The sequence below is a fragment of the Malania oleifera genome, chromosome 4 (genome assembly GCF_029873635.1).
Source record: "Malania oleifera isolate guangnan ecotype guangnan chromosome 4, ASM2987363v1, whole genome shotgun sequence".
Classification (NCBI taxonomy): domain Eukaryota; kingdom Viridiplantae; phylum Streptophyta; class Magnoliopsida; order Santalales; family Ximeniaceae; genus Malania; species Malania oleifera.
This window is the reverse complement of record NC_080420.1, coordinates 82,723,908-82,793,541: the sequence shown is the minus strand read 5'-3', so window position 1 is coordinate 82,793,541 and position 69,634 is coordinate 82,723,908. Positions and strand designations below refer to the sequence as shown.

The 69,634-nt window shown below is 37.7% G+C and overlaps 1 protein-coding gene across 1 annotated transcript; it reads right to left on the bottom strand.

Annotated features, from left to right (window-relative positions):
• Positions 1 to 28,023: 28,023 nt before the first annotated feature.
• LOC131153372 (uncharacterized) lies at positions 28,024 to 57,582 on the bottom strand. The gene is made up of 3 exons (XM_058105642.1): positions 55,915 to 57,582; positions 30,077 to 30,516; positions 28,024 to 29,748 (listed from the first exon to the last, which is right to left on the bottom strand). The coding sequence occupies exons 1-3, from the start codon at positions 57,358 to 57,360 to the stop codon at positions 28,230 to 28,232; spliced, it is 3,405 nt and encodes a 1,134-aa protein (XP_057961625.1). The 5' UTR covers positions 57,361 to 57,582; the 3' UTR covers positions 28,024 to 28,229.
• Positions 57,583 to 69,634: the final 12,052 nt, after the last annotated feature.

The window sequence follows — 69,634 nt, the reverse complement described above, 5'->3', positions numbered from 1 at the left end:
TTGATTGGAACCATATCATAGTGCAATTTGTAGTCCATAAGTTGTTGTTTCATATATAGGTGTTTGAGCACAATAACTTCCAGCGGCTATATACTCAGCCTCAGCTGTGGACAGTGCAACTGAGTTGTGTTTCTTAGAAAACCAAGAAACTAGACATTGTACTAAGAAATGACATGTACCACTCTTGCTCTTTCGATTAACTTTGCTACCGGCAAAGTCTGCATCAAAATAACTGACAATTTCAAATGAGGTATACTTAGGGTACCATAAGCCTAAATCAATGGTCTCGATGATGTATCTAAGTATCCTCTTAACTGCTAGTAGGTGTGACTCTTTTGGTGCAACTTGGAATCTTGTACACATACATACACTAAACATGATATCTGGTCTACTAGATGTCAGGTATAGCAAACTACCAATCATACCTTGGTAGAGCTTAACATCTACATGTGTACCTTACTCATCTTTATCTAATTTAGTCAAAGTGCTCATAGGTGTTTCTAAGATTTTACCATCTTCTATATTGAATTTCTTAAGTAAGTCTTTTACATATTTTGATTGGCTAACAAATGTTCCATGTTTAGCTTGTTTTATCTGAAGTCATAGAAAGAATGTGAGTTCTCGCATCATGTTCATCTCAAATTCATCTTGCATACATTTGGCGAACTCATTACACATCTCTTCATTAGTTGCTCCAAAGATGATATCATCTACATATATTTGAACTAGGAGCATGTTTTCATTTTCAGATTTTATGAAGAGGGTTGTGTCAATTTTACCTCTGGTAACCCCTGATCAAGGAGAAATTCACTTAACCTTTCATACCAAACTCTAGGAGCTTGCTTTAGACCATATAAGGCTTTTGACAGTTTAAACACATGGTTTGGACATTTGTGGTCTTCAAAGCCTGGAGGTTACTCTACATACACTTCCTTATTTATATAGCCATTTAAGAATGCACTTTTAACATCCATTTGATTTAACTTAAAGTCCTTAAAATATGCATAGGCTAATAGCATGTGAATGGCTTCCATTCTAGTCATGGGAGGGTATGTTTCCTCAAAGTCTATTCCTTCTTCCTGGTTGTAACCCTGAGCTACTAGTATGGATTTATTCCTAATTACAACCCCATTTTCTTCCTTCTTGTTTCGATAGGGCCATTTGGTTCCAATGATAGAATAATCATGTGGTCTGACAATCAAGGTCCAGACTTTATTTCTTTCAAACTGATTTACCTCTTCTTGCATAGACATTACCCAAGATTCATCATCAATTGCCTCATGAACATTCTTAGGCTCCTCTTGAGACAAGAATGCCATATGACTACGCATATTTCTCAGTGATGAACGAGTGGCTACCCTATGTGAAGGTTCACCAATGATTTGGTCCTTAGGATGATTTTTCGCAAATTTCCACTCCCTAGGCAATTCTTGAACCTCATTTTCTATTTGATTATCCTCAATAGATGTTTCATTAATTTCAGTGCTCTTTTCAGCATTATTTTCAATGGTCAATTTTTCTAACCCCTTTCTTATCTCTAGATCATCTTTATCAACTTTTTTGGAAAAGGGATTGGACTCATCGAATACTACATGGATATATTCTACAATAGTTAAGGTTCTTCTATTAAACACTCTATAGGTTATACTATCTAGAGCATATCCTAGAAATATTCCTTCATCAGATTTTGCATCAAATTTTCCTAGGTTATCTTTATCTCTTAGAACAAAACCTTTACATCCAAAGACGTGAAAGTATGAAATATTTGGCCTATAACCATTCCATAATTCATATGGGGTTTTGTTGATAGTGGACCTAATTAATACTCTATTCATGACATAGTAAGCAGTACTTACCGCTTCGGCCTAGAAGTATTTGGGAAGGTTGTGTTCATATAACATTGTCCTACCCATAACAATGCTTGCTTAGCTTAAACACATTATCAAGACAAGCATGGCTTTCAAAAGCAAGTCTTTAGGAAACATAGACTTCCTCTTCAATAAATCCATTCAAAAGTGCACTTTTAAGATCCATTTGAAATAATTTAAAATTTATATAACAAGAGAATGCAAGGAGGGTCCTTATATCTTCTAACCTAGCAAAAAGAGCATATGTTTCATCAAAATCAATTCCTCTTCCTATGAGTACCTCTAAGCCACTAATCTGACCTTATTTCTAATCATATTCCTACATTTATCAAGTTTATTTTTATATATACATTTTGTGCCTATTATTGAGTGACTTTTAGGTTTGGGTACTATTGTCCACACATAATTCCTTTTAAATTTATTTAAATGTTTTTGCATAACAAACATCCATCATTCATCATTTTTAACTTCCTTTAAGATCTTTAGTACAATTTGTCAGACAAAGGCATATTTTCCATTGAAATTTCTCAAAATAGATCAAGTTCTAACTCTTGCATTTAAATCACCGATAATTTGATTTAAGTAATGATTAGGATTAATTCTTACAAACATTTGAGGTGTAGATCTTTGTGTTGATGTCTAACTTGATTATTGTTCCTATATATGTTGGTATGTTTGCTCCTGCGTCTACTATTGCATATACTAATGCGTTTGCTCTCCCATCTACTGCTATGTCTACTGATGCATCTGTTCTTGCATCTTTTCCTTCATAGGTTGATTTTTTTATTCACTTTTCCATGGTTTCATTCGATCCATCTTCTAGATTAACTCCCACATTTCTTTATTTGCATTTTCTTTAAAATTCTTTACACAAATCTCATCAAATTTCACATTAATTCTCTCTTCAACTATCAGAGTTCTTTTATTTAAAACTCTATAATCTTACTATTAGTAAAGTAACCCAATAAAATCCTTTCATCATATTTTGAGTCAAATTTATGTTATCAGCTCTTTTCATTGAGTATGAAATATTTGCAATCAAATACACAAAGTAGTCAATGTTAGGCTTTCTATCAAAAATGAGTTCATAAGGTATTTTATTAAAAATAGGTCGAACAAGAACTATATTAATTGTGTAACAAGTTGTGACAGAATCAACTAAAAAATACTTAGGCAAATTTGAATAATTTTGCATAGTTCTTATTGTTTCAATCAAGGCCTTATTCTTTCATTCCACAATTCCATTTTTTTTGAGTCATCTTTGGAGTTGAGAAGTTGTGAGTTAAGCCATACTGGTTAGAAAAAAATTCAAAAACTGTTTCATCCTTCGATCTTAAGAAAATAATCCATGTATACCTTGAGTAATTATCAACAATAACCAAAGTGAACCCTTTTTCACCCAAGTTCATTATTTGCATAGGCCCAAACAAATCTAGATGTAATAGTTCAAGGTCTCTTAATGGAAACCCGATTTTTAGATTTAAAAGTATGCTTATTCTACTTTCCTGTTGAGCATACATTACAAATAGTAGAAACATTAGAATCAAATAGAAGCAAACCCTTAATAATTGTATGTTTAGATGCATTCGTGATTGATCTAAAATTCAATGTCTTAGTCTTTTATGCCAAAGATATAAGTCATTTTGAACTAAAAATAGGCATTTATCCTTACATGATGTGCTAAGGTTCACAATATACACATTCCCATCTCTAAAAGCATTAAAATATGGGTTTCCATCATTATTCTTCACATTGCAACTAGATTTGGTAAAGGATATAACCTTACCTTTATCATATAATTGACTTATGCTCACCAAGTTATGTTTTAAGTCATCCACAAGCAAGACATTATCAATTGATGTGTCTGATCTTTACTTATAGTATCTTCACTAAGAATTCTACCTTTATTATTCCCTACCTGCAAAGATTTCGTAGTCCCTGGGTTGGATGAACAAGAATTTTGATCTATGACTAGTTATATGTTATGAGTAAGCACTATCTACGTATCAATTCTCATCCTTCCTTTTATTTACCTATACACAAAAAAAAAATGGTACCCAATGAAAATGAGTCCATATAGTCATTAGAGTTAAATTATAAAAGCCTTTCCATGTTTTCTTTTTGACCCAAATCTCTTCTTCTTTTTTTTTTTCAATGTAGTCTCTTTTAATATGTCCAAATCCTCATAAAAAATAGCATTGAATGGGTGGAGGATTGATATTCAATCTTGTCACAAGAGGATACTAAGAAATCGGGTTTTGAAAAGGTGTAGCAGCAAGGATTTTACTTGATGAGACACCCATAGTGATGATTTCTTTCTTCCTTGATTGTGAATCTTGATTCTTCAAAAAAATATTTTTTAAACAACTTTATTCAATATATATTTTCACAACTTTCTTCAAGGTTGAAGACTTGATTATGAAGTTCATTGTTCCCATCATCCAAAAAATCTACTTTCTTCCTTAGTGTTTCTTTTTCATTATCAAACTCGACGAATTACATTCAAGTTCCTTCTTTAAAACTTCAACCTTTTTCAAAAGCATTGTATTTTTAAATTCAACCTCATTTTTCCAACTTTCACAAACTTTCCATTTATTTTTCAAATAGTGAAAAAATGTTCCAGTTCTTCTTGATTTTCCATTTTAAATTCCATATTTTCAACAGGCAATTCCTTTAACTATTTTTTTTCAAATCCAAAACTATAACCCACAAATATCGAATATTTTCTAAATTATTATCTATTAAGAAAGGTGTACCAAACAATATCTTATCATTGTTAGTATTAGCCATTAGGCATAGGTTGGTAGTTTCTTGTGCTATTTCTTCACTTTTAGATTCACTCCACACAACCACCATAAATTTCCTTTTGTTTTTCTTGTTAGATAAATGAGACAATCAGCTCAATAATGGTCTGCCTTCTTATATTCATAGCAAGTTATGTTTTATTCTTTTTGTCTTTTTCTCTCTTTACTATTTTGAATCTTCCTTTATATCCTTTTCCTTCATAGGAACATAGCTACACTTGCAACTAACTCCTCATCATTTTCCTCTTCATAATTGCTTTATCCTAATTATTCTACTTTTAATGCAATATTCTTCTTTTTTTTTATCAGAAAATTATAATTATAGACCAAAAAGGATATGTACAAGGACTCTGGGCAAACCCAAGAAGGGAGCCTAAAGCTCACACACAACCAAAGAACAGCAAATACAACTCAGCTTGAAGACCTCAGGAGCACACAGACCTCAAGACAAAAGCACCAACTAACTACTACTCAAAAAACATCAAAACCTAGGCATACCCAAGGGTGCAAGCACCAAAAACTACAACTCAAATACAAAGAGAGGGAAATTTATCATATACTATTCTAAAAATGTGTCTTAACCACTTTTATAATAGCCTCCGACTGAGTTCGAATCTTCTCTTGTTTTGAAAGAGCCACAAACAGTAAACTGTGATGGCCAAACAAACTCTTTTGGCCACTGCTTGAACCCCAGTGCCTTTGCCTTCCTTGTGGAGCCATTTAAGGCTAGCCTTAATAGTAGTCATAACCCTAGTCACACCCAGCCAACTCCTAATGGAATTCCAGACTGTAGATGTAACACCCCGGTCCCAACTTACGCCCTAGGTGTTACTGTAGTGACATCTATGTACCTGATATACTTCTCAACAAATATATATGTAGCGGAAAACATAAACATCCATCAAACTATTACCGAAGTTCTAACTGTCTGATAGATACTTACAGCTATTCCAACATCCATATACAATACTGTATGATACTCGACGCATCCTCGAGTCTTACAACATTTTACAAGTTCTGAAAACCTATAACATAACCTACAAAATCGAACTCGTGGAGACGCTCACTTAAAAACAGATCGCTTCCCTGCCACATTCCTTACTATTCTCAACCTCGATAAGGACCAGAAAAGACAATTTGTATGATAGGGTGAGACATCTCTCAGTAAGGGACGATTAAGCTAATAACAGTGTGTGTCTAGCAAGCTTTAAGTGTTTAACAAAAACATAAACATATATAATCATCATTTCCGTAATTGTAAAATACGTAGCCCATTTTCATCATATGAACAGCCCCATAGTATATAATAACAGTTACATAAATGTACAAATAAGCAGGATAGGACACGCCCTCAAACTCAATACCATGTATAAATCCCCACAATCGAGGTTGGCCGCCCCTACTGTCTTAATACAGCCTGAGTTCATATAGATCAAAAGTATGGTGCCCTCATTGGAAACAGAACCGTGCCTACACTATCAGTCCTTAGGGTTCCTAAAGCATATCGTGCAATTTAAGCAATTTAAACACTCTTTTGAAATCATTTCACAAAACACATCATTACGCGAAATCTGACTCGTAGCCATCAAATAAACTTCCTGCATTTTCACAACAGTTCTAGTATTTCACAACATCAACACCTGCCACACAGTTTTCCACATTCGAAAACAACCTGAAAGTAAATATAAATACTTAATATCATAATACGGGTTTTAAAATGACAAGTACAATATTCTAAAATATAACATTTGAATTTGACCGGTTGGTTTTGAAAATAAAGCCGGTTTACCAAAGCAAGGCCCGGAAACCCTAAAATCACTGTAACTCGATATCTAAAAGTTATGTCAACATTTCAATTGAATCATATTGTATAAATCACTGTATTAACATAACACCCTTACTTGCATGTGAATTGGAGTCTAAAACGACCCGGCACTCAAGCCCTAGCTTTCCGAACCCCGAACCTAAATGGTTCAAAACAACGACACAAAAACCTTAAAACCTAATACTCGAAGAACAACACTTTAGCATAATCTCGTAAACTACAAATCTACCGAACCAAAAACAAAAATCAACCCTTACCTTGATTTTTGGGAAAAATTTGGAAATCTCCGAAATGAAATTCTGATCCGTAGAACCTGTAGAGATTCCTTCCCTGATCCACATAACAATGTTGGATCGTCAATTTTGGCAACACATGACCCGAAAATCTGAGAGAGAGAGAGAGAGAGAGAGAGAGAGAGAGAGAGAGAGAGAGAGAGGGGTTCGTATCTAGAGAGAGAGAGAGAGAGAGAGAGAGAGAATATGAGTTTATAAAGAGAAACTTAACTTAGCCTTTAAGGAATCAAAATAAATATCTCCTCCAATATATTTATATATAAATATCTCAAAATATCTTCTCCAAAATATCTCCTCCAAAATAACTCTTTATTTATTTATTTATTATTATTATTATTATATTTGATTGGGTTACTACAATCTCCCCTTCTTACAAAATTTCATTCTCGAAATTTGCTAACTATTCATATCACATCGTCTGAACTCTAACTGCTCTATCTCTAGGAAGAGTCGGTGGCCACCCACATAGCAGCCCCGTCCCAAATTTATTACCTACCCTCACTTATGGTGGAGGAATATAGTGATTACATACAATAGTCTCGGAAGCTCACATTACATATACAAACTCTCCCAGATACAATCCACATACCTTTACCATAAGAAAAAAGGGATAACATATCTACATTACCTGTCTAACTCTGAACATCTCTGAATAGTTGAGGATACTTCTGACATATCTTGGCCTCTAATTCCCAAGAAGCCTTCTCAACCGCGTGGTTACGCCATAGCACCTTTACCAATGGTATCTCCTTGGTACGCAGCTTCCATACCTTTTGATCCAAAATCTGAACCGGTGCCTCACCATAAGCTAGCGCTTCACTTATCTCTAAGGACTCATAATTGATTATGTGCAATGGATTCGGCATGTACTTCCTCAACACCAACACGTGAAACACATCATGTACCCTATATAAGGTTAGGGGTAAGGCTACCCAATAAGCAACTGGACCTATCCTCTCTAGGATCTCGAATGGCCCAATGTACCAAGGAATCAACTTGCCCTTCCTCTCAAACCTCATCACTCCTTTCATAGGAGCAACCCTCAGAAATACCATATCTCCAATACCAAATTTTAGTTCCCTTCGGCGAGTATCGGCATAACTCTTTTTTCGACTCTGAGTTGATCTAATCCTTTCTCTAATAAGCTCGACCTTCACCTACTGACATGTCAAGCATTGCCCAACAAATCCGACCACTTCCCTCTTCATATTACTCCACCAGAACGATTCTCGCAGATCTCTATACATTTTTATGCTCCCTAGATGAACAGTATAGAGAGAGCGATGAGCCTCCTCCAGAATCATCCTCTTTATCTCTGCGTCATCTGGTACACACAGCCTAGTGTGGAATCTAAGAACTCCATCCTTAGAGACATTAAAATCTGAATACGGTTTGCTCTGCAGTTTCTCCACAATCTTTACCAACTCCGCATCGTTCAGCTAAGCAGTTTTGATTCGTTCTCGTAAGGTCGGCTGAACCACCAACCCGGCAACGAAGGCCTGGGGATCCTCGTTCACCAACTCTACCCTCAATCTCTCTAGATCCATCCTGATCTGATGCTACCCCACAACTGCTGAAACCGACGCCTCCACTCCCATCGTTTAACAAATTCTCGAGATATAAAGGAGTGGGTTGCACCCAAATAAAAAAGAACTACAACATTATATAATAAGTTGTAAATGGTACCTATCACCACATTGTCGGCGTTCTTTGCATCGCCCGACATCATCGAGTACACCCTAGCTTGAGTGGTGCCTTCCTCGTGATCACCTCAAGGTGCGTGGTTGCCACACCGATTCTGAGCCTGTGCTGAAGGGAGAGTCACTGTCGCCCGACAGTCTTGTATCAGATGTGTTTTGAAATGACCTACCTATTTTACCATATATTTTTTTTCCATAATAATAATAATAATAACTCTATCATCCTACTCAACTGTCAATATCATGATCAACCTGGACCCATGGGTACCAGGGATATACCTGCCATACAATTCTGATAACTAAGCAGCGGGACACATAAAATTATATTTATGCCATAAAGCACCAGAAACCTTACCAGAGTACTACTAAATATGTCCTATACGTATATATATATATATATATATATATATATATATATATATATATATATATATATATACAGTCATCCATAAAAAGTCCCAAAAATATCTCTAGGGTCTCACTCCAAAAACCCATCTGATGCTAGCTCAGTAACTCATCCTTCTGACAAGGTAGCCGAATCAATCTCTACTACCGCGAAGCTCTATCGGCCCCTCTATCTGGATTTCTTGAAATGTTTACAATGTTGGGATGAGACACCTCTCAGTAAGGGAAATAAACTAACATCAGTGTGTGGCAACATGAGTATTCATGTGTGATAAATATAAATAATACATAAATCATAACTAGTAAAACTATCTATAATTTTTCTAAATAAAACGTAACCTGTCTTAACATAACGTATCATACTATATTTATGTAACATGTAAATCATCTTATATATATTGCACAATACATGAATTAATACCTAGGATGGATAGCTAGTTGATGTCATGTATTACCCCCACATGACTGGGTTGTGCGGCCTGAAGACGAGACCTAGCAATGGCAGGCTGACCATGCTAGATCAAACATAAGTCTCTAAGTACGATGGGTCTACCCCTCCTGGTCCAGACTGCCAGGGGAGCACCTGCACTACCATGAAGCCACATCGACTACCATCTCCCATACTCTACATAAGATGTGTGGTAGCACTAACATGAACTTGTACTTGAACTTGAACTTGTAGCAATGATATCGTGCTCATGAAATCTAAACTAAACCATCCATATTCTCATAACATATAGTACGTTTCAAATAATGTTACATGGTTGTTTCATATTCATAATGTGATGACCTGCTTAATTTTCACACTTTTTTTTTAATAAAATCAATATCACAAATTCCAGCTCAATATATCATAATCCACCTGGACCCGTGGGTACCAGGGATACATAAGAACATATAGCAGAAGCCTAAGTAGTAAGAAACATATAATCACCATATTATAAATACAAAACATCCATCACATTATTATAAATACCAGAGTCACTATATCCACTGTATTTCAGTATATACATCCCAAAACGAAATCTAGGGACATTTCCCACAAAATCCAACTTTCCCTACTAAAACTTACCCTTCAAAAACGGCAGACAACAGCTCTAAATCAACGGGTCTTTTCCCGCTCTCCTATCTAGGGCTCCTGAAAAGTTTATAAAATTTTGGTATGAGACACCTCTCAGTAAGGGAAATAAACTAATACCAGTGTGTAGCAACATGAGTATTCTGTGTTATACATATACCATACAGAACATATTCGGTAACTGTTATATCAAATCTGGGAAAACATATATATCATTAAAACATGGCAGAACATACTGCATTTCCATAAACATATTTCATCTTATAAAATAATAATACAAAAACATTCCTGATAGGTTAGCTGGTTGTTGTCATGTATTACCCCCACATGACTGGGTTGTGTGGCCTAAAGGTGGGACCTAACAATGGTTGGTCAACCACTGTCAAGTCAAAAGTACAGTCTGTAAGTCTAATGGGTCTGCCAGACCTAGACCGTACACCAGGGGTGCTCACACACTTCTTAAAAACCACATCGACCATCCAATCTCACACCACTCCGTACAGCAGCGTTAACACAAATATCATGATCACGAAGACGATGGACACATAGCAACGGTACCGTGCAAGTGCTAGCCTAGACCAAGCCAACCAGGTTCTGATATCATATAACATCTACTGAAACTATGATACATGGATATTTCATATCATTAATTATCAAATCAATCATATCATTTTGCATATATACGTATGTCATGAAAATCATCGGCCTGTACGTCGGTATTACACATTTTACCATAGCTCAGCCTGTACGCCAGCAAATCATAGCACAACCCGTACGCTAGCAAATCACATCCATAGCTCAGCCCGTATGCCGGCAAATCATATCATAGCACAGCCCGTACACTGGCAAATCACATCCATAGTACGGCCCGTATGCCGGCAAAATATATCCATAGCTCAGCCTGTTCGTTGGCAAATCATACACATAGCACGGCCCATACGCCGGCAAAACATATAAAAATCTAGACCCATACGCCGATTTTCCATTATAAAAATCTATATCATAATCACATTTTCAGAAAACAGCATTTCAAAACAATTTCTACTCATGCCACACTAACAGGTTTTTCACATATTCAACATACCATCATTTTAACAGTATTTTCCCAAATATAAATCATATATATGAACATATTTACTTTCCTGAAATCAAATGTTATATATACATACATTTTCTGAAAAAGAACTAGTTTAGTTTATCCTCTTACCTAATTCCTGAAAAGCCCGTAAGAAAATCTGTCCCACACCCACAGGGTTCCCCGTTCACCACCCTGAAAATGGAATTCTCCAGAACTAAAGTTCAGTATTTCCAAACGTATAACACTTTCTACAACTGCCAAAAATCCAAATATTGAGTAGAAAGTCTTACCCTGGATTTGGGATGGTTTCCAACTCAACCCCACCGATGATCCGCTCCGGCAGACTTGCAGAGAACTTTTCCAGGAGTGTCGTGGTGGCTTCAAATCGTTGAACCGGTAAAAATCAGACCCGAAATCGAAAAGAGAAGGAGGAGGAACCGAAGGGTAAGAGAGAGAGAAATGCTGCGCAAGAAATTTCGACCAAAAATGAGTTTTAGGCCTATTTAAACTGTAGCCTAAGCCACGTCACCTCGTCGACGAGGTCAATACAAAATTCATCAACGAACTCTCCCTTTCGTCAAAGAAATTTAGAAACCCCAAAACCATCCCCTCGGTATTTCCTCGTCGACAAGTCCTATAGAAAGTTCGTCGACAAACTCCAACCCTCGTCGATGAGCTCCTATTGTACCCTCGTCGACGAGTCCCCTGTTTTCGTTGACGAGAAGATGAAAAATTCTCGTGATTATCCTTTCCAAAATGCAATGTCATCGACGAACATAAAGCGTTTGTGGACGAAGTCGACTGCCTCCTTCTGTTTTCGGTTTCCATTTCCCTTTCTTTTATTATTTAAATACCATTATTCTGTGGGTCATTACACATAATAATACCTGACATGATAATATTTTCATGAATTCTTGCATATCATACATTTTTTTCCTAATTACTATTGAACCCCATTGAATAAATGCGGGTATTTCTGTCGTATCTGCTCCTTGAACTCCCGAGAAACTTCCTTTACTGTATGATTTCTCTACAAGACATTTACTAAAGGAATCTTATTATTGTGCAATTCCTGATCTTTCCTGTCTAGAGTCTGCACTAGTACCTCCTCATACGCCAAAGTATCCTTGAACTCTAACTCGCCATAACTGATCACATGGAAGGGATCTGAGACGTATTTCCTCAGTATGAAAACATGGAATACGTCGTGTATTCTGGACAAAATGGGTGGTAAGGCTAGCTTGTAAGCTACTGACCCCACTCTTTTAAGGATCTCAAATGGGCCAATAAACATAAGGCTAAGCTTACCCTTCCTTCCAAATCTCATAACTCCCTTTAATTGAGCTATTTTCAGAAACATGGAATCTCCTATATCAAATTCCAGTTTCCTATGGCAAGTATCAGCATAACTCTTATGCTGACTCTGAGCTACACTGTTCCTATCCCTAATAAGCCAAACTTTATCATATGCCTGCTGCACTAGCTCTAGCCCCACAACTCTACGCACACCCATCTCATCCCAATATAATGGGGAATGGCACCTTCTTCCATACAACGCTTCATAAGGTGCCATCCTGATGCTGGCTTGGTAGCTATTATTGTACGCAAACTCTACCAATGGCATATACTGGGTCCAACTACCTCCAAACTCCAGCACGCAAGCTCGTAGCATATCTTTAAGAATTTGGATCATCCTCTCAGTCTGCCCATTTGTCTTAGGATGAAAGGTCGTGCTGAAAGGTAACTGAGACCCCAGAGCCTCCTACAAGCTCTTCCAAAATCGTGACGTGAAACATAGGTTTAGGTCTGATACTATAGACACTAGCACACCATGCGAACGGACTATCTCCTAAACATAAATCTCTACTAGCTTGTCCACAGAGTAGTTGTTTTTAATAGGAAGGAAATGGGCGGCCTTCGTTAGACAATCCACGTTCACCCAAATTGCATTCTGACCATGCAATGCCGACGGCAGCCCTGTAATAAAATCCATAGATATGTGATCCTACTTCCACTCCGGAATTAAAAGTGGCTGCAACTAACCCGCTAGTCTCTAGTCCTCAGCCTTAACTTGCTTGGCACGTTAAGCACTGTGCTACAAACTCAACAATCTCCCTCTTCATGCCTCTCCACCAGAAAAATTCTCGAAGGTCCCTACATTTTCGTACTACTAGGATGAACCGTGTATAGAGATCTGTGAGCCTCCTATAAAATCGTTCTCCTGATATCAGCATCTGCAGGCACACACAATCTAGTGCGAAACCTCATAGCTCCATCATCTGAAATACTGAACTCATCTCCCTGACCGCCCTGTACTTTGGCTATTACCCCTGCTAATTCTGGGTCCTCTTTACTGAGAAGCTTTTATCCTTTCCTGTAATGTAGGCTACACCACTAAGTTGGCAATAAATGCCCGAGGATCACTCTCTACCAACTCTACACCGAGTTTCTTTAGATCCATCAGGATCGAATGCTGAACCTACAGAGCTGCCAGTGCTGGTCCCATTGATTTCCTGCTCAAAGCATCAACTACCATGTTTGCTTTCCCTACGTGGTAACTGATAGTGCAGTCATAATCTTTAATAAGTTCCAACCACCTCCTCTGTCTCATGTTCAGCTCCTTTTGAGTGAAAAAGTACTTCAAACTTTTGTGATCGGAGAATATCTCGCATCTCTCAATGTACAAATAACGCCTTTAAATCTTTAATGCATGTATCATTGCAACCACTTGCAGATCATGACTAGGGTAGTTCTTTTCATACTCTTTCAACTATCGGGAGGCATAAGCTACAATCCTACCATGTTGTATCAATACACAGTCGAGCCCTTTCAAAGACGCATCACTGTAAATTACATAGTCATCACCCCCTGATGGAATCATCAGTATTGGTGCAGTGACGAGCCGCTGCTTTAATTCCTAGAAGCTCTGCTCGTATGCATCATCCCATACAAATCTGGCATTTTTCCTAGTTAATCACGTCAAAGGCCCTGATAGTCCTGAGAATCCCTCTACAAACCAATGGTAATATCCCACCAGTCCCAAGAAACTCCTGATCTCCTGAACATTCCTTGGCCTTTCCCATTTTACCAGTGCCTTTATCTTACTGGGATCCACTAAAATTCCATCACCAGATATAAGATGCCCTAGAAACGCAACTTTCTCTAGTCAGAATTCACATTTTCTAAACTTAGCATACAATTTCTTTTCCTTGAGCATCTGAAGTACCAGCCGTAGATGTGTTTCATGCTCCTCAAAGCTCCTCGAGTAAACTAGTATGTCATCAATGAAAACTACAACAAACTAGTCTAAATATTGATGAAAAACTCCGTTCATCAAGTCCATGAACACAACAGGAGCATTCATCAGACCAAAAGGCATAACTAGAAATTCATAATGCCCATACTTAGTCCTGAAAGCGGTCTTTGAAATATCTTCAGTTTTAACTTTCACTTGGTGATAACTTGACCTGAGGTCGATCTTGGAATAGACCCGTGTACCCTAAAGCTGATCAAATAAATCATCTATACGGGGTAGAGGATACATGTTCTTAATTGTTACTTTATTTATTTCCCTATAATCTATGCACATCCTCATAGACCCGTCTTTCTTCTTCACAAATAACACTGGAGCTCCCCAGGGCGATACACTAGGTCTAATAAACCCTTTATTCAATAAATCCTGCAGTTGATCATTTAGTTCTCCCAATTCTATTGGAGCCATTTAGTAAGGAGCCTTAGAGATTGGCGCCGTCCCTGGAAGTAAGTTAATAGTAAAATCTATCTCGCGGTCGGGAGGCAACCCAGATAATTCTTTTAGGAATACGTCTGAAAATTCCTTAACCACTTATGTACTAGCAAGCTTTAATTCACTTTCTGTCACCTCCTTTACATAAATCATAAACGCCTGACATTCATCCAGAAGTAGTCTTCTCGCCTGCATGGTTGACACTAACTAAGGTGGAGATTGCACCTGCGATCTCATATATTTGAATTTTGGCTTCCTTGGTGGTTTGAAAATCACCTCTTTCAAATGACAATCGATACTAGCATGGTTAGTAGCCAGCCAATCCATACCCAGAATTACATCGAATCCATGCATGTCAAGCACAATCAAGTCAGCGGGTAATATTCTCCCCTGAATTTCTATTAGATAACCCTTGAGCACCCTATGACACTTCACCACTAACCCTGTTGGTGTAGCTGCTGGCAATTCAATTTCCAATAACTGGGTCTTATCTCCAGAAAATTTAACATGCGTCGCAGACATAAAGGAATGGGTGGCACCTGAATCAAATAAAAAAATACATTGATATGATAAAGCAGTAAGGGTACCTGTCATAACGTCACCTACGATTTCAGCGTATTCGGACGTCAAGGCATATACCCTCACTGGAGCTACATTCCTTTGTTAACCTCCACATGGCGCCTGATAACCTCCCTGATAAGGTCTAGGAGCAAGAGCGACCCCAGGTGGTGTAGGGCAATCTTGCACCAAATGTCCCAGTCTACCGCAACGATAGTAGACGCCTCTCCCCACTCAACACTCTCCCTAGTGTCTCTTCCCACATATCTGACAAACAGGGTAGGTCTACACTCCCTGAACCTCATGACCCACAGTCTCCTACCTCTGTCCTCTGCCATAAATGCCTCTCCTCCACTGGCCTCGGCTAGATCCCTGTTGGAAACCTGAAGGTGTGGGTCTCTTCTTCTGTCCCTACTCCTCTACATCCACCGCTCACTAGCCCCAGCCACAACTGCTCTGTCAACTAACTCAACAAAGTCCTGCACTTTCAACGCTGCTACCTGCTTGTAAATTTATCACCTCAGACCTATTTCAAATTGTCTCACCTTCTTTACCTCTTCGAGAACAATATACAGGGCGAAGCGAGACAACTCTATGAACCTCACCGCATACTGCTGGACTGACTGTTGTCCCTGTTTTAGATTCAAAAATTCCCTCACTTTGGCCTCTCTGATAGTGGCTGAAAAATATCTATCAAAGAACAATTCCCTAAACCGACACCAAGTCATAGCTATAGGTATCGTCCTCTATTTCTTTAGTAGTTTTACAGTAGTCCACCATCTCTCAGCCTCTCCTGTCGGCTTATAGGTGGCAAATAAGACCCTCTGCTCCTTCGTGCACTGTAGTACTGTCAAAACTTTCTCTATCTCCTGCATCTAGTTTTTGGCAACTACAGGATCTGCTCCTCCTAAAAATGCTGAAGGATTCATCTTGGTGAATTTCTTTATAGTACACCCATGGCCTGCAAACGGACCTCCCTGCTCCCTAGTACTTCGTGCAATCTCTGTCATAACCTTCTAAACTACACTATGTAATACTACATTTGAATCAGCCCCGCCTGCACCCGAGGGCCCTGCACCCTCACTACCACTCGTATGTGCACTACCATCTCCAGGGTCCATCCAAAAAAGACAATAAACATGACTTAGGGACCCTATCCTTATAACTTACATATCTAACTAAAACTCTCATTATCCCTCTTATATTGATATCCTTATCTTATTTCAAGATTCAGTCCTACACTTCAGAAACAAAACCCGACAATAGTTTACTATGGCTTTCCTGAAATCGTCACCTCAGGAAAAACATAGAAACCACCACAGAAGTCCAATATTTAACCTGCAAAACAAAACCTCAAATCCTCTTCCTATACACTAGTATTGTTTCCGCTACATTCTAAAGTCTATAGAACCTAGCAACCTAAGCTTTGATACCAAACTGTAACGACCTGCCTATTTTACCATTAATGTTTTTTCCCATAATAATAATAATGGTAACTCTACCATCCTGCTTGACTATCAAGATCATGATCAACCTGGACCCATGGGTATCAGGGATATACCTGTCATACAATTCTAATACCTAAGTAGCAGAACACATAAAATTATATATATTCCATAAAACACCAGAAACCATACCAAAGTGCTACTAAATATGTCCTATACGTATAGGACAGATTTAGTAGCACTTTGGTATGGTTTCTGGTGTTTTATGGCATATATATACAATCATCCATAAAAATTCCCAAAAGTATCCTTAGGGTCTCACTCCAAAAACCCATCTAACCCTAACTCAGTAACTCACCCTTCTAATAAGGTAGCCAAATCAGTCTCTACTGTCATGGAGCTCTATCCACCCCTCTATCTGGATTTCCTAAAATGTTTATAATGTTGGGGTGAGACACCTCTCAATAAGGGAAATAAACTAACATCAGTGTGTGGCAACATGAGTATTCATGTGTGATAAATATAAACAGTACATAAATCATAACTAGTAAAACTGTCTGTAATTTTTCTAAATAAAATGTAACCGGTCTTAACATAACGTATCATACTATATTTCTGTAACATGTAAATCATCTTATATATACTGTACAATACATGATATAATACCTAGTATGGATAGCTTGTATTACCCCCATACGACTGGGTTGTGCGGCCCGAAGGCAAGACCTAGCAATAGCTGGCCGACCATGCTAGATCAAACATAAGTCTCTAAGTACGATGGGTCTGCCCCTCTTGGTCCAGACTGCCAGTGGAGCGCTTGAACTACCATGAAGCCACATCGACTGCCATCTCCCACACTCTACATAAGATGTGTGGTAGCACTAACATGAACTTGTACTTGAACTTGAACTTGTAGCTACGGTACCATGCTCATGAAATCTGAACTAAACCATCCGGGTTCTGATAACATATAGTACATTTCAAATACTATTACATGGCTATTTCATATTCATAATAATACCTGACATGATAATATTTTCATGAATTCTTGCAAATCATACATAATAACGACATCTAAGCCAACATGAATCACGGCATCTACGCTGGCATATCATAACGTACTGAACATGAGATTTTTGTACTGTTTATCATAATATTCATAAAATCTTAGTTCCTATACTGTTTTCATGGTTTTCCTAAAAAATTGAGAAAAACATGCTTATTCTGGGAAAAATCATAATAATCTGATATAACATAATCTCATGGAAATTATACTCATGCCACACAAATATGAATAATACTTTTGAACGTAAAACTTGATCTAAAATCATATTTCCTGATAATTAACATTAAATCCATTTTCCTGTTCAACAGCAATATTCCCAAACACTGTGCTAATACATACATAATTTCTGAAAATAAATAATGTAATATGGTAAATAATTTCATGAAAAATTCTGATTTAGTTTATCCCCTTATGTGGTTACTAAGAAACCGACAATCTAACTAAATCTGCATATGTAGTGTTCCCAACTCAACACCTTAAAATTCACATTTTTTCCCAACAAAACTTTAGTATTATTTCATCTACTACACCTCCTCAATCCATAAATACCAAATACCTTATAAAACTTAAAATAATTAACTTACCCAAATTTTGGGATGGTGCCCAAGTTGGCTCAACCAACGATCTACTCCAGTAGATATGAAGAGAATTTTCCTAAAAGTAGCGTGGCAGCTTTGGATCGTCGAACCGGCATGAAATGAGTTCGGATTTCTATAAAGAATGAGAGGGAAACAAAGTTAGAGAGAGAGAGAGAGAGAGAGAGAGAGAGAAAGGAGAAATCTGCATGTTTCTCTCACTGAAAGTGATTTTTGGCATTTTATAGAAATGCTTGTCCATGTGGCCTCATCGACGAGTCCAAGAAGGAGTTTCATCAACGAACGCTTACCCCTCGTCAACGAAATTCAAGCCCTTGGAAATAGTCTCTCGGTAAGTTCTCGCCGATGAGACGCATGTCCCCATCAACGAGGCCAAGAAGCCTATTCGTCGACAATCACCCAGCACTCGTCGACGAGACCCTACTGAAACCCCTTTTTGAAAAATCATTTTCTCTACTTTCTTTAATTATTTAACAACTATAATTCTTCAGGTATCTACACCCTGACTCCTCGCACCTAAAGCAGCCCATGAATCGAGACTTGCACTCGCCCCAATGCTGCTTCTGGCACTTGGGACACATTGGCTTCTCTGAACTCCCATAGGAAGCCTGAGATCCCGACTACTGCTGCTATTGGCTTGAAGGACCACTGGACTTCTTCCAATAACTTTTGATAGAGCCTAACTACAAATTTTGCGGAAAAGGCCTCTTCTTCTAATTCGCCTCTCTCCCCCTCCTAGATGCTAGCTTCAGCCACCATGACTCTATCCACAAGCTCATAAAAGCCCTGGACCATCAACGCTGCGTGTAATAACCTGGGAAAAAAAATTTTAAAAAATTAATTAATTAAAATTATTAATCAATTAATTAGTTAAACATTATTAATTTGAATTAATTAAGTTAAGAAAAATGGTGATTATATATAATTAAGTATATGATATAAGTTAAGTTAAAGTAAGTAAAAAAAAAAAAGAAAAAAAGAAAAAAGAAAGAAAAAAAGAAAAAAAAAACATAAGGAAGTCTAAGCTTCCTGCGAATTGCAGAGAGAGAGAGAGAGAGCTCTGCGCTCTCTCTTAGTTGTCCACTCCTCCGTCTCCTCTCTCACTCCTCTCATTTCTCGATAGATATTTGACCGATCGGGAAACGGAAGGTGTCATCGGATTCCTAACTCAGCCACCGACATTTCTATTAGAGCGGATTTGTCGTGGGAGTGGCATAGGCACCATTCCTGGGGTAAGGCAACTTTTCCCTAATTCTCAATTTCTCCTTAGATCTTTAGTCAAATCGACGATCAAGCACCACCACGAGGTCATATTCGTGATTGTTGTCATTTTGACGTGAATAAATTTACAATTAGGGTTTTCTAGACCCCACTCCAAAGCGAGAGTGGGATTTGAAAAATTTTGCAAATTGGTTATATTTGAGGGTATAACCATCTATTTGGAATTTATGGCCCTAGGAAATCTTAAAATAATATTTTATTTAGGATTAATTTAATGGAACTAGGATTTTTGATTCAGGATCCGAGTGAGCGCCGCAGGTATTTTTCGAGCTCCCTGTTGGTGTGGTTCAAGAAAGCAGGTAAGGCGAAATATACATATTAAACTAGAATTTTTATGAATTTAATGAAAAATAAATTGTGTTATATATAGGTGTATATGTTTCGGTATGGATTTAAAATGCCAGTCATTTAAATTATGTTTTTTCAAGTTTAAGACTGTTTATTAGATACGTATATGCGAAAATGAACTGATGAAAGTGGAAAAAATTTTCAAGATAATTATGTAAGAAATGAAATGTATTTTCGGTATATAAATGTTAAATGTTGGTTGGCTTATTTTACAGGAAATGTATGAATTTTATTACTAAATTGTGTGGCATGAGTAAATGTAAGTTCTATGCAAATATATGTTAAATGTATGAGATGCAGGTTAAGTAAGTAATGCATTGAGAATGAAATATTATATGAACTATGCTGCTTGTGTGTGTTAATGCAACCTTGTAAACAACTAAAAAATGCTGGGTAAAACAGTTAAAAAATGTTGGGTAAAATAGTTGAAAGATGTTGGGTAAATGTATGATAGCTGAAAAATGTTGGGTAACACAGCTGAAAGATGTTGGGTATGTAATAAAATGAAATGAAAATGGAAATGAATGAAATGAAAATGAAATGTGAAATGTGAATAATGTAAAATGAGAAAGAGTCACTTAAAGTGAAATGAAATAAAATGTTAAAGTTATGAACATGAACGTAGATGAATGGTTGAGTAATGACAAAAAGAACAATGTATTATGATACTAGAAGTATCTATGCTTGTATAACACGTTACAATTGGGCGGGACGTACTCTTCTCCTGAGGGCTTGCTGAGAAAGGCGAGTACGCAAGTAACTTCGGATGTGGCAGTAGCTGCATAACGTATTAGGGTAAAGGGAACCTATTTGTATAGACGGGTAGATTTCCATATCTTTGGGGCCTTCGCTAGTAAAACTTTGTTTGAACTGCGCGAGTACGAGATCAATTTAATACTTGAGGGCTTATTGAGTAAGGTGAGTGCCTTGGTATGCTTCAGTAGCGACCCTTGGGTTGCCTAAATCGCCCCTATCTTCAAGTGATCTCGTGGGTTAAATCTTTTGCATGTGTTTGGTTAGGCTCAGAGAATGATTTCAGTTTTTATGATAATGTTTTGCAAATGTTATTAAAATGATATATATGAACCTCATATTAGCCACACACTCTTTTAATATATCGTTTCTTCCCCTACTGAGATGTGTCTCACCCGAATATGAATTTATCTTTTTCAGGATTTCCTCGCGATCGAGCTTAGAGAGCTCAAGGTTTTATAGCATTTTTGGGAGATATAAGAAAAATGGTATAAACATTTTAATGATGTTTTTGGGAATGTAGATATTTTATATTTTATATTTTATATTTTAAGTCTTCTATATTTTATGAGTGGTTGTGAAACATACTAGTGTTGTGAATACTGGAAGTGTAGGTTATGTTTTTGGAGATATGTATATATTTGAATACAGGTGGATGATTAATTTATTATGGTGTGTAGATAGATTTAGAAAACTCTGGTATTATATTTGTTGGAAGATTATAGTTATGTTTTCCGCTGCATAAATTATATTAAAATGTGGATTATCAGGTAAATGAATGGATTAGTAGCACACCGAGCCCACGTAGAGGGTCGGGGCATTACACTGCCACTTATGTGCGAATAGCCTACTTCAGACCTCTCTCAAACATACGAGCCTTCTTCGGCTCATTTGAAACCATGTGAGGTGCAAACTGAGATAACTCCACGAACCTAGCCACGTACTGCTACACCAGCATCGATCCCTAAGTCAAGTGGAGGAACTCCTCAGACTTCACCTCACTGGTGGCAATGGGGAAGTATCGTGCGAAGAACACCTCCCTGAAGCAACTCCAAGTAGTTGACACATACCATGGGTGATGCTCCTCAACCAGTTTAGCTTATCGCCACCATCTTTTAGCCTCCCCCACCAGCTTGAGGGCGGCGTATTTAACCTTCTGTTCCTCTGTGTACTCAGACACCTCCATCAAATCCTCCATCTTTTGTAACCAGTCCTCCACCGCAATCGGGTTTGGCCCTCCCAAAAATGCCGGCGGATTCATTCTGGACAACTGCTGGTATGTGCAGCCTCTATTTACAACCATCCGATCCTGCTCCCTGGAACCCCTTTTGGGTTTTTTCCTGGCTAGCCTTGTAATATCGCGGAGGAACACAGAAGCCTCAGTCTCATCCTCACTAGAGGCATCTAGGTGATTATCACCTCCTACCATAACCCCTTTCTCTCTGGGTTCCATCTTGTACACAGGTAAAAGATGACTTAATCATGCCACATTTAACACAATAAATGCAAATATGGAACAAGAAGATAAAAAAACATGTATTTGAGACACCGACAGCCCATACACACTAGACCATCTAACCTCTCATCTCGACATCCGAGTCAAGTCTCTCAACTTAGAAACGAAACCATCAATAGATTTACCATGGTTTTCCTAAAATTGTCATTCCTGGAAAAGCACAGAAGACCGTCGAAGGAACTCCCACCTCCGAGCCTCCATACTAAAACCCGACTAACTCTCTAACTCTACCTCATTACAACCAATACTCTAGTAATTTACTCACTAACCGTCAAAGTTTGTAAAACCTAGCAAACCTAGGCTCTGATACCACTTGTAACACCCCAGTCCCAACTTATGGCCTAGGTGTTACTGTAGTGACGTCTATGTACCTGATATACTTCTCAACAGATATATACGCAGCGGAAAACATAAACATCCATCAAACTATTACCAAAGTTCTAACTACCTGATAGATACTTACAGCTATTCCAACATCCATATACATGTATGATACTCGACACATCCTCGAGTCTTACAACATTTTACAAGTTCTGAAAACCTATAACATAACCTACAAAATCGAGCTCGTGGAGATGCTCACTTAAAAACAGATCGCTACCCTGCCCCAGTCCTTACTAATCTCAACCTCGATAAGGACCTGAAAATACAGTTTATATAATAGGGTGAGACACCTCTCAGTAAGGGACGATTAAGCTAATAACAGTGTGTGGCTAGCATGCTTTTAGTGTTTAACAAAAATATAAACATATATACTCATCATTTCCGTGATTGTAAAATATGTAGTCCATTTTCATCATATGAACAGTCCCATAGTATATAACAAAATTTATATAACACGCTCTCAAACTCTATACCATGTATAAATCCCCACAATCGGGGTTAACCGCCCCTACTATCTCAATATAGCCTGGGTACACAATCAAGAGGCAAACACACACTAAGACTGCCCCTACTGTCTCAATACAACCTAGGTTCATATAGATCAAAAGTAAGGTGCCCTCACTGACAACGAATTCATGCCTACACTATTAGTCCCCAAGGTTCCTAAAGCATATCGTGCAATTTAAGCAATTTAAACACTCTTTTGAAATCATTTCACAAAACACATCATTACGTGAAATCTGGCTCGTAGCCGTCAAATAAACTTCCTGCATTTTCACAACAGTTTTAGTATTTCACAACATCAACACCCGCCACACAGTTTTCCACATTCGAAAACAACTCGAAAGTAAATATAAACAATTAATATCACAGTACGGGTTTTAAACAACGAAAACAACATTTCCAATCAGTGAAAAGGTCTAGAATGACAAGTACAATATTCTAAAAATATAACATTTGAATTTGACCGATTGGTTTTGTAAATAAAGTCGATTTACCGAACCGAGGCCCGAAAACCCTAAAACCACCGTAACTCGATATCTAAAAGTTATTTCAAAATTTCAATTGATTCATATTGTATAAATCATTGTATTAACATAACTCTTTTACTTGCGTGTGAATCAGATTTCGAAACAACCCAAAACTCAAGCCCTAGATTTCTGAACCACAAACCTAAACGGTTCAAAACAACGGCACGAAAACCCCGAAACCTAATACTCGAAGAACAACACTTCAGTATAATCTCGTATACCACAGATCTACCAGACCAAAAGCAAAAACCGACCATTACCTCGATTTTTGAAAAAAACTCGAAAATCTCTTAAATGAAATTCTAATCCATAGAACCTGTAGAGATTCCTTCCCTAATCCACGTAGCGACGTCGGATCATCGATTCCGACAACACACGGCCCAAAAATCTTAGAGAGAGAGAGAGTGGAGTTCGTGTCTAGAGAGAGAGAGAGAGAATGAGAGTTTATAAATAAAAACCTAACTTAACCTTTAAGTAATCAAAATAAATATCTTCTCCAAGATATTTATATACAAATATCTCAAAATATCTCCTTTCAAAATATCTTCTCCAAAATATCTCTTTATTTATTTATTTATTATATCTATATATATACACACACACACTTTTTGATCGGGTTACTACAGTAGAAGAAAATATGCATTTAAAAAACAAATGGTCTAGTGTTTCTATTTTAGAACCACAGAACACACAGGAATTATCAATCCCCTCCCACCAAATTTTGTCACTGGTCAACAACTTCCCTCTTGCAGCCAACCAAAGAACAAAGGAGTGTTTAGGAGCACAAATATTCTTCCATATCACCTTCTGCCATGAGGCATTCCTCCCCTTCCATCGCCAAAAATTATAAGCCTTAGAGCACTAAAATTTTCCATCCACAGCCCACTACATTAGCTTAGCTTCTGCCAAGCTTCTACCACTACACTGCATTGTCAACATATCTTTAATCTGAATGAGTTTCTTAAACAAGGGAGAGTCTTCATGCTTTTCTGAAGCCTCCCACAAATTACCTCCTCTCAAGTACACATGGCTCACCCATCTTCACCATAGGGAAGCCTTTTTGCTTTGAAGATTCCACAGGGTTTTTGGAAGGAGAGCAGTGTTCTAGCTTTTGAGGTCCAAGATCCCCAGCCCACCATCCTTCTTTGGCAAGCACACATATTTCCAAGCAACGAGAGGCCTTCTCCTACCTCCCCACAGGAAAGTCCTACACAACTTAACCACATGATCCAACATTGAACTAGGAATGGGGAAAATGGATAGCCAGAAGCACTTCATCCCTTGCACCGAATTTATAAGTCCCAGCTTTCCAACATAGGATAAAAAGTGACCTGGCCAAGAGCCTATCTGGTTACCAATTCTATTTAGTAGAGGGGAAAAATGCATTGTGTTCAATCTTGTGGAAGCCAGTGGAACACCCAAATATATAAAAGGGAACTCCCCAGTAGAAAACCCAATTAGACTTTCAATATCTTCCAGAGCACTACCAAATATACCTGCACTATAAAGGTTGGATTTCAGGATACTTGCTCTTAAACCTGAGCATTCAGAGAACATCTTCAGGCACTCCATCACCTTACCTTCTTAACTAAAGAGACATCACCCCTTGCAAAAAGAATTAAATCATCTGCAAAGGCCAAGTGGGTAATCTTAAGGACTCCACACTTTGGGTGAAATCTGAACTCAGGACAGCCCTCCAGGGATTTCAACAACCGAGATAGATACTCCATAAAAATCACAAACAAAATAGGGGAAAGGGGATCACCTTGCTTGAGCCCCTTCTTGCCATCAAACAGACCAAATAGGCCTCCATTTACAAACAAGGAAAAGGAAGTAGTGCTTATACATTGCAACACCAACCCCACCATGGCTTTAGGAAAATTAAGATGAACCAACATACTCCTCAGAAACTCGCAGGAAACTAAATCATAGGCCTTTTTAAGGTCTATTTTGAGAATGCATCTTGGGTAGACTCTCTTCCTCACATACTTCCTAACCACCCCTTGCACCAGGTATATATTCTCAATCATGTACCTCCACTTAATGAAAGCAGATTGGGCTTTGTTAACCAACACCTCTAGCCAAGGTTTTATCCTATTAGCTAAAATTTTTCCAAGTAATGGAGGAAGAGTTAGTAACATTCACTTTTGTTTCATTAGTAATTAATGAGTCTATCAATTCATCAATAGACAACACATTTAAGTTTTTGGCTTCATTAATTATAGCAATTTTGGCTTCTCATTTTTAGGTAAAGACCTTAAAATTTTCTTCACTATTTCAGTAGTTGGAAGGATCTTACTAAGCCCCTTCAGAGAATTAATAATATTGATGAATATATTGTGCATATCAATGATTGACTCTTCCTCCTTCGTTCTGGACATTTCATATTCATTCATTAGCAGGTTGACTTTTGATTCTTTGACTTGAATGGTCCCCTTGTGCATAACCTCGAGTATGTCTCATATCTCCTAAGCTAAATCGCGCTCCAAAACTTTATTAAAATCATCAGGAGTTAAAGTACAAAATGACACATTTACTAACTTAGAATTTAATTGTACATTCTTATCATCTTCCTTATTCCATTCTTCTTGAACAATTGGACCTTCCAAAATATTCTTTCATACACCAACATCGAGAGATTGTATATATATATTTTCTTTCTAGCTTTCAAGTAAGTATGGTTGGTTTCATCCAAAAAAGGGTGTCAAGTGGTGAATTGTCCTTCAGTAAAACCTTAGCTTGCCATGGATGCCTTTGATCTACTCTCGTGTATAGAAAACATGAGTATGAGAGCCCTACTTTGATACCATTTGTTGTCCTAGAAGACACCCAAGAGTGGGGATGAATTAGGTGGTTTTTCCTAAGTGAAAATTTGGTTGTTTAGATAATTTTAAAACAAGAAGTTGAGAGCATACAAGTATAATTAGAAATTGGTTTAACACGTTCAATGAGAACAACAAATCAAAATCGTGCAAATTGAAACCACACCAACACTTCTATCTCACACAAGAAAGTTTAGCACAAAGAGAAAAGGAGGAGAATGGTGCAACGTTTATAGTGGTTCAATCACCAGACCTATGTCCACTCCTCAACCCAACTATGTTGAGCTTTTCTCTAGATTCTTATGTTTTTACACAAAAGGATCGCTCTTACAAGGCAACCATCCCTTGAGCAATATCACGTCACCCTCAAAGGATCCTCTTCATTCTCTCTCAAATCACCTTGGCTTATGCTCTAAAACTCCTTGTCTTATACTCTCTCGAGCCTCCTAGGCTTACAACTTAGGACAACCGTCCCACTCAAGCCAACTAGGCTTACCCTCTCGACAACAAAGCCAATGATCAATGCCACTACACTTTCAAGACCTCGGCCTCCTTAAAGAATGTGACCTAGCAACTGAAGAAGAAAAAAGGTTAATTTATAGCTTTCTCTTACAAGGAGAATACTATGAATTAGATAGTTAGAGTAACTTAACAAATCACAACATAATATAAGCGCACGAATCAAAAATGCAATTTTCAAATCACAATCAAATAGATTGGTCAGTTAAGAGCTTTCACAAATATATCTATTTTGATTCACCTCCACACTTGGACAAGCACTTCTATTTATGAGGCTCTCTGTGCAGGTTCGTTCCAAAGCAAGTGGCACACAACTATTACCAAGGAGCATTTAATGAGTAGCATTAATTTTCCTATGGGAGAAATTTTCTTCTGTACAATTAGACAACATGGACTTCTCATTCCAAAAACGGGGCTGGCATATTTCCAAGGAAATTCAAACTTTGATTAAGAAAATTCAAATTTTAAAATTTAAAATTTAAAATTGATCTGAATTTTCAATAATTGTTATTTGAGGAGCAAAGGGCATGGAAATTGGGGAGTCATGATGCCGCATGCACTTGATGCAAAAACAGTTTGTCCCACCATTTTAGATGAAGCGAAAGCATGTATCCCTCGCTTGTCACTTTGGAATTTTGATGTAGGGACCCAAACTCAGTGGATGGGGAGAAAAATAAGCTGGGACATCATATAAAAATAAGTTCTAAGAAAATATGGATACACTCTTGACAATAACATTTATCAAACCAAATGCTGCTTTGAAAGCATGAATTTAAAGTTGTAGATTTAATTTGTGAATTTAAACAAAATACAACGTAAAATTATATTAGAATTTGACCGATTCACATAAATTTAAATGGTCCAAAATCCTGCTCCCAAGCACAACTTTAAATAACTAGCAAGAGATATGCCCCAAAAATGCATTTTTCTTGATTTCTAATACATGAATGAAATACATGACGAGGGACCCGCACTGTGATGGTATTTACACTACAGGGTATTCTCTCAAAAAATTCAAAGAAAAAAGAAAAACACCCTGTGAAAGGTATGGGAAAGGAATCTCTTGAACAAAATTTTACAGCATCATCAAAGAACAGGCAAACAAAACTTCCTACTAAGACGGAAACAAAGCTTCCAAATAATCATCAATATAGGCAAGGCATGGCCAGTGATCGGTTCTAATTCGAACAAGTGTCCAAATTTCATGTACTTCCATTTGAAAAAGAAGGTGGAACCTCGGCGGAAGAAATATCAAAACAAGAAAAAAACCCATGTTTTTCCTACCGAAACTGACATGACATTCTTTTTCATCATCATCTTCTTCTTCAATGTACTTGAGATGAAGTGGTCCTCTACTAGAATCAGCGAATGCTACAGCATCATCAACAGCAGAATCTGAGTCCATGTCCTTCCAAATGACATCTGAGATGATCCCTCTGTCCTTCACAATACTAACAAGGGTTTCACCAATCACGCTTACAACAAATGGTGCCACATGGCGCTCTATGGCCTGAATCAAGGAGGTTGCAGGAACTTCAAGCAACTTGACCGATCGGGTTCCGCTTATTGCTGCAACCCCTTTTCCTCCTCTCAATGGAAATGTCTCCCTGCCAGTGCTGGAGGAATTCCCACATGCCTCCCACAAAGCATTAAACAGGTCAAAGTAATAACCGGCTACTGCATCTTTTGGGATGTCAGAGGGGACAATAGCCTTCAGAAACATGTCTTCAATGCCTATTGTGATACTCTGAAGCAGCCCACGGATAACACTACCATTTCCTGCATTTGTCTCAATGGCAACATTAACAAGACCAGGCATTGGTTCCCGAGGTTTCAATTCAATCACTACAGGCGCCTTGAAGCATTCTTCATCCCCTGAACCATTTTCCACAGGAACAATATCTAATGACTCTCTTGGGGCTGAAGAATCATCATTTCTGGAGTGCTCACCTAGTAAAAATGGTATATGATAAGGAGGAATAGAACCATATGGAGCTGAAGATGAAAATGTGAGCACAGTTGCATATAAAGCTGGAAGTGCATCTGCTTCATCTAAACCAGTATCAGGTAAATCAACTCCCCATATTTGATTGAAAGGCCCTGACAAAAATCGCAAACTACAAGATATTCTAATTTTAAGGCCCTGCGTGTTTCTGAAATCGGGAATACACGAAAAATGCTGCCTTAATTTTACTAATAGTTCTGAAAATTTTGAATCCATCACACGCAATGGCTCTGGCGGCAGATCAATTCTTTTAGTCTCCGCTATAATCTTGGTATCAATTCTTTCGGTCTCTGCAATAATCTCGGTTCCAGTACTATTGGGGTTCTCCCCTTCATCAGATAAGGGCTCATTGTCCCTAATACCATCTAGATATGCAGATGTGTCACTCCCACTGCCCAACGGTAAAGAGAGAGACCAAGATTGTTTCACAAGCAATGGTATCACCCGCTCAATGAAGATGTAGGATGATATATTTCTAGATTTCTTAAAATTGCCAGAAGGTTGAGACTGAGCACTGAAGAATGAACTGGACTGTGCAGATGATGACATACCAGGAAGGTGCTCCTCAAGGTTCAGTATGTATCTGAGCTTCCTTCCTGGTATACAGATCAGCATGCGCAGGTAGATCCTGCAAAATGCCACAGTTGAGATAAATAAGCCACATCTATTAGTTCCTAGTTGCTAATATTTCTTATTGTATTTCTTTGTGGTTTCCCCGGCGATCCTTTTTTTTACCCCTCTTCGTCAGGGAAAACAGCTCATCAAAGAGCAATGCCAACAAAATGAAGAATGAGAATCAAAATGAAAGAGCAGCCTTATGTCCATTCCTACTTTTGCTACATTCACTCCACACCTCCACATAAATGCAAGTCAAGTTTGTGTCAGCACATGGAGCAGATGTAAAAAAAAGGGAAGTTGGACTTAGCCTATGAAATAGTCAGTTCTTTTAATTTTACCTTGCATTATCACGAACCTCCAAATCTGGGAAATAAAGGCAAGTAAATGAAAGGAGACGAGATAGCCTCATGAACAATCTAGAGCTATGGTGATGCATCAGCATTGTTCGACAGATACTAAGAACCTTACTTCCCTGAGACCAAGAATTCAATCCCGTATCTGGCCCATGATTATGAACAAGGAAAGCCATGAAATTTGTTAGCAGCTCTAACAATCCACGAGGAGGTATGGTATTGTTCTGAGCAATCCTATCAAATATAGGGAAGTAAGAAGCCAATCTGTAGTCAATGATTACTTTTGGCAGCAAATGCTCATCAAAAATCTGAAGCAGGCGTTCTCCCAACCAAGAGTGCTTCTGACAGCCCAGCAAACGGTCAATAAAAGCAATGACAACAGGAACTAATCTCTGAAATTCCAATGTCATGTCCACTAGCATCGTCTGCGCAATGGAAGTGGAAGACATGGTTACATGACATAGTTACAAAAACAATAACAATGAATGAATGAATGAATAAAATGACCCCACATTTCAACATGATGAGGTTATCACACCTCCCAAAAAATAATAACCAAGCAAAGAGTAATCATATGATACTTCTAATGGAATCAGTATAGTGCAAAAGCTCAAGAGCAGAAAATTGTTGTTAACACATAACAAAACTTCATGTTTAGGTGATTGAGTACATTGCTTTGACTTGAATATTATTGATTGATGAGTAGGAAAACGAGTTGCCTCATTGTAATTCTCACTTGGACATTAACAGCAGAATGAGAAGTCACATCTGGCAGTCAAGAGTGGCAAAATGAGGGTTCACATTCAGTTGTATGTGAACGACTCACTGTCAAACTGACATTAGGCTGTTTTTTTTCTATGCACAACTCAAAGGCTATTTTAATTGAATTTTTAACTAAAATTTGAAATAATGATTGTACTTTTTTTTTAATACCAATCTATTATACTATTGTTAATTCAATGCTCCTTTGATTTAGAATTGTTTGCATATATCTTTAGACTTGTTTTAGTGATGATGATTCAGGAGCTTAACTTCTTCATTATGTTCAAATAATTTTGGAGAGATAGATACAAATTAGTAGCTGTTTTCAAATTTTGATTACAAATGAAAAGAGATTAATTTAAATTGGTATTTTTTTCAAATTTAGAATTCTCATAAATTCATATGGATTATGATCCTATATCTTTGCTCATCCAACCATGCTTTTCCATATTTGAGGAACACTAAGCCTTTTTTCAAGGAATCTAACCCTTTTTTGGCAAGAGGCAACTTTATTTCACATTCTGCATTTTTTTTTTTTTTTTTTTGTTGCTTTTAAAAAAGGAATATTTGATGAGGATGATGTTGAAATTTTAATGGAGCATGTTTAACCTAATTTTTTATCGAAGTACGTTGCCAATACATATTCGCAGGTTCTTTGAAAACATGAGAGCTTAAAATGGAATACACTCAGTTTCAGGAATTTCTCTCGACATAAGCAACACTGTGAGATGACTGATCAATGAACCTCTCTTTCTGAGCAATATCCACCAGTCATTATGTAGCTAGCAGTGATTTTTCATGAGCAACACCAGAAGACATCTTCTCACTAACATAGAACAATGGCAATTAACCATAAGCAGAGCCTTTAGTCATATAAAGCTCAGTCTTGGATACTGATTGCTTACTGCTGTTGAATATTAGCAAAGCTTAATTGTGATATTAAATTTTCATTTCATTATGTGCATATGAATCTATTTGATTAAAAGTGTGCAAATGATTCTCTCACATGTGTTGGACCAAGAATTGGTTGTGTATGGCATTGAGCATCCATGGTGCGTGTAGTGAGTTAGATCAAGGATCCATGAGCGAGTGCATGTGCATTGTTTATCAAATCAGCCAAATTACCAAATGAGTTTCTTGGGGAGTGCATGAGTCAATAGAGATTGAACAACTATAAATCTTACGTGTTTACTCATTTAATATTTCTTGTTTATCTTTTTTATCTGTGTGATTGATTCTGCCCTCTGTTTTAACAATGTCTTGCACACAAAGTCTTAACTGCACCTCAAAATCACACCTCCCTCGGGTGCCATACTGGGCCAAAAATTGTCCAACTGTCACATGCTAGGAATTGTAGCCACCGTGAAACAGCGAGAAGTAAGAACACAAAAAGCCAAGCTATCTAAGACACTTGCTCCCTTGGGAAATATTAAAACACTAAAGGGGAAGTCTTCATTTGATAGGGACTGTGGAGTGTTGATTTTGAGATATGAAGTTTCTTCACTTCATTTTATGCAACTATGATTTTTCTTCTCGAGTTTCAGTACACAAGGAATTCTGATTCATCCGTTCCATTCAGCCTTCTCTCAAGAAATTTCTCGTTTAATTTCTGCAGGAATTTTCTTTCATTTACGGTTCCACTTCTCTGAATATGGGGAATGCTGCTGCATCCATCTGTTATTATTTCCTCTTATATTTCTGGGATTCTCATCATTGGTTCCCAGTCCTCCAGTGTTTAATTGGATCTTTTTCTGCTTGCTCTCTCTCAGCAAAATGGAAGTTAAAGGCTCACATAGAAGCTCAAAACTCATCCTCGTGCCGGCAAATTGCTCAGGGATAAAGAATCCAATTATATTAATATCAGCTACGAGAGAGTAGGAAAGTTGACTTGGTTTAATAACCTGCCTAGTGTCACGGTCCCACATCGGATGTGTACTAGGGAGATTTTGGGCTTATAAGGATGGTTTGAACTCCAACTATGGGAGGCGCCATTTATAGGACAAATATGTGTAGTCAATGGGCCAAAGCAGACAATACATCACCGGAGTTGGGTCCAGGACTGTTACATTTGGCATCAAAGCTACCCTATGGGTACTATTATGTGGGTGGATCCTACACAGAGGTGTATGCCACTCTGACAAATGTATCAAAGCTTCCCTACTATCATGTGGGTGGATCCTACGCAAACGTGTACGCCACTCTAACGAGGGCGTCAGAGATCAAACGGGAGAGCCTGTCACGGTCCCACATCGGATGTGTACTAGGGAGATCTTGGGCTTATAAGGATGGTTTGGACTCCAACTATGGGAGGCGCCTTTTATAGGACAAATCCGCGCAGCCAATGGGCCAAAGCAGACAACACCTCACCAGAGTTGGGTCCAAGACTATTACACCTAGCTTAAATATGAACAGATCCATGAAGGCACTAAGTTTTTGATATATTATTTGATTGACTACAACCCTAGCATGGATGTTCAACATATCCTGTAATGTTCATGTGATTACAACACAAAGTAAAGTCGATTTCCAAACATACAAAATTGGCAATACACAATCAATTCTTATCCTCTGTTTTGCTTTTCAACATGTCATTATACTTCCATCTCTAGATTTTTCTTCTTTAAAGTGAGAATCGCATCTTGGAATGCTTTCTTTGAAAGGAATATGAATAAGAGAAAGACGGTGATCTTGTTTCAATTGTTAGGTGTGCTCAATTTTTTTCATTCTTCTTCTGAACAATATTGAGTTTGGACTTTGGATATTTGAGGGAAATTTTTTTGTAGTCCATTCTTTGATTATCTAACCAGTGGATCTTGCGGTTCATTCTTTGATTATCTAATCAGTGGATCTAATAGTGATTAGTTAGTCTGCACTCTCTTATTTGGAAAGCTAAGAACCATTCCGAAATCGAGGCCTTTACCTAGTCCTTGAGCTCCTCACATGTATCTGATTCTTCCCTCACTTGCCATGTGGTACTTGAGCTCCTAAAGATTGCCAAACCATCTACTCAACCTCTCTAGTACACCGTCTCACCACTTGTATGTAATACTCCCTCACCTGCTTTATCAAAGAAAATGCCTATATTCCACTTGTCTTAATCGTTGTTCAACTATTCTTTTCCTAAAGTTTCATTCTACAACTCATTGGTCTAATCCCACCCCAACTATTGCAACATTAACCATTTTTTTGTAGAAAAACAATGCTTTACAATGGGAAGAAAGAATACATAATGACAAAAAAAGAACCACACTATGAAAACAACCTAATGAGAAAACCTAGAGCAAAGCAGAGAAAACAAACCCATCCCAACCAAATAAATAGATGAAGTCTGGTCATGAAAAATACAAGCATCTCTCTCCAACCAAAGCAAACCCAAAAAAGAGCAAAAACTTCGCACACAGCAAAAACTTCACAACACCCCAATGGTCTTATGTTCTTACACAAAAACCTCTAAAATTAGTCAACAAAAAACCTCCAAAAAGTTTAGGCATATCCAAGGTTTTAACTTTCAATTTTGACTAAACTTTTGACGAAAATTATGATTTTGATGTCAATTTTGATTTCAATTTTTAAAAATGATGGAAATTTGTAGTAGGGGTGTTCAAAAATTACCAAAAGCCAAGCTGGAACCAGGCCGAAATCAGTTTTGGTTCGGTTTTTCGCTCTTCAGTTTCGGTTTTGGTTCTTAAAAATATATATTTTAGGTTTCGGTTTCGGTTTTGGTTTTTGCTTTGGTTTTTAAGCAAAAACCGAACTGAAAAACCGAAATAATTAATGAAATATAATAATTTTGTATATTTAATATTTATAGATGTTGTTGACTTATCCCTCCCAAAGCCTTAGCACAAAGACCCACCATCGCCACTGGACTGCCAACCTCCAAGAATGCTCTGCCAAGCCACCTCCACCATCAATGGCATTAGCCTCTTCATCCTCTACCCTTGAGTCCTTGACCACCCGCAACCACCCTCCCTTTCGCCCTCCTCCGCCGCCGCCATCTTCCTCAAGGCCCTTCCTCTCCCCAACATTGCCTCTTCAGAAAAGAAACTCTTGCGGCCCGCCCCTCCCCAAACCCCCGAGACCATGCATCTCATCCAAGCCTTCCAAGAGAAATGGTACTCCCTTAAGCGCGGCCAGCTTAAGGCCAAATTTTGGAGCAAAAATGCTGCTGTGACGCTGTGAAGTGAAGAATAAACAGAAATGAAATCATCAGCCACTTTGTAGTGAAAAACGAACATAAAAATGCAGCTGTGCCTCTGTAACTCTTCTTTTATTCTTGCCCCACATTGATTCAATTAAAGTTGGAAACTCCTTTCACTTCCTATAAATCCCCCACAATGCTCTCTAATACAAGCATCCTCCAGTGGTGGGCTTTCAATTTAGTTGGGCCTCGTACACATTTGGGCTGATTCCAGTTACAATGGCCTTGATGGCTTGTTTAGTTAAAATTTTAAAAGCTGAAAATAACCAAATCAAACCTTTTAGCTGACGGATTTGCAGTTTTTTTAAACCGATGGTTTACAGTTCGATTTCAGTCTTATATTTTTAAGAACTGAACGTTTCAGTTCAGTTTTCAGTTTAAGCTCCTAATTTTCTTTTTTTTACCTCCACAAAAGTTGTTGACTATGTATGTACTACCAGAGTCCATGAATGTAGAGGTGACTGATGGACCCATCGAATTTAGATTAGTGTGTTCCAATTTAAAGACTCAAGCAATTTATAAAGAAAACTTCACAGTTTGTGGGAGACTCTCGTGTATGGCTGCCCCATAGCTAAGGACAGCAACAGAAAAACTGTTGTACCCTTAGTCTGGATAGGTGGCATCCCCATCTGAAACTGTTCGTGGCACAAGAGACACCAGTTCTACAACCTAAGTGAGGGTTGATTTTCTTAGTTTGTCTTCCTTTTGTTTTATTTTATTTTATTTTATTATGTTTCATTTTTTTTATTAAAACCGAACCCCTAGTGAGAAGATGTCTTCTGATGTTGCTCATGAAACTTCATAAATTGTTAATAGAAATGATAGTGCAGGTTTCAAAATTAAAATATCACAAATGAACTATATCAATGATAGTTATGTTGTGTATAAGGTCCAGCGGCTATACTATAATAATTACATTAATTTATTAAACATATTCAGGTAATATAAATATTATTATTTATTAATTATACAAATACAAATAATTTAGACATAAATGGTCAAGTAAAATGTTGTTGCTCATATCTAAGTTTAATTTTTCATATAGTTTCAAAAGAGAGAAATTCCACTTTGGGTTCAAATTTCAAAGAAATTTCATTCAATAATAAAATTTCAACAAATTTTGCTAAAATTTCAAATAAATTTTGACATAAATTTTGAAAGATAGATATTGACAGCCATTTCGACAATTTCAGGGAAATTTGAGACCATGGGCACTCCAAAACTCATTAAACAAGACAAAAAATTTGTTCCATGAACTTTAGGCAACAGACCAATGCTTAAAAAGGTGAGCATGATCCTGACCATGGTTTTAAATTTCCACAAATTTGTTGAAATTTTCTTTGAAATTTCCGATTTTCGTCACCCTCGAAATCGAAATGGCAGTCGATTTCCGTCTTGTATAATTTCCGTCAAAAATCTCAACAAATCATCCGAAATTTATCAAAATTTCAAAATTTTAGTGAAACTTGTCGAAATTTGAACTATGCAATGAAATTTCCTCATAATTCAAATGAGAGATTTAGGAGTGAAGTGAAATATCCCTCTTAATTTATTTTATTTATTTTGATTGAAACAAAAGATTATTACGCTTTTGAAATTATATGAAAAGATAAACTTACAACAACATTTTATTTAACCATTTATGTCTAAATTATCATTATTTCTATAATAAAAAATGTTTAAATAATTTACGAATTTCATTTGTATTAACTGATTCACTAAATATGTTTAATGTACATTATCGTATAAATATGTTTGATGCACATATTATATTACAACTTCTCCACCTCATACACAGCATAGATGCATTTACTTGTAATATATTAGTCCTAAAACTTACATTATTATGTCTATTAATCATTTCCAAAGCATCATAAAAGAAGCCCATGCTTTACTACTGATTTCCTTTTTTTTTTTTCAAATTGACATCGAAATCAAAATTTCCGTACTTTGAGTCAAAATCGAAATTTAAGACCTTGATCCTAACTACTAGCATAACATGTAAATTTGTAATACACAGGAGTCTCTGATGTGTGAGAAGCATCATCCAAAGAAGAATCCAAATTGTAAAAACACTTAACTTCAATTCAACCAATAATAAATCACTATCAAATTGACTATCACCCTCAAATTCATCAACCATTTTTACTAACAACTACACCAATTGTATCCCCAGAAACACTCACTAAATTAAGCTGACACTCCACAAGTAAATAGCCCATACCACATAGCTCTAAGAAACATTTCACTGCATCAACCTAGATAATTTTCTTATTTCAAAAAACTTTAATGCATTACAATACCAACCTGAATTAGGGGGTGGCAAAATAGGTCTAAACCTGACAGGTGACCCGTGACCCGCCTGTTTAAACTGGGTCCGGGTAGAGTCACCCGGCGCCTATATATAGTTTATATTCTGTGTACTGTGTGTGGAAGGCTGAAATCAAATGAAATTGAAACCTAACCCTAGCAGCACCAGCAAGTCAGCGGCGCACCCCAACGCCTTCTTGACATCTTCCAAGTTCCATCTCAATCAGGGCATCTGGCCATCTCCGGACCTCCCTCACAAGTCACAGCAACCCTAGCAGCACCGCTGCAACAGCAGGTCCAGCACGGGGCACACGCGTGATGATCTAGAGACGATCAACGGCGAAGCTGTGTTTTGATGCAACAATGGCGTCTACGGTTTGATGGTCTGACGCAGCTGTGTTTCGACACAACAATGGCATCTACGAAGACGATCAACGGAAAAGGAGATCACATGATGGAGATGATTCCCACAAACGCATCAGCGTCGACTGTAGCTGCCGCTGTCGTTGTGGTTACTTCAGATGAGATCACGCCTCTGTTGATTGATAATGTTAAGCCCAAGATCAGCATCTTCTTCGTATCCTATATTCTCCGATGATGGTCTATTTGGTTGTTGAGAATTGTAGGAAACGAAAGGAAATTTTAGAATTGACGCAGCTCTGAGATTCCAAGCTTTGTTTCTCCACTATATCCATATGCTCCAATCTATTCGGCATCCATTGTTCCATTCTGATTTCAATCTAATTTGAGTGATTTCTTAGAAACATAAACGAAGATGATTGACCACTATGTTTTATTCTATTTTATTTCTAAAAAAATTTAGATCATTTTACATGAAATGTTTTTAAAAAAATAAATAAATAAATTATATTTCTACACGGGTTACCCGTTTATTAAACGGATGGATTTGGGATATATATATATTAGTCAAACGTTAATAAACGGGTCAACCCGAACCCGTTTAACCCCTACCCGTCTACGACACCCCTAACCTGGATCACCCTCATTACAGCGTCCATCATATCAAAACGCTTGCAATTTGAACCATCAGCCTAATACAACCACGGGAACTCTTTCGCAAACCCCCAAAACCTGTTTACAAATCTTCCTCGAAAAAATCCCCCTTATTCTTCCCAATAACCCCATAATAGAAAACTCTGCTCAGATCATCTTAAATTTCTTCTTTCCCTATAGAAGCCATCTGTACAAAAAAGGTTTACTGTTGCACTTCAGTCACCATTGATTCTCATCACTTCAATTTTTTACAGGCACCAACTATGCTTAGTGATAAGCTAAATCCTTGACACTCCCGCGCTATCATTCTTTCTTCAATACAGGGTTGATATCCTTGGTTTTAGAAATTTTACTATTCCAAAACATCAACACTCACAATAAAACCCTCCCTTACCAAGAAAGAATGATGCTAATATGAAGTCTAAACAAGACCCTTCCATCTGTAGTGAAGTGTTCCTTTACATAATATATAGGGGGCGTGTCTGCAAGAAACTAATTTTGTCACGTCTGCAAGAAACTAAGTTTGATACTCTTCATAAGAGTCTCATTACCAGTGTTCGAGGACACAACAACAGCTGGATTCACCTAAGTGCTAAGAGTAGTATTGGGGAATCCTGGTCATTTGGAAGGAAACACAAATGAACAGGTTGAGCACACAATTGGAGCCATCCCAATGTCCTGTCTCCTCAGGAAGTTGGGCAACATTTTTTCCTAGATTTTTATGGGTGTGTTCAGACCAGACGAAGGTCCATCCAAATTTTATTGTGTAGTGAGCTCTAGCATCTATGAAGCTAGAGCAAAATGGGATGCTACTTGGGTTATTGGAAGGGCTTCAACATGGTTCTTTTCCCGCATCATAGGAACCATGGAACTTTAGAGAATGCCAACATGAAAGAATTTTAGGACTTCTTTCATGTAAATGCTCTTATTGAATTGCCCCTTAATGGGGGCAATTTTCTACTTGGTCCAACTCAAGAGTGACCCCCCACTTTCTCAAGGATTGACCATTTTTTAATCCCAAAGAGCTGGGAGGATTATTTTCCCAAGGTCACTCAAAAGCTCCTTCCTATGCCTACCTCCAGCCACTTCCACATTTTGTCAGACACTGGAGGCATAAAGAGGGGACCAACTCTCTGCTTTGGAAACATGTGTCTTAAACAAAAAGGTTATGAGATGTTGATCAAGTAGTGATGGTCTACTTCCCACTTTGAAGGCTTTGCAAGCTTCATTCTTATTTCCAAGTTGAGAAGGTTAAAGGAAAACTCAAATGGTGGAACATAAACATTTTTGGAGATATCTATGTGAAGAAAGAAACCATCTAGAGGGAAATCCAGGATCTTGATGCTGAAGAGCTCACTCGAGGCTTTAATGATGAAGATAAAATAAGACAGACCTTGCAAAAAGAATTACCCAAGATTATGAATTTGGAACAAATTGCTTGGAGATAAAAGTCTAGGGCCTTATGGCTTAAAGAAGGGAACTGCACCACCAAATTCTTCCATTGCACAGCCACTGCCATAGGAGATATAACACCTTGATGATGAAGATAGAATAAGACAGACCTTGCAAAAAAATTACCCAAGATTATCATTATGGAACAAATTGCTTGGAGACAAAAGTCTAGGGCCTTAGGCTTAAAGAAGGGAACTTCAACACCAAATTCTTCCATCGCACAGCCACTGCCATAGGAGATACAACACATTGAAAAAAGGCATTATTAATGGTGAAACTTTAAATGAAGAAAGGGGCATAAAAGAAGGTACTCGCAAGTTCCCTTGACTTTGAGCCTTCTACTTGGAGAACACAGGCCAAGGGTTTAAGTTCCAATAGAATCTGCAACCTCTACAGCTAGGTGGCTGGATATCCTTTTAATGAAGAAGAAATCCTGCCTCTACCCTAAAACTTTGTAATGGTGATACAGCTCCAGACCTCGATGGCTTCACCATGGCTTTTTTCCAGGCAAATCGGTATGTTCCCAAAGCTGATGTTATCAAGATCTTTGATGAGTTCCATCCCATGGGCAGATGTGGATAGTTTGAATTCCACCTTTATTACATTCATCTCTACGAAGACACGGGCTGTCAACAACAAATATTTTTGGCCGATTAGTTCAGTGGGTAGTGTCTTCAACTTTTATCTAAGGTTCTAGCCACAAGACTGAAAAATGCAATCCTAGAAGCCATAGAGCAGCACCAATATGCCTTTGTTGAAGGGAGGAAAATAATGGTTGCGGCCCTCATTGCCTCAGAAGTTGTGGGTAGTCACTCTAGAGCTGGAAAAATAGGAATTATTTGCAAATTTAATACGTAAAAAGCCTTTCAACTTGTTTGTTGGGACTTCCTTCAGTATGTTTTTCAAAGAATGGACTTTGGGAGCTTATGGTGCAAATGAATTGAGCAGTGTATTGCCACACCATCCTTCTAAATTCTCATTAATGGCTGCCTTAAGGGTTCTTTCATTCTTCCAGGGGATAGCAACAAGGAGATCCCCTTTATCCATTGCTTTTCATCATTGCATGGAAATTCTCAGCCAATATTGCAAAATGCCACAAGAACAAGACTCTTAAAAGGGCTTACAGTGGAGGGAAATGGTAGGAATCTGGATGTTTCTCAACTCCTCTTTGTGGACTATACCATGCCTTCTACGGGGGAAGCTCATTAAATTCTTAATCTCAAATGCTTAAATTCTTAATCTCAGATGCTTACTTCTTTGCTTGGTGGCAATTTCTGGTTTGAAAGTCAATTTGGGAATGAGTGAGCTCATCCCCATTGGTAATGTGAATGATGGCAAATTCTTGGCTGGTATGCTGGCTTTATGGGTTGCAAGCAAGGAACTTTTCTCTTAAAGTGCCTTGATCTCTCAGTGGAAAAAAAGATTACAAACCTATTGTTAAAATTTTTGACAAAAAAAAAAAATAGCTGGATGGAAGCATAAATACCCCTCTAAAGGGGGTAGGTGGACTCACCCTCATTAAAAGCATCTGCTCCAACCTCCCAGTTCCCTATTCCTTGGTCTGTGGCCAAAAGATTGGGAAAAAACTGGGTAAGTCTTTAAGTTCCATTTGGCTAAATGGAACGTTATTCAGCAACCAATCCTGAGAGGTAGACTGGGCCACAGATCTCTCACGCTCTTCAACAAGGCCCTCCTGGACAAATGGATGCAGAGATTCATGAACGAGGGGTCACTTTGGAGAAAGTTCATTGATTTAAGTATGGCCTCAAAGACTATGGTGGACATCCAATGAGCTTAAGCAGTCCAATGGGGTAAGTTGTTGCAAGTCAATCAGCAAAGGTTGGGAGGCTTTTTCATTCTCATTCACTTACTATGTTGGAAATGGGGACACTACTATCTTTTGGCATGACAGCAGGGCCAGCTCATCTCCTCTGAGTTCTCAATTTCCTGAAATTTTTAATCTTGCCTGCAACAAATATTACTTTGGTGAGTATGTACGTGGACCACTCCGTAAATGGGGCAGCTTGGAACATCTTTTTTGCTAGAAATGCCTATGATTAGGATGTTAAATTTTTTTTCCCTGATTTTTATGGCTGTCTTTATAGAAATGCCCCCAATTGAACCAATTAGTATGTGCCTTTATGGAAGCTCAACAAAAATGACTACTTGAAAGTAAGCTCCTTTCACAAACAGCTTGACAACCCCTCTGAGGCCAGACTTGATTTTCCTTGGAAAGCCATTTGTAAAACTCTTGCACCAACCAAAGTTGCTTTTTTGCTAGGGAAGCAACTTGGGGGAAGATTCTCTCTTAATAACCTTTAGAGAAGAGGCTTCACCTTGATGAATAGATGCTTCCTTTGCAGAGATACTGAAAATGTGAACCACTTACTGCTCCACTGCCCCTGAACCAGATTTTTTTGGAAACCCGGCCACTGCTCTTTCGAGACAGCACTGGGTCACTGCTGAATCTGTGGTAAAGGAAATCTGGGCTTAGAAGGGTAGTTCTATGAATGGATTAAGGAAAAAAGGCTTTTCTTTGATTCCTTGTGGAGAGAAGAAATGCTAGAGATTTTGAAGGAACATCTACTTCTCGCACAATCATCGAGGATAGATGGCTTACATTTGATTTTTGATCTCTTGGATACATTGCCACTCTGCGGACCCATCTTTATGTTCTCTCTTTTCTTGTTTGTACATGGAGGGCACCCCCTTGGTGCCCTTTAATGAAATTTTTTGCAAGGAGAATTGGTTCAATTTCAAAGTAGAGTACAAGATCATTTGTCACTGGTTCTTTTCTATTTAAACTTCTTTAGTTTTACTAAGTCATTGAAATTTTTTATTTACTTTTTATAGAAAATAAATTTATTAAGAGCACAAGATATCCTGCAACACACAAACAAAATAAAAAATTACAACCCCATCCCCCCTGATCTCTCTGAAAATCAATCAAAGAAATGCACTAAAACATCCCCAAAGCAATGCAAGATAAACCACAGGTTGTTAAAATTGTAATCATGAGGATTGGTTTAAACCAGTGTGTCCATTTTTATGGAAGTGGATAAGGACTGGCTTCTTAACTCCTAGGCTGATTTCTGAGCCAGCAAAAAAAAACCAAAAAAGGCTCAGAAGGATGAGAAAAGGAAAAAAAAAAACCTACTGCACCACGTTAAAAAGAACAGCTTCAGCAGGGTTGTTGACAGATGGAGATCGATTCAGACAGATGAAGGTATATTGCCTTTCCAGAAGGCTTTTGACTCAAAAGGGTGCATAAGATCTCAATTGAAGCAGCAGAACTGGGTTGAAGAATCACTCATAATCCCAAGCAAAAGGCTTTGGACCCGATTTTCTGCAGCGATCTGTGGTCTCTTCACCCCTTTCTTTAATGATGAAGGAGATTTCACCCCACGAAAGAACCAAGAGACAGATCCCCTGGAGGCAGTGACCTCCTGCCCCACTCTGGCCACTGCATCAAAATCTCCCACAGAACAAGCCCAAACTAGAGCTTGAAGAGGACGTCTGAATCCACGCACCTATTCACATGAATGGTGCATGGCTTAGAAAATAGCAGATTTGAATTTGAAAAAGGCGTGCTGTCTTTTGCCAGGCCCAGGGTCTTCAGTTGCTTTCAGGGTATTGGGAAAAGTTTTTTTTTTCTGGTTTACTTCTTCCTCGAGCCCAAGCCATGGTTATCAAAATCCCAATCCAAATTGTACAATCCTACAATCATATGATCCAGACTTGCCTCATCAATCCGAATCATATGTAGAATTGGAATCAAGCAGGGACCCAGGGGGATTGTAGGATCCTAATAGGATTGTGGGATAGCAATCCTACTTGGGATATTACGAATCCTACTTATGCAACAGCACGTGGAATTTTTCTTATTAGGATGTTAAAGAATAAGGCCCTATTTATATTTTTATTGGCCCAAACACTTTACTTTTGCAATAGACACAAATTTTGGTTCAGTTGGTCCAAATGTATCAAAACAAAATTGGGCAAAATAACAAACATCTCCTAGGATTTGTTTGTTCCAAGTCAAGAGAGCAGCTGGGCATCTCATGAAAGCTCTCTTCCTTCGAAACCATAAGCTCTCTAAAAGCTTAGGGTTCTTGACAGGCGGACCCCAAGTTATCTATCAGCAGGCTGGTACTGCTCCTTCTTCCAGCTGAGAGCTTTGAGATAAGCAAGAGAGCTTCAAGAACCAGGGAGTGGTACAGTCAGGCTGAAAGCTTAAAGTTGCAGGCATGCCAGTTTTTGCATTATCTTCGTAGTTTTTCACCTTTTTCCTCTTCTTTTCTCTTACTGTGACAAGCCAGAGACCTTTTTTTTACCCCAAAGCAGAGAGCAGACAGCTTTCTTTATCTTCTTTTTTTTCATTTCAACAAACAAAAAGTTCTTATTCCTTCAACAAAAAACTTTTCCAGTTCTTTTCTTCCTCTACCTCCTCCCTTTCCTTCTTTTTCTTCTCATGGTCTGATGACAAAACCACAGAAGCTGAGAAGTTTACAGCAGTTTGAATTAAGATTAGCAATTTCTTCTTCCTTTTTCTCTTCATTGTTTTTACTCTTCTTTTTAATTATAATTATTGAATAGACAAGCTAGCAACACTCCACCCTTTGCGGAGAACTTTTTAATTCAGACCATTAATATTTTTTTGGGTCAAAATTGTTTAACGAAACACCTGCTAGGTGCTAGCTAGCAAGGTAGCTACATTCTTGAAATTTATTTAATTTCTTAAACTTACCACCAAGCTTTTAAGGTTATTTTATAGAGTTATAAAATGCCAAATACATAAATTTTTAATTTATTATACACTTTAAGTAGAATCTTGCGATCCACAATCCGATCCTGTGAACTCCATTTCTAATTTTTTATACACTTAAAGTAGAATCTTGCGATCCACAATCCAATCCTGTGAACTCCCCCAACGATCCTATGTAGGATAATGCCATGTAGCTAGCAAGGTAGCTACATTCTTGAAATTTATTTAATTTCTTAAACTTACCACCAAGTTTTTAAGCTTATTTTATAGAGTTATAAAATGCCAAATACATAATTTTTAATTTATTATACACTTAAAGTAGAATCTTGCGATCCACAATCCAATCCTGTGAACTCCCCCAACGATCCTATGTAGGATAATGCTTCTACCAACCTTGCCCAAGACCAAGCCCTTTTGATCTTTCTCCAAGGCAAAGGCTCATAGGTCCTCTGACCCTTCTTGATCCAGAGTCAGCAAACCCCCAAATTGCCAAAGGAGGTTGGACATCCATCATCAAGCACCCCCCAAGTCCTCAGCAACATTGGAGCCACACACCTTGATCCTCCCAATGCCAATATGGGAGTGCAAAGATCTGTTGTTTTGCCAAGAAGTGCGGATGACGAGGAGGCAAGGACAGAAAATTAATTTTCAGAACAACGCTACCTTAATTTAGCCTTGATTCTCAGAAGTGGCAGGGCACTTTTGGACAACAAACCAGTGGATATGCAAGCTACAGACTTTGAGGAACTCAGATGCCTTGACGGTTGGTGATTAGTTCAAGCAACAGATTTCTAACTGCGCTCTCCAGCCAGTAAAAATGGCAAGCAAAGCTATTGAATCTCTTTTGATGACTTCGAGGAAAAAGCTACGAGCCTTTTCAAGGAAATAGGCAAAATAAGAGCGAGGAAGGCAAATAAAACCGTAAAAGAGCAGCAGCAGAAAGAAGCAAGAAAAATGCAGCAGACTTAAGGGGTTGGAATTTCCAGCAAACATTGACTGGAACGAGAATTTTTCAGATCCTGAGGAGGCCGGATGCAGTAGGGGCTATTTCCAGAATTTACGATGGTAAGACTTTTCTCTTAGACTGCTGGCAGACTTAATGATAAATCTGAAAAGTCATTTGTGATGTATTTTTTGAAAGAGTAGAAAGAAGATGTGATCTGCCAACAGGAAAGTAAGAAACTTTTGACAAGACCCTCATCACCAGTGTTTGGGGTACAATAACCGCAAGTAGACCTCAATGCTATTGGCAGTGCTGGACAGCTCTTGATCTTCTGAATGGTACACAACTGGAGCTTAGTGTGTGTCCTGCCTCTTCAGGAAATGGGATGAGAACTTGAAATGAAACTAGAACAAAGCAGATGCTCCCTGGGTTATTAGAGGGGATTTCAACTTGGTGCTCTTTGCCTGTGAAAGAAACAGGGGAACTATGGAGAATACAGTCATGAAAGAATTTCTGAGCTAATGTGAATGCTCTTATTGACCTCCCTTTTATTGGGGGGTTCTTTTACTTCGTCCACCTCAAGAGAGACCCCTTCTTTCTCAAGATTTGACAGGTTTTTAATTTTGACAGGATGGGAGAACACTTCCCCGAACTCACCCCAAAAGCTCTTCCCTAAGTCTATCTCGACTATTCCCCATTTTGCTGGACATATGGGGAGTAAATTGGGGACCAACTCCTTCCTGATTTGAAAACATGTGGCTTAAGCAAGAAGGTTTGGACTTTGGAGAGCTTATCAAGGAGTGGCTGTCTCCTCTCCATTTTGAAGGCTTTGCAAGATCTATGCTCACTTTCAAGCTGAAAGGAATTAAAGAAAATCATAAACAAAGGAATAAAAATACCTTCGGAAATATCTATGTGAAGAATGACGCCTTCTTGAGGAAAATTCAGGGGCTTGACATGAAAAAGAAGTTTCTCAAGGCCTCGATGAGGAGAAAGCAAGAAGGATCCTCTTGAGAGAAGACTTATTCTAGATCATAAAGAAGGGAGATACTGCTCGAAGACAGAAATCTAAGGCCTTATAGATTAAGGAGGGGGGCAATAATACTGAGTTTCTACTGAACAACCAATTTTCATAGGAGATTTAACACTTTCAACAAAGAAGAGATTAACAGGGAAACTTTAGAAGAAGATGGGGACATCAAAGAAGGTATTTGCAAACTCTATGAAGCAAATTTACTTGGAGCCATCTTCATGAAGAATACAGGCTGAGGGGATTAGTCTCAGCTGGTTTAGCACCCCTACAGCTTTGTGGCTTGAAAATCCTTTATGTGAAGATGAAATCCTCCATGCAATGAAAGATTGTAATGGGGATAAAGCTACACGTTCAGACAACTTTAATGTATGACCTGAGGAGTCCTCACACAAACTAGATATACATGGGTAAGCACCAACTTGACCCAAAGCTTAAGCCATTAGATCTTGGGTCCAATCATGTACATAAGCACCCATTATCTACTTAATTTTTTTAATGTGGGACAAACTCACAAGTGGAATTCTCATCAATCTCCCCCTAACTTGTCATTCTAATCACTCCCCTTGAGTGGAAACCATCCCCCTCATGGGAGCAAGCCCACTTCTCCAGCTAACCCTACTTGGATCCATCTACCCAGCTTAGATGATCTTATTGGCCTAACTATTAGCATGTTCGAAGAATTAGCTTTACATCTCGACTTTACGATATCACTCTCCTAGATTTATGAACCATGGTCTCAAATACTACTAGTTATGACCAGGCGAGTCCACATGAAAGGCTTGATATACACACGTGAGCCCCAACTTGACCTAAAAACTTAAGCCATTAGGTTTTCGATCCAACGATGCATGTAAGCATCGATCTACTTAATTTTTCAAATGTGGGTCAAACTCACAAGTGGAATTCTCAACATTTTACATGGCTTTTTCCAAAAAAATTGGGATGTTCTCAAAGCTGATTTATCAAGGTCTTACATAAGTTTTATCCACTGTATAGATTTATGGACAGCATGAATTCAGCCTTTCTTGCCCCGATCCCTAATATAGTAGGGTCTGTTAAGATCATAGATGATGGCCCCATAAGCTTGGGGGTGAGAAGTGTTTACGACCTCTTATCCAAGGTTCTCGCTTCAAAAAAAAAAAGCAACCAGACTTGATTGGACAGCGCCTGCACACCTTTGTTTTTTCTCCCCCCCCCCCCCCCCCAACACCCGACAAGAGAAAATATATTAAACAGAATAACTAAACAAATAAAGGAGAACAAGATGTCCTCTTAAGGAAGAAAAGACAAAAAACAGCTACAAATAGCTACAAAAGAGCTGCCCTCCAATCCCTTTGCAGGTTGAGCAAAGACAAAATCCCTATGAATGAGCCCAAAATGAGACAAGAAACACAACTCTAGCCCGTAACAAACTAGGAGAAGTTTGTGCGGTCCTTGAACATTCTCAATTTCCTCTCGATCCACAGAATTCATAAAGTAGCAAAAACACGCATTTCATAAAGCCCTACCTTTTCTGGATTTTCCAAAACCCCAAAGGTCACTTGTGGAGCCACTCAAGCTTTGTCAAAACACGAGAAAAGAGCACATCAAAGAAAGTTAGCCACCTGACAATGAAGGAAGAGGTGTGCGTTTGCTTCATACTCATGGCACTTGGAACACATATCAGGACTCAGGGCCTTAATTTTTTTCTTTCTTGTATCGAATTTAAAAATCAAAATAAGATAAGTCATCATTTGCTATGCATCCAGAAAAATATTTTAGCATGATTTCCAATTTTTATTATTTTCACAAGAATAAATATTTTTTGTGATGGAAAACTAAAAGTGCAAAAATAAATCAAAAAACTAGAATTATAATATCAAGTAAATTATTTTTACTTTTACATCCAATTTTCTAACATCATAAAATTCAAGAAGTAAAAAAAATTATAAATTTAATTAGTTTAATAGATGGCAAGTTGTAATCATTTTTTGTTTATTTTTGCTTTTTTTAAAAATAAAAAAATTCTAAACAAAAAATTAACAAAATTTATAAAATGGCATCACTAGAGTTGCAAAGTAGCAACTTGACAAAGTATAAACAATATGGTACAGATTACCAAAATAAGAATTTGACAGACTAAAGCAACAGCAAGAACTTTTTTTTTTTTTTTGTGAGATGAGAAGACAGCGAGTAAGAACTTTAAGAGTGTTAAATAAAAATGACAACACCATAAAATGTCGACAGTGTAATATACACTTTCGTGTTGTCTCTTTTTTTGTGTCCAATCAGGAGTTGACTTTCCCAAGGCATGTATGATGCAACCCCCATAACTATCTAGGATTATATGAGTGCTCTAAGAATATTTGTAACCTACATTGCTTCTTCAATTGCTTTACTAGAACTCCTAGTACAAAATCAATAGCTATATTATATATACTAAATGTAAAAAGTGAGAATAAATTTAACATTTTATCATTTTCTTAGGGGAAAAAATATCCCTCGAACAAATTATAAGTAGATTAGGTATCACAATCAAAACTCATTTTCTGATGTGATCCTTCTAAGGAACATGAGCGACAAAAGAAGAATTCACACTCGCAACCACATTACCATGAACCTTATAAAAACCCATAGAGAGAAGTTATAATAATTTCCTGATTATTTTAGGAAAAAGCAATAACGGAAACATGGGGGCTTGGAGCAATCCTGGCTTTCTAATGAATAGAATATATCTCTCCAGTCTCCATCTACTTTTTTAAAAATAAAATTAATTCAAAAATGAAAGAATTCAACAATGATATTTGCCCAGATAGAAGCCTATGTTTCTAAGTGACGAGATGCTTAAAATGTTTCAGTTATTTTTGGGCAATATGTTTCTGAAACACTCCCTAAAGGAATCTGCAATAAAAAAATAATAATAATAATAATGCAGTAAAACGATTTCCAGACATGTACATATCATGATCCATAAGAAACAAAATGTGGGTCAGAACAAGATAGCAATCATAGAAAATAGAAAATTATATACTCGTATAACCTTTTCTCTCTTCTTCAAAAGATTTCTAAACTTTACTAACATTTTACAAAAAACACAAACTTTACTAATATAAAAATCAAGCCCTTTATACAAACATGATTTATGCATAACTTGAAGCATGATCATAGAGGCTAGACCTCATTCCACTAGCTTTAGGCCTCCACTTGATAAGAGCATGGAGAAGAAAACCACACAAGCTTTCAACACAGCCAGTCCTTGCTGACTAATTTTATATTTGGTCCACAGAATGGAATAGTGAGTGCATAGGAATATAATAAAAAAAGGGCAGCCCAGTGCACAAAGCTCCCGCATATGCAGGGTCCGGGAATATATATCCTATGGTAGATTTTGGGAATAGTCATTCACTGTTTAATTTATTGGTTAGAAACACAACAACTCTTGCATGGAGCATTATATAGGGACACATAGTTCACAAAAAAAAGGAGCACGAATGGAGTAGCCACAGTTTAAGAATATAATAGTTCAAAATAAGAATCATTTAAGGCAAATAACCATGCAAAACAAGTTCATGTGAAATCAACCAAAATGGAAATGGATAGGAATTCCTATAATAAGATTTGTAAATAGTCATTCATTGTTTATCCTATATTGTTTAAAAAGTAGATACACACAATCTCTTGCATGGTCATTTGTCTTAAAATGGCCCTAACTATTTTTGTATAGTTTTCGACCCAAAAGGGGAATTTTCCCCAGACTCCTATGGGGGGCAGCAGTGGGAAATTTTCCAAACTACTAATTCATCAGCTAATATATTCCTGAAAAAGATCTTCCAATCGATAATTGGGCCAAAGCCTTTTTCACCCTCCATCTAAGCTGCGCAGGAAAGGCCCTGTTCCAGCCATGGAATAGATGAAATAAATCCAAAAATGGATTGTTCTGCTTGCTTGTGTTTGGATCAAAATTTTGGTAAATTAAATCTATCTCAGTAGTTCTAGGCTAATCCTCCACACCCCTGTCCTCCACCACCTAGCTATTTCCCACCTGGAATTAGGATATCTCAAAAAGGAAGTCAAGGATCAGTTCCTCCCAAGGCACTGTGACATGACTCGCTCATTCATTCTAACTTTTGTTTTCGTATCACAGATCTTTGTCTCCACCATTAGAATATATATATAAATCAAATCCTTTAAAAGATTGTTAAAGGAATTCATCCATATCATTGGTAGAAAAGGATAAATTGGCGGAAAAGGATTCATATAGCTGACCCCACCTAGTGGGACTAAGGCTTGGTTTTATTGTTGTTGTTGTTGTTGTATCCATATCATTGGTAGAGTTTGTAAGACTATGACTGATCCTGAAAGGGAATGAATGAAGGTTGATTGTTTTGCTCCTATATCTTCCAAAAGGATAAAAGATCATTGTTTCCTGCATGCGAAAGGTTTTACGCACATTCCTAGCTTTTCTGGAAATACTCTGGACCCACTGACCACTGATCTTGCTAAGGGCATATTGGGTACTGCTTCTTTAATCGCAACTATCATATCCCTACGTAAAAGAAACTCTGTTTTCCCCTGATAACAAAATAAATTTATTAAGAAAGAAAATACCAAAACTACAAACTAAGAGAGAACCAAAAATCCTCAAAAAGAAGAAAAAAAAAAAAGGGCTACAAAAGAAAAAACAAAAAGAATGACCTAGCAAACGTAAATAAGAATCCCCTTTTAAACCCTTCCAATCATAATTAATTGGACACTTCAAATTTGCTAAATGTCTAATTCAGGCCTTTTTTCATTATATCATTACCACCACATCCAGTTAGACTTCTTGCCCTCCAAGATCAAATAGCCACAAGTACATCTTATGCATCAGTTGTTGAGGCAAATACCATCCCTAATTGGATCTCTCAAGTGCTCTTGGCCCATTCCATCACCCTCAAAAATAGGAATACCCTCTAAGCCTTCAAGCAATGTAGCTGGCACATCATAAATATCACCCACCAAATCAGATGAATATGAAACAAAACCATATTGTTCACAAACTTCATCCAATACTAAGCTGCTATAACAAGTGATTCACTATTAGACTCTCTCATTATCAGACAAATTACCCTGTTTCTTATTTTTCTAAACATGATTTCCCTCATAAACCTTGGTATCAGACCCAATCTTTGAAGCAATCAGAGTCTCCTCCAGGGCCGGATCTATGTTTAGTTGAGGGTGGGCTATAGTCCCCACTCAATTCACAAAAATCCATCAAAAACTTATATGTATAATACTTGGAACAGCAAGGTTTTTAAGAAATGCACCCACTCAAAAAAGGGTTCGAGTCCAAATAAATAAGATTTGAGGGGCTCATTCAAACCTTTTTTTTTTTTAATTTAAACTAATTTAAATAAACAAGATTGGATTCTAGTAGATTCCTATTAACATCTTCTAAAATTTGCATAAAACATTTTAGAACATATTTATTTTATTACAAGTCCTAAATTGAGATGAAACATAAATTGATATTTTTTTTCCATATTGAACCCTAAATTCTAGAATAAATGATTGTTCATCACTTACATAAAGGGAGAAATTTTCAATAGAATACAAATAAGTTTATCATGGAGCAATTCCCAAATATGAAAACTTGTCGAGGGCAATTGTCAGATGTATCATTTTTTCGAATAAATATAGTAAAAAGTTGACCTTTTTCTATTAGTACTCCAATGCTAAGTCTAAAGTAATAATATAATGTTTATGATCATGAATGAATAATTGTAAAATTTTCAATCCCATAAAATAAATAAAATATTTATAAAGGAGTCATGGCATAAACAACTCAGCCCCCACCGACTTAAGGTCCTAGACCCGCCACTGGTTTCCTCAATACACAAGCTACCATCCAAATTACTCAGTCAGACATCAAAAGTATCTTGATTACCAACAAGAAAATTACTCTCATCAAACCCCTTGAGCATTGTGGCCCAACGAGCATAAATCTTGGTCCTCTCAGCCCTATCATGCCCCTTACCAACATCCAAAGACTAATCTCCACCATAAGTTCCCACACCAGTTATCTGCACGACTGCACCACGTCTATAATTGGCCCCTCCATATCTCTTACCCCCAAAGTGTTCGCCAAGGATCTGGTTATCTTGCACCTTACGTGAGATCTTAGCGTCACCATCCTCCAAAGAAAGCTTTCCAGACCCCCACAGCATAACAAACCACAAGATGGTGTCTTATAAAATCCATTCATCTGAGGGGTAACTACCGCTGACCCACAAACTCCCATATCTCCTCCTCTACAGCCTCCGTTTTTGGTGAGATAAATAATCAATTGTATTAAATATAGAAGGCGAAGTACACCACGAGGAGAACAAGATGCCCTCCAGTAACAAATAAAAAACACATGAATGTGAAGAAAAATAGAAAACAACTCTAATAAAGCAAAGCAATCCAATCACTACATCCTAAGCAAACCGTTAGCTGAGTACCAATGCAATGCAAGAAACACCACTAATGGGGCATTGCCATGAAGCTTTCCTCTCCTTTGCCCTCCCCAAATCCCTAAAAATAATACAATATCAAGGACAGGCCCAATTGTCACAAAGAATACCAAAGAAATTATTCCAAAGCATCCAAGCAAGAGGAAATTTTTAGAACAAAAGAGAGTTCTTACATTAACATAACCCGAAAAAACTTCAACTTCCTTTTTGTTTAGTTGGGCCATAGTGTCTTCCCCTTTGTTGGCCAACCTCACAACTCGTAGGCCATTGAGGAGAAATTACAGGCCTTGCAAATTCTTTCCCAAATAGTTAACCCATTAGGCACCTAGGCATGGTTTTAGATAAAAGTAATTGTCTCCTTAATGATAATAGTCGCAGTACTAACGGATCATAATGGCCGTTACAGCTATGAATTAGAGTACCACAGTCATGAAAGCCACCGATACTGTTATGTAACGTCCATAATGGCCATTATGCACCCATTTTTTTTAAAAATGCACCTAGACCCTCGCATCGTGAGTGAAATGATATTAACACACAATGCATTGTATCATACAGTTAAAATCATCTATTTTTACACCTTCGAAGATAAACGCACATTACCCTTGTCAGGGTATCTACAACCCTTACAACCATCCCACCTAGTAACTGGCCCAAGTCCAACTCAATTGTGAAACAATTTTGGTCCACCCCACTCCGCCCCATCGTCATCCCAACCCCCATCAAAACCTCAATCGCCCCTACAAAAGCCCCTTACTCATCATCCGAAACTCCTTGCCTCCCAAAAAAGTACCAAGTTACTCCACCAGCATCACCTCACCACAGCATGGACAAACATTTTTCTTGTCCTCCGTCCAAGACTAGCAACAATACTCCCTGATCTAATCCTGTGTTGCAATCTTGCACCTATAACTCCATTACCAAGAGTAATCCCCATAGCTAACACTTGAAAGTTTTGCACAACCTCTCTAACTATATCCCCTTGCCCCACAAGGTACAAATAATCACCATAGCTAGCACTTGAAAGTCTTGCCCAACCTCCCCTTTGGCCCACGAGGTACAACACCAAAACTACTTCCTTTTCCAACCCAATTGTCAGAAACTTCTCCATCTAGTAGATCTCATCGCCATCCAATGAGCTACCTTCCCCACACCAACACTTCAAAAACACCTTCCTAGTCTTCTAAAAACTAGTGACAATCCATCAATGAACTACTTTATTCCCAACAAAGAAATCCTCACACAATAATTACAAATTGGATTATGATCAAGAACAAAAAGAAAATCCCTTTTCCCAACTCTTCCACTCTCATTTCCCCTTGATCTGAATAAATCTACTATGTTTGCCTCTTGTCAAGGCATGCAAGAGCCACAGCCCCTATATATTATGAACTCCATTCCCACTCTATTTTGTTCCATGAACCAAACATAATATGAGCACTTAACATATAAGATAGTTTGAAATTACACTATTATCAAGTGTCATCTTATGGGTGCTCTGAACTCTCCTTATCCATGGTAATCCTTCTTGTGACAAATAAAATTTTGCAAATCTTTGAAATAGCTAGTGGGTGTAGAAGATTCAAAAATGCACAAGGAACCAACATATATGACTTAAAATTTTGTTACTATACAATAAATTGGCCGTTGCAAGCAATTCCTTTTCATTCAATAAGGTATCGATACTTCAGTATGCAATCCATTTTGCTGAAGCACATAAAAGAAAGGGAGAAGATAACCCATAAACAATTACCTCACAAATAAAGCTTTGCCAACAAAAGATAATTTTGTTCCCTTCTTAATTAATTAATAACCCTAAAAGTGTACATCTAGGAGCCCTTTGTCTTTATTTAACAAAGAGATTATGTTATAAATATGGAGGTGAAGAGTAATTTCTAAAAACGAAGATGTAGCACAAGGATATTTTTGGAAAAGAAAATAGAGGTAAGAACAATTTTCGCAAAATTTGGAGGAGAAATGGTGTTGCTTTTACAAAGAACATTCCTTCAATGCCATTTTTCAAAAAAAAATTAAATATAGTTCATAAGACACTAACAAAGAGCATTTTTAGAATAAAATAGAGAGGTCAATGTTGGAAATTTCAACTTGTAACAGTAATTCCACATTGGAGAATTAAGTGGAGGATGGATAACTTATATACATGGTTAGGCCTAGGGCATAATAGCTTAAGCTTTCAGGTCAAATTGGTGTTCATGCATAACATGCACTAGCGGATTTTTCCCAATGCTAACAAGGGCTATCAAAGTTGATCAGTCCCAACTCTGGGCAAGCGACATTGTAAACTCAAGGTGTAAAAGCTAAATCCCCCGGCATGCTAAGAGTTGGAGGACCAAATGTATGTTCGAGGCTAATAAGGATCACTTAGGCTTGATAGATCAATCCAAATGAAGTCAAGAAATGGGAAGAAAGATTAATTCGAATGCATGCGAAATGCAATTCATGGAAGGCATGGGAATAAGGCTCACTTGAGCAAGAAAATTGGGCTTGCTCCCAAGGGGGCATTCTAGAGACACTAGTGAGGGGAGATTGTTGGAAATTTCCAATTGTAAGACTTGTCTCACGTTGGAAAATTGAGTAAAGGATAGGTGGTCTACATATGTGATTGCACCCCAAGATGGTGTACACATGCAATTGCATCCCAAGACCTAATTGTTTGGGCCAAGGTGGTACTCACTCATGTATATCAAGTAAATCCACTGAAGGATTTATTGATGTTAGAATGTTTTGGAAACCAAAATTAGAGATCAAGATGAAGTGGCTGGTCCATTTATTCATTATAGTATCAAAAGATTTAGAAGGGTTAAAATAAACAAAAAAAAAAAAAAGAAATAAAAGAATACAGCATGTACCTGTAACATATGGAACACAGTGGACTCCATGAGAATTTTAGTGGCGGAAGAGTTGCTGTCATAATGAGAAGACGCACCTATCAGGAACTTGTGGAAAGTGCGGAAAGCCACAGCAGTTTCTGTGCTCCAGGGAGGCAACCACTTGAATGCCGATACAGACACCAGACCATCTTCAAATAGCTTCGCCACAGATATTTTTAAGCCCAGTTCCCCACTCGATAAACCTCTCAAATTATCAAACTTTGAGATATCAAGACAGATTAAGGCAAGCAAGTCGAGCTTCAATGCTTTCAGCGCTAGTGGGTCAAAGAGAGTAGGGTGGAAATTCAATCCCATTTCAAGAATTGACTTCTTCTTTCCCACTTCTCTGTTTGATATCAAGGTAATGAAACCCAGCAACCAATTCAGGGCAAGCAAACGAAAAACTAACTGGTGCTGAGCTTCTCTCGAGATTAGCATTAGTCGGTGAGCAATCTCGCCCTCTCGCCCATCAGAAGCATCTAAGAAACGCGAATACATCCTCAGAACAACATGACATAGCACAGGATCATTGGAGTAAAGCAAGCCAGAGAACTGCACCTTCAACAACGACGCCTGCAACTCCAGCACCACTGCCACTGGCATTATTATCGACATAAACTCCATCATCCCACAGGGCGTAAACACCTGCGGCCACTCGAGCAAGAACGCCATTACCCTCCTGAGCTCCTTGTAGTTCACACTCAACGCGGCCACCTCCCTAGTCCACCCTCCCCCATTTTCAAAGAAGTGGGGAACGTTAAACGGAATCAAAGGTATCGCTGTACTAAATATCGACACATTCATCTTCAAGGTCACAACGTTATGTATCACAGAAGCTAGCAAAAGTAAGTAACTCTGCGACGCGTGAGTTCGCTCGCTCTGACACAAGCTCCACAAGTGCCCCGCGACATCGGCGAGCAAACCAGGGTGCGCCATCTCCAATTCCCGCAAGCACTCGCAGGCTACGGCCCTCGTGTTTCGGTCCAACCCATGATTGGGACGATTTATGATCGTCAAAAACAACTGAGTGAAGCTCTCGAGGTGCGGAACGTGATCCTTCTTGCATCCGTCAATGGAGATCAGAATCGAAGTTGAGGAAACCATCAGTTGCTCTTTGAGAGCGTAGGTCACGGAAAATCCATCGATAGGGGATTGGATTATGAAACCGAAGGTTTCGAATAGCCGACCGAGTACGACGGGGGCTTCCAAATCTTTGAACAACACATCGGAATACTCCTCCAGGAAGACAATGAGGTGGAGCTTGAGAGGGAAGTCCCGCCGGAGAAGAGAGGAAAGGGCGAGGTCAAGGAGAGAGAGGCCCGAGTACTGAGCGGTCCATTTCTCTCGGCGCGAGCCTCCATACTGGAAATCGTCAATCAAGGCTTCCCATTCGAAGGGAGATAGAGGCTTCGGTGGCTTCTCCATCGGATTCAGGAAATTCTGGGTTTCCACAACACGGCTGCGACGGCGACATCGTCGGCGGCGGGGTGCATTCTTCTGTTGGGACGGCCACTAAGCCACTGGATTTGAAAAGAGGTTTGGCTTTGAGAACCCGAAGCTAGGCCCTTGAGACCCGAAGCTAGGGCTCAGACACAGGTTGATTTTTTAATAAACTAAATCGTTAAAGAGCACTTTTCAGATATCGGAAAGTATTGACGTGTGGGAAAATTAAAGAATTAAGCGGATCGAATTATGTAGACACTAAAATTTTTAAATAGATAAATTATGATAAAAATATTCAGTAGTTTTATATTTCAAAAAGTTATTATCATAAAACAAATAATAGTACAAAAATTTTATAAATACATTACTACATATTTTTAGTAATAAAATTTTAGTTCTTCTTTCCTTTCTTTTTGGTTTTCTTGTTTACTCTTTTGGCTAAATTGAAAAGTTTGTGGTAAACGGATTTGTTCGAATTATTGTTTTATATTTTGCTTATCTTTTTCTATTTTATTTATTTATTTATTTATTTTATCTAGATTTTCAATTCCATAATTTTCTATTCTCTCCTATAATAAATAAATACTCATTTGTACGGTTATTTTGTTTAACCATAATTTGCACATGTTGTTGCATTACCGGTTGTATTGAATCTAGATTGTGGTCTTCGCGAAGAGGGAGCCTTGGATCTCGTTGTCTTTATGTTGAAGATAAGTTTTATCTCTTGGAGGATGATTTCTTGTAACAAGATCATTACTGTTTCGTAGACTTTTCCCATCGTATCAAGGATGGAGCAATCCTTTGTATGTGTCTTTCTCTCTTTAAACCATTCCAATAAAGGAATATTATTTTTTAGTTTTGTCATGTCTTGATACCATTTATTCCTAACATTTTCAATTTTTTCCTTAGAATATTTTTTCAAAATTTTTTCCCTCAAAATATTGTTTTTATCTTATAAAAAAATATATTCTAAGTTTTTCTTTGTCTATAACAAAGATTTTTTCTAAAACATTGCATTTGTAAATTTAAGATTATGTTGGAGGGAGGTTTTGTTTGGATTCCTCATAAACTAGTTGGGCAACTTGTTCCTCTATTTGAATTCGTTTCATTTTTATAAGGGGGTCTTCCCTTGATGTCGATGGTCTAGATTTCTCAAACTATGTGATTATGTGTCTTGGAATCGAAAAGGAGCTTTGTCTAAAAATAGTTGGTCTAATATAAATATTGTCAATATATAAGACAAACTGGGCATCTAATCTTTCATTTTGAAATCTAATCCCTATATCTCTTGTCTCTTATTTAATATATCCTCCAAATGATCTATTTGGAGGTTGAACTTGTGGAGGAAAGACTCTTTGCTTGATCCATTGGTCTGGTAAACTTATTTAATCCTATCTAAGGGTTTTTGGTATCATACATCAACATGAGAGAAGTTTCATAACATATTGTTTTGTCCAAGGGATATATTTGGTGGATTAAAGTTTGAAATAATTCCTGAACTTAAGAGTTTATAACGAATTTTACAAACTATTTGTATGCACTTGATTCATAGAGAAATTTATAGTTGAGTCTATATGTCTAATGTAGTGACCCAAAATTTATAATAATAAAAGAAAAATGAAAAAAAAAAAGATTTTTGTCTAAGACAGGAGGAAACCGGCGACGGTTTTGGGTTTTAACCGCGGCCAGGTAAAAGTAAAACGGTAAATTTTAGAGCCGGTTAATAGAAAATCGGCAACAGTTTTCTGACCAGTGCTGAAACTTATAAAGAACTGAGAGCTTTATTTTTAAAACAAAATCAAATTCTCTCTCTCTATTCTCTCAAACCCACAAACCTCTCTCACTTCTCTCTACAAATTTCACTCTGTTAAGTCTCGTTTCAACAATCAGGAACCACCATAGGGTCCTTGGGAAGATTCTCTACAACGTAGGTGGAGTAGAAATTCAATTTGGGGTTTTGGGACACCATCCTAAAACTGAGGTAAGAGTGTTATTTGGGTATTTTTGGATTGATTATGTAATTATTAAAGGTATAACCTTAGATGTGTATGTATTTCTGAGGGTAAATTGAGAAATTGGGATTTTGTAAAATACAAGGTTTTGTGCGTATACTGCAGGTAGGTTAGGATTTTTAGTAGGTGTTTTTCTCAGGGACCCATGTAAATGATAAATAGTTTATAATTCAGGAAATGTGAGTATGAAACTATTATGAGAAATTCAGTTGATTGATAGGGAAATATATATATGTGTAATTTCAAGATTATGAAATTATGAACGTCATGGGCGTAAGTTAGTAAGTTAGCAAACGAACTTAGTTTGCTAGGTAAGGGAAATATGCTATACTAAGAATTTTAGAAATTTTATCAATAATATATATGATTTTTGGGTATATTTTTTATGGAGTATAAATTATTTTTATTATCAAAAAATAAAGATTTCATTACAGGGGTTTTTATTTATTTAGTTGTGTGACATGAGTTAATATTAGAACAGTTCAGAATTTATATAGTTTTTCAAAATATCATGATTTACAATATTTTGCACAGAAATATGTTTTACCAGATTTTACAGAATTATGAATTACAGTGTATATGCAGACATATATTTTACAGTGTTTACAGAATACCATGATTTCCAAAATTTCAAAACCATAACACTCAAATATTTCAGTTTATTCAGTCAGATATTACAATTATTTCAGTCAGATATTACAGTATTTTCAGATCATATTTATTGTGTTATGGTTATTTTGGAATCATGATAAAACAGTAAGATAATTAAATATTAGTATTATATAGTATCAGACCCTGATAAATTATTTTAGTCAGATTAATTATTTCAGTCAGATTCACTCAGTAGGGCACGGTACTGTAGCTATTTCAGATCAGAGTGCAACCACATATCTTAGATAGTATGTGAATTTCCGTTAACCGTGCCTTAGAGGGATTGCAGGCTCCCCAATATTCTGGGTAGAGGTGGCTAGTTTGACGAGGGAGAGGCCAGTACCAAGCCTTTGGAGGGATTGCAGTAAGGTCGGTCTGAGGATTGACAGAGTATCAATTGACTTATCTTGGTGGACCAATCAGAGTTAAGTCCCGCCTACGGGCCGCACAACCCTATCACAAGGGGTTAAATCATGAAATGCAAAATTTTGGGATAGTTTTCACAGTTATTTATATATATACAGATTTACAGGATAACAACAAATATGTTATAATATTAGCAGTATAAATAAATAGAAAGCTCGGATAATACAGTTGTATTTTAAGCCACATAGGTGTGAGTTACACAATATTATATTTTACATGATATCTTAGTTTAGTTATTTTTCAGTAAGTTATTTATGTAAACTCAGTTGCCACACATTAGTAATAGCATATCTCTTCTTACTGAGTGTTGTCTCATCCTAGTAAATTAACAATTTTTAGGTGATCTAGCTAGACGAAAAGATTAGGCTCGGAAATGGAGAGGATATTTGCACTGCCCTGTTTGTAGGGTAAGTGTTTTCAGGAGGGAAGTATTTTTGGGTAGATTATAGGAGTCTTGATAGATGATATTGGAGAGTTATGTTTTTGTGTATGTATATTTTGGAGAAATATTGAATTCTGGTATTGTGTATATGGTTGTATAATTTTGTGTTTTCCACTACATAGGTATTTCAGTAGTCATTATAAGGGTATCAGAGTAAGGTAATTTACAATATATATATATATATATATATAAAGTATGAAATTTCAGGTCGTTACATTTTGGTATTAAAGTCTAGGTTGTTAGGTTCTGTAGACTCTAAAGTACAGCAGAAAACAATATTAGAATATAGGAATGAAATTTTGAGAAGGATGGAACAAAATATTAATGAGATAATGTTGGGAAACTAAGGTGAGAATTTAGGGTTCTGTTCTACGATCTGGAAGTAGGAACTTCGGAATGGTTTTTGTGCTTTCTTGGGGTGATGATTTCAGGAAAATGATAGTAAACTATCGTTGATTTCTATTTCCTTATGGTAAGACTAGACCTTAAATTAGTGATAGGAGGTATGGGGGATATTTTAGTTAGAATAGTATTGTAAGGCTCAAATTCTCAGAATAATTTGTTATTATTGCAGGATGGACCTGGAGGTAGTAGTGCTCATGCTAGCGGCGACGATGGAGCAGGGCCCTCTAATATGAGTGGCGGAGACTCAGATGTTGTTTTACGCAATGTAGCTCAACAGGTCATGGTTGAGATTGCACGAAGTTCTAGGGAATAGGGAGGCTCGTCTACAGCCTAGGGGTGTACTATAGAGAAGTTCACGAAAATGAATCCTCCAACGTTTTTAAGAGCAGCTGATCCTGTAGTTGTTGAGAACTGGATGCAGGAGATGGAGAAAGTACTGGCGGTGCTTCATTGCACCAACAAGCAGAGGGCCCTTTATGCTACGTACAAGTTGACAGGAGAGGTAGAGAGATGGTGGACGGTCATGAAATTATTGAAGGAGCAGAGACTCATTCCATAGCCTATGACCTAGAGTAGGTTCAGAGAGATATTCTTTGACAGATATTTTCCCTCCACTATCAAAGAGGCTAAAGTGCAGGAGTTTCTGTGTTTGACTCAGGGGTCGTTGACAGTCCAGCAGTATGCAGCAAAGTATACAGAGTTGTCATGATTTGCTCCATACATAGTGCCAAATGAAGCAAAAAAACCAAGAAGTTTGAAAGAGGTCTGAAGTGAGATATATATAAGCAGGTGGCAGTTTTAAAGAAACATGACTTCACTGAATTAGTTAACAAGGCCACAGTAGCATAGGAGAGCGAATAGACAGATGTGGGAGTACCAAGCCAGAAGAAGAGGCCCACGCCTCTAGGTTTTTAGGTGGGTTCCAATTAGGGCTCATGGAGAGGAGATTGGTATAGAGGAGGCCAGAGGCAAATGACAAGACATTGAGAGTTTCAGGGTGAGTAGACTTATCCCATCTGCCCCAGATGTGGTCGGAGGCATCTAAGTGAGTGTAGGATGGGAGAGAGGGTATGCTATCGGTGTGGGAGACTAGGACATAGGGTTTGGTCATGTTAGGGACCACTGGCCCATGCACCTAATCACAAACTGTACCGAGGTGGTTACCAAGCGCCCAGTGGAGGCCAGCAGAGGTATACAGCACCGGCGAGGGTCTATGCATTGACAACGGGAGACGTTGAAGCTTCTTGAGACGTCGTGACATGCATTATTACTGTTTTACCATATAAAGTTGTTGTTTTGTTTAACACAGGTGCCACCCATTCTTTCGTGTCGCCAGGATATGTTAAGTTATATGGGATTGAGGCGCAGCTGTTAAATCTGGAATTATTAGTAGTCATGCCGACTAGGTCAGTAATAAGGTGTAGGAGGGTACTTAAAAATTTTCCAGTAGGCATTCAAGAGAAAGTGCTACCAGCCGATCTTGTGATACTAGACATGCAGGGGTTTAATGTGATATTGGGTATGGATTAGTTGGCAGCTAATCACGCCAGCATAGATTGTCATCGAAAAGAAGTGATTTTTAGACCCCCAAGCGAGCAAGAATATAGATTTATGGGTTCACATGTGCACGCCTCGCCACAGTTGGTGTCAATTATTCAAGCGAGGAGACTGCTTCAAAGGGGTTGTCAGGGGTATATTGCCTACATAAAGGAGTTGCTAAGGGAAGAACTGAAACAGTATGATATTCCTGTAGTTAGAGAATTTCTAGATGTCTTTCAAGAGGAATTACCTAGTTTACCACCAGATCAAGAGATTGAATTTACTATGGATCTACTACTAGGGTCAGCACCAATATCTAAAGCGTCGTACATAATGGCTCTAGCTGAACTAAAAGAATTGAAAGACCAGCTACAAGAGTTGATGGATAAAGGGTTTATTAGGCCTAGTGTGTCGCCTTGGGGAGCACCAGTTTTGTTTGTGAAAAAGAAAGATGGGACTCTGAGGATGTGCATAGATTATAGAGAAATAGACAAACTGATAGTTAAGAATAAATATCCTTTTCCTAGAATTGACGATCTATTTGATCAGCTCTAGGGGACCCAAGTCTACTCCAAGATTGAACTTCGATTAGGATACCACCAAGTGAAAGTTAGAGCAGAGGACGTCTCAAAGGCAGCTTTTCGAACTAGGTATGGGCATTACGAGTTCTTAATATTCCATTCGGATTAACTAATGCACCAGCTGTGTTTATGGACCTAATGAATAAGGTGTTGCATCAGTACTTAGACCAGTTTGTTATAGTATTCATTGATGATATATTGGTTTACTCAAAGAGTTTTGAGGAGCACGAGCATCATTTGAGATTGGTCTTACAAGTGTTAAGGGAAAATAAATTATATGCAAAATTCAGGAAATGTGAATTCAGGTTGAGGCAGGTCACTTTCCTCGGGCATGTGATCTCTAGGGATGGCATATCAATTGACTCAGGTAAGGTGAGACCAGTGAATATTCAGGAGGTCAGGAGCTTTCTGGGTCTGGCAAGGTATTACCAACATTTTGGGGATGGATTCTTTAGATTATCTAGTCCACTGACATGACTCATGAGGAAGAATGTGAGGTTTGAATGGACGGATGATTATGAGCAGAGCTTTTAGGAATTCAAGCAGCGATTGGTCACGCTGCTAGTGTTATCTATACCATCAGGAGAGGATGAGTTTGTTATATATAGTGATGCATCCTAGAAGGGACTTGGGTGTGTGTTGATACAACATGGAAAGGTTATTGCCTACGCTGCCCAACAGCTTAAAGAGTATGAAAAGAATTACCCAATACATGATTTGGAGTTAGTTGCCGTAGTGTATGCTCTAAAGATCTAGATACACTATCTTTATGGTGGAAAATATGAGATCTTCACTGATCATAAAAGTTTAAAGTATTTCTTCACCTATAAAGATTTGAATATGAGGCAAAGAAGATGACTAGAGCTCATTAAAGATTATGATTGTACGATCAGCTAGCATCTAGGGAAAGCAAACATGGTAGCTAATGTGCTGAGCCGAAATTCAGTGGGTACAGCATTGTCAGCAGTGGAAATTTAGCATCTGATTCTGATGGACCTAAAAAGGCTCGGTGTAGAGCTAGTAGAGGATGATCACTAGATATTTATTGCCAACCTGGTGGTACAACCTACCTTACAAGAAAGAATTAAAGATGCTCATTGAAATGGCGTAGAGTTAGTAGAGTTGATAGAAAAGGTGTAGGATGGACAGGGAGAGGAGTTCAGTATATCAGATAATAGAGCCTTACAGTTTAGTACTAGACTGTGCATACCTGCATATGCTGAGATTAGGAGAGCTATCTTAGTGGAGGCACACAAATCCCTATGCACAGTTCATCCTGACAGTACTAAAATGTATCGAAATCTCTGGAAATCTTTTTGGTGGAGTGGAATAAAGAGAGAGATAACGAAATTCATGGAGCAATGTTTGACGTGCTAGCAGGTAAAGGTTGAGCACCAAAGGCCAGCAGGACAATTGCAGCCACTCCACATCCCCGAGTGGAAGTGGGACCATATATCTATGAATTTTGTCACAGGTTTTTCGCCAGCGCTGCATGGCCAGAACGCTATCTAGATGATTGTAGACTGACTGATGAAGACTGCCCACTTCCTACCTATTAAAGCCAGCTACCCTATGAATATATTGGTAGAGATGTACATTCAGGAGATAGTTCGATCTCTTGTAATGCCAGTATCTATAGTTTCAGACCGAGACCCACGTTTCATATCACGATTTTGGAGGAGCTTACAGGAGGCTTGGGGGTCTCAGTTATCATTCAACATAACTTTACATCCTCATACTGATGGGCAGACAAAGAGGATGATCCAGGTACTTGTGGACATGCTATGAGCATGCGTGCTAGATTTTGGGGGTAGTTGGACCCAATATATACCGCTGGTTGAGTTCACGTTTAATAACAGCTATCAGACTAGCATCGGCATAGCACCATATGAGGCATTATATGGTAGGAGGTATCGTTCTCTGCTATACTGGGATGAACTGGGTGAGAGGCGAGTTTTGGGACCAGAATTAGTGCAGTAGGCGTAGGATAAAGTCCAACTTATTAAAGACAGAATCAGTGCAGCTCAGAGTCGGTAGAAAAGCTATGCAGATACTTGTCGCCGAAAGCTGAAGTTTGATGTGGAAGATCAAGTGTTTTTGAAAGTCGCATTGCTGAGAGGGGCTATGAGATTTGGGAGGAAGGGTAAGCTGAACCCTAGGTTTATTGGCCCATTCAAGATACTAGAAAGAGTGGGTCCTGTTGCCTACGGGCTAGCTTTACCACTAGCGTTATCTAGAATAAATGAAGTATTCCATGTTTCCATGCTGAGGAAATACGTCTCGGATCCCTCCCATGGGATCAGCTATGAGGAGATAAAGCTCAGGGATACCCTAGCATATGAAGAGACGCCAGTGTAGATCTTAGATAGAAAACAACAAGAGTTGCTACTAAAAGAATTCCACTAGTAAAAGTCCTATGGAGAAATCATGCAATAGAGGAGGCCACATGGGAGTTAGAGGAGGAGATACGACAGAGATACCTAAATCTGCTCAGTGGGGACCAGTATTAGACAGAAAGAACAATAGCGATTCAGGTAAAATAAATTCAGTTTATATAGTTTGGTTTTATTTTATGTAGAGCAGAATAATGTATGTACAAGTTGTATATTAGGCTATAGGATAGGTAGTGTTTTGGGTTTTGGGAGAATTTTCTTTTATGTATATATTTGTAATCTCCTAAAATCGTATATGTAACCACGGTATTCCTCCGCCATAAGTGAGGGTAAGTAATAAAATAAGTTGTCAATTTTTCTTCAGGGGATGGTGTATAGCACAGATAGTAAATTTCAAGAACGAAATTTTATAAGGAGGGGAGAATGTAGTAACTCAGAAATTATAATAATAAAAAAAATGGAAAAAATGGATTTTTGGCTAATGTAGGAGGAAACCGGCGATGGTTTTCTGAAGAAGCCAGAAAATTGGCAATGGTTTTGGGTTTTAACTGCGGCTGGGTAAAAGTAAAATGGTAAATTTTGGAGCTAGTTAATAGAAAATCGACAACAATTTTCTGAGAAGCACAGAAAACTGGCGACATTTTTCTGGCCATTGCTAAAACTTATAAAGAAACGAGAGTTTCATTTTTAAAACAAAATTAAATTCTCTCTCTCTCCTCTCTCAAACCCACAAACCTCTCTCACTTCTCTCTAAAAATTCCACTTCGTTAAGCCTTGTTTCAACGATTAGGAACCACCATAGGGTTCCTAGGAAGATTCTCTACAACGTAGGCAGAATAGAATTTCAATTTTGGGTTTTTGGGCACCATTCCAAAACTGAGGTAAGGGTGTTATTTGGGTATTTTTGGATTGATTATGTAATTATTAAATGTATAAGCTTAGATGTGTATGTATTTCTGAGAGTAAATTGAGAAATTAAGATTTTGTAAAATACAAGGTTTGGTGTGTATACTGCAGGCAGGCTAGGATTTTCAGTAGATGTTTTCCTCAGGGACCCAGGTAAATGATAAATAGTTTATAATTCAGGGAATGTGAGTATGAAACTATTCTAGGAAATTCAGCTGATTGATAAGGAAATATATATGTGTAATTTCAGGATTATAGAATTATGAACGCCATGAGCGTAAGTTAGCAAGTTAGCAGACGAGCTTAGTTTGCCAGGTAAGGGAAATATGCTATGCTAGGAATTTTAGAAATTTTATCAATAATATATATATATATATATATATATATATATGTTTTGGGTATATTCTATGGAGTATAAATTATCTTTATAATTAGAAAATATAGATTTCAGTGCAGGGGTTTTTATTTATTTAGTTGTGTAGCATGAGTTAATATCAGAACAGTTCAGAATTTATACAGTTTTTCATAATATCATGATTTACAGTATTTTGCACAGGAATATGCTTTACCAGATTTTATAGAATTATGAATTACAGTGTATATGCAGATAGATATTTTACAGATAGATATTTTATAGATAGATATTTTATAAACAGATATTTTACAGTGTTTACAGAATACCATGATTTCCAGAATTTCAAAACCATAACACTCAGATATTTTAGTTTATTTAGTCAGATATTACAGTATTTTCATATCAGATTTACAATGTTATGGTTATTTTGGAATCATGATGAAACAGTATGATAATTATATTTTAGTATTATATAGTATCAGACCCTAATGAATTATTTCAGTCAGATTTATTATTTCAGTCAGATTCAGTCAGCAAAGCACAGTACCATAGCTATTTCATATCAAAGTGCAACCATATATTTCAGATAGTGTGTGAATTTCCGTCAACCATGCCTTAGAGGGATTGCAAGCTGCCCAGTGTTCTAGGTAGAGGTGGCTAGTTTGATGAGGGAGAGGCTAATATTGAGCCTTTGGAGGGATTGTAGTAAGGCCGATCTAAGGATTGACAGAGTATTAGTTGACTTATCCTAGTGGGTTAACCAGAGTTAAGTCCGGCCTATGGGCCGCACAACCTTGTCATGAGGGGTTAAATCATGACATACAGATTTTCAGGATAGTTTTCACAGTTTTATATATATATATATATATATATATATTTATTTATTTATTTATTTATTTATTTACAGGATAACTGCAGATATGTTATAATATTAGCAATATGAATAAATCGAGAACTCAAATAATACGGTTGTATTTTAAGCCACATAGGTGTGAGTTACATAGTATTATATTTTACATGATATCTCAGTTCAGTTATTTTTCAGTAAGTTATTTATGTAAACTCAGTTGCCACACACTAGTAAAAGCATATCTCTTCTTACTGAGCATTGTCTCATCCTATTAAATTTACAATTTTCAGGTGATCTGACTAGATGAGCAAATCAGGTTCGGAAATAGAAAGGATATTTGTACTGCCCTGTTTGTAAGGTAAGTGTTTTCAAGAGGAAAGTATTTTTGGGTAGATCACAGGAGTCTTGATAGATGATATTAGAGAGTTATGTTTTTGTGTATGTATATTTTGGAGAAATACTAAATTCTGGTTGTAGTAACCTGGACAATAATAGGAATTAAATAATAAAAAAAATGAAATGAGAGAAAAGAGGAAATTTCAAAGGGAACGCATCAGGGCCTCGTCTACGAACGTAGAGCGTTCGTCGAAGAAGAGTCTTCTTAGGTTCGTCGACGTGGATGTGTTTCTCATTGACAAAAGTTTACTAAGGGGCTGTTTTTGGGGTCTGAAACTCGTCGACAATGGTTCGGTATTCGTTGACGAACTCCCTTCTTGGACTCGTCGACGAGATGACGTGGCTCATCGACGAGGTGACGTGGCTTGTCGACAAGGCCCCGTGGACAACACTCTATATATAGCCCTAAAATCGATTTTCAGTGGAAATCTTCATTTTATCAATTTACTTTCTCTCTCTAGCTCGGTTTCTCTCACTTCTCTCTACGATTCCTGCTTTATTTTTCGCTAGTTCAACGATCGGAAGTCGCCACGCTACTCTTGGGAAGATTCTCTTCAAGTCTGATGGAGTAGATTGTTGGTTAGGTCAGCTTGGGCACTATCCCAAAATTGGGGCAAAAAGGTTATTTGGGTATTTTTAGTATTACTAGGTTTATTTAAGCTTAGATTTGGTATTGAATGAGAATACACTGGTGTTTTATGAAGAAAAATTAGGGTGTTATATTTTTAGAGTTAGGGTTTTTTTGGGACCTTGCAGGCATAGGTTGAGGATCCCAATATATATATTTTTCCATGAGTCCAGGTATATTAAAGTTTAAGGAATTATGCATAGGCAGGTTCAAGAAATACGAGTGAGATAATTTTCTAGGGAAATTCAGTGATTTACTAAGGAATTTGTATATATGTATTATTTCAGGATTTTGGGGATAGTACGCCATAAGCGTGAGAATAGAGTTGGAGGCGAGCCTCCCAACCAGTTAGGTAAGGGAAATATGCTATGCTAGGAATGTTAGAATATTTATTAATAATTATATGTTTTTTAGATTATTATTTAGTTCAAAAATTATTTGTATGTCAGAAAATACAGTATCAGTATATGAGATATTTATTTATGTAGTTGTGTGGCATGACAGTATTAGATCAGTATATGAAATATATAGTTTCCAGATTATTATGTTTTGTAGTATTTAAACAGAAATATGGTTATAAGACTTTATCAGAACAGTACAGAAACAATATAGTTTTTAGATTGGTATGATTTATATTATTATGCAGAGATATGTTATATTAGATTTTACAAG

Bases quoted from the DNA above. Each gene is read 5' to 3' on its own strand.
- LOC131153372 (XM_058105642.1), bottom strand. From the start codon at position 57,360: ATGGAGAAGCCACCGAAGCCTCTATCTCCCTTCGAATGGGAAGCCTTG. The intron at 30,517-55,914 runs GTACATGCTGTA...TCCATTGCGCAG, and splicing joins CTGTGTTCCATATGTTACAG to ACGATGCTAGTGGACATGAC. The intron at 29,749-30,076 runs GTAAAATTAAAA...GGCATTTTGCAG, and splicing joins GAGGTTCGTGATAATGCAAG to GATCTACCTGCGCATGCTGA.